Here is a 72,089-nt window from a genome sequence, read left to right as displayed (position 1 = left end):
AATGAATTAGATTGAAATTCTTCCTTTATTTTATTTTTTAGCTATTGCCTTCTTTTATTTTTAAAAACTTTTAAAAAATACCATTAGGAAAATAGCTTACCTTTAATTCCGTTTAGAATTTGATTGTAAAGGCTTTCATATGTGGCTAAATTAATCTAGAAACCTTATTAAATCCTATGAAGTGGTTATTTCTTGGAAGCAAGATAATTCAGTGATGTACCTATATATCTTTCTAAATGTGTTCTCATTCAGATTTTGTCATTAATTTGGTATGGTTTTCAATAGATTATCAGCCATTAATATCCTAATTTTTCCTTCAGGAAGCCACTGTTAAATCATTTTTTTGTAAGTTTCTGTAATCTTTGATAGTCTTTTAAACATTGGGAGGTAGATTTACAGTTTTTGTGACCTTGCTCAAATAATTTAACTTTTCTGCATCAGCCACATTGTAAAATGAGGTTAAAAATGCCTCTTTCCCTTATTGCACTGTGCTTTTAACAGCGTAAAATGCTAAGCGAGTAAAAGAAATTAATATAAAGGTACTCTAATAAAAACAAATAATGGTTACTTCAAAAAATATTGTTAAAACAAAACCAATGTACCAGTTTGTTAATCTGATATAATATATTCACTTTTAGTACAGACTTAAGCTGAAGCATTCAACAAGCTTATTTTTAGACGCTTCTAACAAATGTTTAGTAATAATTGTCACTTACTGAAAATTGTTACAGTAATATGAAAATTTAAGAATTACACATGTTGATAAAAATTTCATTTGATAATCATAGTATGCAAAATATTTTTCTTGGTTAAAAACTCCTTTTATATAATGTATTCATTTTGACTTATGTTTATTCAGGAATAAAAGTTTGACTTTTACAGTGAAAGTATTTGTTTTCATGCCAGTGTTAAGACCATAAATCTTTTGTATTGACTTCTAATAAATGGTGTTTAATGACTCAAGAAGTGGTTCTGCTGATGATGGACATATTGAAATACTGAAATATTTTCAGTTTAAGGTGACAGTTTCAGAATATTCCAGGTTTGCTTTTGCCATTTTCCAACCATTGTTTCCATCAGTCATTGCCAAGGATGTTTTATCTTCTGAAGTATGCCATCCAACTAATAAAATCCATCTAAGTATTGTGTTAGTGCCCTCCACTAGAAGTTCCTAACTATCAAGCTGTCTTAGGGGAACATAAAATGAACACAGCAAAGGCATTTACCATAAATCACACCTGCTGTGTACAACCAGTACCATGTACATTTTTTATTAAAATATTTTCATCGTTTTGTGTCTACTGTTTATTCCCGAAGAACCCGGTGAGCACAAAACTCAAAGCTGCCTCTGAATTTTTTCCTACACAGTTGTAGTCTGGATGTCGTTGACATTATTTCAGACATCCCTTTTCATGAGTTAACGTAGTTTCCATTTATGAGTTAAAGCATGTACCATCATATTGCTGTGCTGCTTGTTGGTTTAGCCATTTTTCCTTTTTTTGTTCACTTCTGTAGCTTTTCTGCAATTAGATAAAAAAGGACCACAAAAACATCACTTTGATCAGCCGTCAGTAGCACCTAGGAAAAACTACTCTTTCACAAGAGAGGAGGTGAGACAGATTGATCGGGAAAATCAGAGGCTCTTGAAAGAACTGTCGAGACAGGCTGAAAAACCAGGAAGCAAAAGTACGATTCCAAGAAGATCGGTTGCTCATCCCCCCAAGTTATATCACAGTGCTCTTAACAGACAGAGGGAACAACAAAGGATTGAAAGAGAGAACATGGTAAGTAACTGAAATTTTTACTCAGCAAAGAAAATGCAGTTGTACTGATCTGTAAGTCCAGCTTTCAGGAAACCCCAATACAGCCAAATTTTCAAATTTAACGATATAGAAGTCAGAATAGGTATGTATGGCATGAAATACATGATGAGCCATGAGCCTGGAAGGTACAATGTGTTTTTTTATCCAGCAAACTGTATTTTAAAGGATTATTAGATGAAAATACTGAAAGCTCCATTATTTATTTGACTACATCTGTTAAATCACTATGGTAGAATAGGAAATTACGTCCAAGGGTCAGATACTTATATCTTCTGTGAAGTATTCAGTCACTAGCAAAATCTGTTTCACTTTACTGTATCCTTGAAAGCTAAAATAATTTGTCATTTATTTTAAAGAATAAGTACATTCTTAGGTCAAGTTTGGTGGTCTGCTTGAATGTATGGATTGATTGTTAAAAATCATATAATTACAGTTTGACGTCCTAGGGAATATGCGTGGGAACTGTTGAAAATCTTCACATTAAAAACTATTATTCATAACATCATTTTCTTTATAAAATTCAATTTATATTAATTGCTGATATTTACTGAGCTCTTATTTTAATGTTAGGTTGTTCTAAGCATCTTCTAAAAATTAGCTTATTGAATTCTGATAATAATTCTTTCAGGTAGGTACTATTTTTATCCACATTTTACAGATGGAATAATTGAGACCTAAAAGGGTTAAATAATTACCTAGGGCAGGGAGCTGGTAAGGAAGTGGCTGAGCCAAGATTTTAAACCCAGGTAGTGTCTTAAACTAAAATTAGACCCTTAATGAGCACATAAATTCAGGGCTAAAATAATTGATAAAACTATTATTGAAATTATTAAACTTGTTCCCCAAATTCACCCTTATTATGTTTCATCCCCAGTTCAGTTCTATTTAACTATGTACACAACCTGACCTTGCAAGAGGAACACCTTGTATCAATTTCTTAATTACCATCACTGACACCAAGGGTTGGGAGCTGAGGTAGTATAGTTATAAAACATGGTAAAGTCTCAGGCATTTCAGGAAGATTACCCTGCGTGTGGCCAAGAGCAGACAACAAAACAAGCTGAAACGAAGTTGGCGGGTGGTGAGCTACGTGACAGCTTTCTGTACGTCACTGTAGCAATTTCAAGATTCGTTCATGATTTATGGAAATTTGGTATTACTATACATCACGAACATCTGGTTTTACATTATTTTCACTCTCCCATGTGGCTCCAGAGCTTTTTTATTTAACAAGCAATTACATAGTGCACACTGTTTTACAAATTTTAGGTCATTTAAGCCTCATAACAGCCTTATAAAATAGTTACTATTGTCTTGAAGGAGAAATGAGACACTGAGTGGGACGCAGAGACTTCCTCAAGGTTAAATAGCTATCAGATGCAGAATCATACCCAGGTTACCTAGCTTTGGGGTTACTTTTAATTTTAACAGCTTTTTTGAGATACAATTCACATACCATACCCATTTAAAGTGTATCATTCAATAGATTCTGGTACTTTATTCATTCTGTAAGTTGCAGTAAAAATGTATGTAACATAAAATTTGCCATTTTAACTGTTTTTAAGTGACTGATTCAGTGGCATTAATTACATTCACAGTGTTGTGCAATCATCACTGCTACTTATTTCTAAAACTTTTTTGATCACTCCATACAGAATCTCTGTACCTATAGTCAATCCCCACTTCCCCTCAGCCCTTGGTAACCTCTAATCTATTTTCTGTCTCTATGAATTTGCCTCTTCTAGATATTTCATTTAAGTGGCATAATAGAATTTTTGTCATTTTATGTCTGTCTTGTTTCACTTAGCATAATGTTTTCAAGTTTCATCCATGTTGTAGCCTGTATCAGAACCTTGTTCCTTTTTGTGGCTAAGTAATATTCCTCTATAGGAATGTGCCCTATTTTGGTTTTCCATTCATCTGATGATAGGCGCTTGGGTTGTTTCCACATTTTGGCTGTTGTGCTGTAGTGAACACTGACACATGAGTATCTGTCATGTCCCTGCTTTCAGTCCCTGTGGGGATACCCGAGTGGGACTGCTGGATCACGTGGTAATTCTGTTTTTCTTTTTGAGGAACCTGGAGTTTACTTTTGAAAAGTTGACACCATTAATGTCTAATGGCAATTCTATATATGAGTAGGATGAAAGCTGTTAAGAGGTTCTGTTTACAGCCTTTGCTCTCCCCCATATCAGTTGTACATCTCTGCTATTTTCATCAACAGTGGAAAATCACTATTTCATTCTTTTTACTTTATATACTTAGTAATTTGTATATATGAGCAATATTTTCCTCCATTTCATAGTAAGATCTTATTTGTTATACTGGAAAACAGTAGGACATAATGTGAACCATATGTATACTTTAAATTTTTCTAGTAGTAATATATCAATATTACATTGATATACAAGCAATATAAAAAAATTAATGATGAGATATTTTACTTTTTTATGCTCTGTTAGCTATATGTGGCTCATGGCGTTGGACAGTGCAGCTCTGAATCAAAACTTAATTCATACAGAAGTGGAAAAAATAGCTTAAGGCTAAACTGAGAAACATAATTTATTATAAAATATCATTTATGATGTTATTATAAGGAAAACTAATCTTCCAGATTTATGTTTTAACTCTGCATCCTCTAAACCAAAATAAAATAATTCTGTACATTTAAAAATTTTTTCTTGGCTATTCCTTTGCATTTATTCTTCATAATGACTGATTTTTTTTTTCTTTACAAAAAAAAGTTACTAGAAATTTTTGTTGGAATTGTGTTCAATTGCATTTTAATTGCAGAGTGTTTGGTACTCTTAAAATATTAACCTTCCTATCTAGAAATGTGATATGTCTCTCCATTTATTCAGGCCTTATGTTCTACCTTAGGTTTTATAGTTTTCTTCAAAATTATATATTTTACGCTATTGTGCATGAAACTTTTTCATTACATTTTTATTTCATTACGTTTTCTAATTTATAAACTATTGATTTTTGTGTGTTTATTGTATAACAATCGCCCCCCAAATCCTTAGAGCCATGTTGGCCCTAACAGTTCTTCTGTGTGAGATGGTATACTTTTTAACCTGTTTGCAGACTGTTCATAGTCAAAACACACATGCACGTGTGTACACACACACAGCACCCTTGTGTCAGATGTGCTGCATAAGCAGGGTCCATTATTTTATAATTTTATGCTTTATAATCCTTTATTTGCCCCATCTCCAGTGATAGAGACCAGTTCATATGGCTGACAAGTGTGATAACTCACACAGTTCTGGTCCAGTACTCTTACATGAGCTCGTTAGCAATCCAGAGGCTGTTTGAGACTGCTAAACTCAAGACAAAGAAGCAGTGCTGTGCAGAAAAGGGAGAAAAGGGGCGCAAAGATGTGTAAAACTGAGTCCTGTGCTGTAGTGTTAAAAGCAGACTGTTAATCTGGTTTTCTTTTGAAGTTTGAGTTCTTCATTATTTGTTTCAATGGGCAAATACTACATTTCCCTCTCATTCACAAGGGAAATAAATCAAAGGAAAAATAAAGAGAAAGTAACTATCCAGTAGAGGGCGTGCTTGCTACATAAATTCTATTATAGTAGAACTGTTATTTCAAAAAGGGACAAATGTGTTAATTCATGAGTTTTGAAATATTCTTGTTAGACCATGTCTCTTTATATTCATTTCAAGATTATATGAATTCTGTTTTTATGAAAGAGTGCAAGAATAACCTTAGCAGAAGGAGAAGGGGTCAGTAAGGATACTTAATTTGTAGTTTCACTTTCCCTTCTACGAGAAATGAGGTTATTTCATTCTTTTAACTGTAGGTATGTCAGTTTCCTGAGCTGTGAAGGAAAGAGGGGTTGGGAGTGGGAGGAATACTCGAATAAAGTAAACCATAATCTTCCCACTCAGGAATTCCTGTGTTAAAAATGTTATTTTTAAAGTAATATTATTGCATGTATGAATTTATAAAATTCAAACCATTCTTAAAACATTAAATGAAAAATAAAATTCTTCCTCTTCTGTTCTTTGTCTACTGGTCTAGAGAGGTAATTTTAGATAGAATGTGAAAAATGTTACAGAGAAAGTGATATGTTGTCGCAAAGTTGAAGATTTATAGCAAATCTGATACCTAGTGTGAGTATTAATCCGTGGAATAATCAGTACCTTCGTTCCAAGATCTTGAATTAGTTTATAGTTCACTATAGTTTGTTTGGTTTTCCTCCTCTGGTTATTGTCTGTTGTATTCTTCTATAGAAGAAGGAAAGGTAATGATGACTAAATACAACTCCGGCTATAGAAAAATATGCAGAACAGCCCTGTCTTTCCCTGACTGTTGGACACTTGTTAGTCTCTAATGTCCTTCACGATCTTTGCTTTTTCACTTTAGAAACAATAAAGCAACTCTCCTCTGCTGACAACTGCAGAAATCATTAACTCACTATTTGTCCATTAATTTGTTTTAACCTTTCTACCTCAGAAGGCAGGATTCAAGCTGGGTTAATTTTTTTTCCAAAAAGAGTGATACTTCCTGGATAGAAAAGAGATATTTAGACAAGCTATGTTGGGATTCATTATTAGAATCTGATTTGAGTAGCAGTTCTAAGATTTTGTAAACCATAAATTGGAACATAAGTAACCATTCTTACCATTTTTCAATCCACCATATAGATACCTGTTTAATGTCCACCATGAGCTATGTAAGAAACTGGAATAAATATAAGGAAAAATATAATTCAGCTAGGAAGATAATACTGTTGTGTGTCAGACAACTAGAAAATAATCAAAGCAGTGCCAAGGATAGCATTAATATTCAGTAAGTCCTTAGTGTGTGCCAGGCACTGTCCCGAGCACTTTATATGCCTTATCTCACTTCTCAAAACTAACTCTTTGAGTTTTATCTCATTGTTAAATATCTCTATTAAGTCATTTGACCAAGATCACACAATCAGTGGCAGAGCCAGGGTTTAAATCCAGGTCTTTCTGACTAGATAACTTATATATATTTTTTATCATTTGATTACAAGTGTTACAACATTTTTAACTATCGTTTTTAAGTTTTACTGAGGAGTTCTAAATTGATGACTAGATTGAAATGTGTATTCTTTTGATTTTAGGACTTACACTGTAATCAATCCTTTGGATTTTGATATTGTTTCTACAAGTAAGAGATATTTCTGTCTGCAATCATTCCTTTAGCTTTTGCTTAGCTTGTTACTACATTCATGTGACACACAGACACATGATCTGGTTCCATGTGATTTGGAGAGCTGAAACAAATCATGGCTCTCCGATTTCCCCAAGATTCTGCATGTAAACTTGCTAAGTGACACATCAAGATCACAGAATAGGTTTACTCTTTTGCTGTATTGTCAAATTATTTCAAAATGATTTTGACCATACTACTTTATGTGTTTTGTATCTGATAAATAAGCATTGCACTTTTCTTGAAGTTTATAAAAGGAGAATATACATACAGCCAAACGAATAAATTTAGGAAATTAGCAGTTTATCTAAAAACCATTGAGACTTCTACCAGGAAAAAAGCAAAATTAGTAGGTAACTGAAAGTATCAAGTTTTCTGTCCTGTCCATTTCACCCTGCAGCTCAATGGGTAGTTAGTAGGATGCTCAGATAAAAGAGCAAACATTGCTCTACCCAGTAGAATACTCTGATGATGTGATAAATAAGAAGCTTCTTACTCAGTTATAAACTGCAGGTAGAGAAGCTATGCTCTTAGTAGGTTTGGGCACCTAAATCATATAGTTTCTCCATCTACAAAGAGAAAGAGACAGTATGTTATGATGGAAATACCGCAGCTTTACAGTCAAGTGGAACCGGGTAACTTTTATGTATATTCTACCACAACAGAAAGAAAAACACTAAGTTGAGGAAGAAAGGGAAAAGATTGTGCAGAGAAAACTTGTCCTGTGACTGAATTCATGAGGCTGAGTTTTTCATGTGAATCTTAAGTGCAGAACAGCATTCTCTTTTCAGATAAAGCTCAGCTTGCTACAGAAGTTTAAATCAATAAAGAAGATACTGAAACACCACCGTGGATCAACTCCCTGATCCATTTGGTTCTCTTAAACATTCCTTTCTCACCGAAGCCTGTGAAAATCAAACAAAGGAAACTCTTTCACCTTCTAATTTGTGAAGAAAGGATTATGAATAAAATTAGGGACATTATACATTAGCCTCTGTTACTGAATCGTATTAGTGCAAATACCACATTACTGGATATTATGTTACCTTGGCTAGTTGGTTTATATATCCTTTAAAAAGTTTTATATTCTATAGTAGTTGGTTTTCAAACTTCTTAAGAGCAAAAACTTTTTTTTCCCAAGTAATTTTATGCAGAATCTGCAGTATGTAAAACAGACAATACAGAAAGCACAGGTGGGCTGGTGGAAATTTAGGAGCGGGGACCGGAGAGTCCGGCTCCCCTGGCCTTTCCTCAGTGTACTGGGGGCCCTTGAGGCACTGCTGGGAAGTAAACAGGTTCTGTAATCAAAAGCAGGCTCTGTAATCATATACAGAACTTAGAGGAACTCAGAAATGCTCATGGCCATTTCTAGGGTTGAACACTGGGCTCTTAGCATTGTTACTCCCATTATGTCATTCCAATGAGAAAATCAAGTTTAATGTATTTCAAGTTACAGCACTTTCCCTAAGATTGTAACTAGACATAAAAGAGATACGTGCCTACAATCGGTTGTTAAAATCCCAGTGGTTTTTGGTTAGCTAAGGGAGAGGTGAAAACCCTTAGATTTTCCTGGAAGAACATTACTTAAAATATTTTTTCACAGTGACCTGAAGTCTTTTCTAATTTATTCTGTGAATTTCAGGTTCTAGAAAGTATTTGCCTTTTGCGAAACTCTTGCTATTTATCTGACATTGGCTTTTAAATTGATTGTCTTTAAATGAAGGCTTTACTGAAAAGGCTGGAAGCTGTGAAACCAACGGTTGGTATGAAACGCTCAGAACAGCTGATGGACTATCACCGCCACATGGGTTATCTCAGCTCATCCCCGGCCTCAGGGCGAGTGAGGTCCACTCTTGGCCAGTACAGCCCATTAAGTAAGCATATGCAAAATTATTTTGTGCTTGTGTGTATCTTTTGTCCTTTTAAAAAAAATGTAACAAGTTCTATGGCATTTTAAAATACTGATTTCTGAAATACAGTCTGTTGTTTTTCACTGGCATGCTTTTTATTTATTTGTGTTAGGTCACGTAATTTCAGGTTTTGTCTACAGCGTATAGTGGCAGCATAGGAAGGAAACCAGGAGATAAAACAATTGAAAATATCCTCTTAGATAATGAAGGAGAGACTTTTAGTTTCAGTGTTCATTAAAAGAAGAAATGAACAGATATGGTTTAAAAGTTGCCGAAACATTCTCTTTAGCTAATTAAGAGTTTTTAGTAACATCTTCCAGCCCTTATATATGCTTTGTCTTCCTCATCGGGTAACTAAAAGAAAAGGTAGCTATCTGTAGTCATCAGATGTAATCCTTCTCTAATGCTCAATATATGATCCATTACACACCTAGGTGTGATGTATCCCAGGGAAGGCAGGTGTGGGTGACCACTTAGTGTTAGGGTGTGCGGCCCAGGGAAAGGCCAGACTTTTCCCCTACAGGAGTCTGTGCTGTTACTGCATGTATGCATTCCAAACTATAGAGAATAAAAGCCAGTACTAAGAGAAAGTTGGAACCACTTATAATGCCACAACTTCCCAGTTCTCGTGTGAGTCTTAAACATTCAGATAACTAGTAATTCCATTCTTTCATCCTCCAAGCATCACTTCCTTGATATAGTTAGAGACTAAAATAGGGTCTTATACCAGTAATTCACACTTAGTATTATGCCTTGAATGTGATAAATTATTTGTTGATATTCAACAAATATTTGTTGATATTTGTTGATATTGTTGTATAGATGGTTATACAAAGAGTTTTTTTTCCTACTTGAATCCTTTGAGAAGCTTTTAAAAACATTGATTCTCACACAGAATCTATTGAATCAAAATGCCCTAGTGTAGAGTTTGGGCATGTTTGTTATATTTTTAATTTCCACAGGGAATTCTGAAGTGCAGTCCTGTTTGATAATTGAATTAGACTATTAAAAACACATGTGCACTGGGGAAGAACATTTTATTCTGGGCTTAAAAGTAGGAGAGGAAGTTTATCAGATGCGGATTTAGATATTCAAATTACTTCTTGTTCTTTGTATATTTTCAGGAGGAGCTTCAAGGACATCCAGTGCTACCAGTGGTCTCAGTTGTAAGAGTGAGCCATCAGCTTTTGACACATCCAGTGGCCTGTTGCTAAGACCTAAGCCCCCTAATGTCCGTACAGCTTGGTTATAATAACTCTTTTTACTTTAAACATTGTTCATTCAATTCTTATGAAATCCTCTTGTATATTACTATAATTCTTTGTAAACATCTATAATACTGTTTTAAGCAATTGAAGATGTACAGCAATGACTTGTAATGTAATTCAGTGCGAAATTGTTTTCAAAAAGACAATTTAATATAAAATCAGTGTTTCCTGTGAGATGTTTGTTTGAGAATGTATATGTATTTCACAGAGAAATGGTAGTCTGCATGTGTTTTCTCAACATAGAGATTGGTTCAGCTGTCAGACTGACAGAACAGTTGCGACCCAAGGTGTTAGCTATGTAGTTCTTGTTTGATGTGATTTTGTTGTTGTTTATTTCTTGTAAACTTTAAACTGTGAGTGTAGCTCCTGACTTTGTTTTCTGTTTGATTCAGAACTTGGGTGGTGTGACTTACAACTTGATTGTAAGATAGTTACACTTTCTTATCTGTGCAGTTTGCTTTCATTGGTGGAGCTAATTTTGATTTGATGAGCAGATTGAGAGAAGCATGAAATGGGGGCAATCCTTGTGATTCAGCAGTGGTACCTACTTCTGTAGAGGTGCATTGAGTTAGATCTTCAAAATTTTATCAACCATTCCAAACCATTTCAAACGGTATTAGAAGGTTTAACTTAGAAGCTCCTCCTTTGTGTTTTCATACATTCAGGTAAAGTACTATTAATGATTCGGAAAAATGAAGTTTCTTTAGAGCTACAGTTACTGCATTGTGAATAGTTTGTCCAAGGACCAGATCATCATAAGCAAAAGCAAGTGTTTGTTGATTCAGCAAAACAGCACCGCCAGTTTGAAGAGCCGAGAAGCAGATCCTGAGTTGTGTCAGAAGTGTTGTAAGTGAGGCTGTTAACAAGTTGTGTTAATGTTTATTGTTTAAGGAAGAAGAAAAATAAGAAATGCATTGTTTCACAGCTTTAAAAATTCCAACTAGTGTTTTTTGAGGGCTGAAAAAGAAAACAAAAGTATGAAGGATAAAGGAAAAAAATTACGTATTTGTTGAGACTACTTTAAATGCCATCTAATTTTCTTGCTTTGTTTTGGTTTGGGCTTTTGGGTTGAATCCTGGTAGTATCATTTTTGCCAGTTCCACTTTTAAAGTCCTAGTAATCGTAATGGAATTAGTAATGGTGAATAAGTTGTGATATAGTTGACTTTTAAAATTAGAGTATCTCCATGTCAATCTGTAGGCTCCCATTTTATGTAACAAGGTGTATGTCTTGGCCATGTTGGTGCTGCTGCCCTGGTTATCACGGTTTTTCATTACTGGCCTTTTCTGTTTACCTTTAGAATGTACTGGGAAGTTTCCATATTAAATGCCAGATCTTTCTTTTTTAATGTGAATTTTTGATCTGTAGCCACAGTAAGAAGATTTGTTTTTTGTTTTGCCAGGTTAACTGAAGCTCTGTAGCGTGTATGCTGAACTTACTTTTCTTAACACATTTGGCAGTAAGCCCAATCGCATTTTAGTAAACTGTCGGTTCAGAATTTCTTGGTCTTGGTTTATATTGATCGATTTTGTTTAGGATAGGTCACGTGAAGCACGGGAACAAGGGGTTAAAAAATTTGTGCGGCCACAGCCTGACTGGGATTTTTCTGCTTCTCTTTGAGCTATAATGTTCGTTTATTGTTATTTGATATTCTGTTCTGGTGAACAGGTTTCTACATTATTTAGTGCTCTGCTTTATATATAAAATTCAGCTATGCTAAACCAAGGTTTTGTTTTGTTTTTTAACTTATTGTACTTTTAATGTTTGTATAACAACCTACCTTTAAGGAGATAAAAGATAATGCCGAATTTAAAATACAGCTTTTGAGTATCTGCCCAATAGTGAGTAAGCCAATTTTTTAAAATTGATTTTTAAGTTGTTAGGGAAAAAATATGTATGAAACCTTTTGTGTAATAGCATTAGCCTCTGAGTACATTTTATATGGTCTTTGCTGCCATATGTCAAGATACAATTATAATTTCATAACTAAAGCTGTACTTTTATTTTTGATCTTTAAAAACATTTTTTTCTTTGTACTTTGATTTTAGCTACTAATTTAATGCCTTTAATTTTTACTGTTTTGACGGGAGTTTCATCTAAGTGTTACAACAGGAATTCAGCTGGAAGTGAAAGGAAGAGCAACAATATTCATCTTTTCAAAGTGGAATTTACAGTTCTGTTGTCATGATTAGTCTATATGAAAAGTATAAACAGAAGGATAGGAGTTGAAAATGTGATCTTCTCTGATAGAAGTCAAGGTACTTTGAAGCTGTTATTGTTTAGGGCACATTTTTATGAAGGAATCATAAGTATGCTCTTCATTTTCGAGAACATAAAGAAGTGAAGGATCATCTAATACTACTTTATATTTGGTTCACTTATACCTAAAATACATATTAGACAAGGTTTTTACTGAGAGTTATTTTCATATCTGTCAAATGTTAAACTAACATCACATCTTTTTTAATAAGATCTATAAGAGATTTTGAACATTAATTTCCTAAGGGGGATGGCTATTATTTCATACTTCCCCTATTTCCTTTTTTTTTAATCTCCATAAAAAGCTGCTTTCTTAGCTATTACTCCAAATAAAGTGTTTCTTGTTTGCTTACAAATGTAGTGTAATGCAGTTGTTTTCAGCCTGCTAATCCAAATGTCCAAAATGGGTATCTTAGAGAACTTTAAAAAGAGGTCATTGGGACGCATATGATTGTGTGCTTCTCATTTTCAAAATCAAATACCACATACTATGAAAAGTATTATGACCAAAATAAAGTTGGAGACACAAGTTTTAGTCAGTCTATTTTAATAATTAAATTCAAAAAATGTTTAATATCTTAAATGCCAAATTCTTAACCTATAAATGATTGTAAACCATCCTAGAAAATGGGCTTAATGTTCATGGCTACTTTATGAATAAAGATAGTAAGAAACTGAAAATCAACATCCTTTTTTAATTTTCCAGGCCACCGTAATGTCTTTTAGGCATGAAGAACTAGCTTGGCACAGTGAAGAAAGAAAGAAAAGAATTAAAGATAACTGAGTTCGGATCCTATTTATCTCTCAAATGCATTGTCTTGTTCCTATTTTGAAAATTAGAATAATAACTTGTGAGCCTTATAAGACTAAGAATTAATGAGAATGAAGTTGGAAAGAGGATATTAGTTATTTCTATCTTTGAAAGTATGGCTTTTATGTGGGAAAGTGTTTGCTTAAAATTACATTCTTGATCATCATCTCTAAACCACATCATCAAATTTGTTCTGTAAAATTGTTATGCTACAATGGATACCCTTTCATACAAGCTTGAAAGAGTGTTTTTTTAAAAAGTGTCTATTCATACCAACATGTCACATGTATTATATGTATTAGTGATAAATAGTTTTTAAAACTTGCTGCTAAAGTGTTAGGAATTTTTTTTTATGAGGGTTAAATACAACAGTGCCATTAGAATAAATGACTAAGTAGTACTGCTGGAGTCTATTTGAGCTCTCAGCTACAAAGTTAAGGGATGCTTATAGCAAATAAGATTACTTTATAGCAGAAAATTTTATTTGATTTTAAAATTCTGGTGACTTTTTTAATCCACTTAAAGATATTGCTGGAACCCCTATTAAACAATCTTAATGTTCCATGCCTTTATTTCAGAATCCACTTTGTAGGTTGCACTATTTGTTCTAGAGGTTTTTTTTAAGGTTTTTACTGCTTTATAAAGTAAAATTTATGAGGTAACATCAGTATTTTACTATAATGAAACATGGGTTTTTTTCCTATAAATCTATAATTTTGTATCCAGTATTATAAGATAGTAAAAGAATTTGGGTAGTCACCAAAAAAATGACTTAAAACTATGGTTTGAAATTCTGAGAGTATGTATATTACAGTGATAGTCTTCACCAAAAATCACACATCACACTTCTTTCATATATTTGGGGGTTATAGCTATCTCCAAGTTTGGAATGTGCTTTGTTTTCTTTATTTCATTCTGAGAATCTTTACATTTCATGAAGAAAATATCCAAATTAAGCAAATATATCTGCTAGTTGTGAATACAACTAGAAAAACCTAATTCTACCATCAATTTGAGAAGATTTCATTTTAAATTACATTTTGGGGAATGTGAGAGGGTTGTGGTCTTTCAGGTGAATGAACAGCTGCAAGAAAATGACATTCCATAGATTTTGCTGTTAACTGTTCAAAAGTATTACAGAAATACAGAAAGGGGGTACAAAACAAATGCACAACTCTTATATTGTCACAAAGCAAACACCTGGGTCACCACTAACCAGATTAAGAGTTAGAATATTGCCAAGAACCATACGATGCACTTCCTCTGCCTTTTTTTTTTCAGACTAGTAAGATTTTTAATTTGTCACCATTCAAAGTCTGAATTTTAAACAGTTCTTGGACCAGTGGTTCAGATCCACCAGCTCGTTGGACTGCAGTACCTCTCTCATCCCCAAGCTTGTTCAGGAGTGCTATTTTCACCTTGAAGCCCCGTGAGTGTCCCAGTCCAAACCTGGCCTTCATCAGCATCCTTACTTTTCTGACAAGTGGATAAATAGGCTGGCAAGCCTCTTCTGTGTCTTGTCCAGGGTTGTCTGGAATCAGTTTATCGACCACTTCGTTCGTCTGCACCTCTCGGTTGTGATTTCTACCATCTCCCGGATTCAGTGGACCTGTAGGTGCCGGGCATTGGCGGTGGTGCCAGCACTCATGAGGACCCATGGGGCTCCCTCCCCGGCCCCTCGCTCTTCGCCCTCCAGAAGGTAACTACCAGCACTGTTGTGTTGAACGTCATATGATTGGGATTATTTTCTTTTGTGTCTCATTGCTTTTGCTGAACATACTTAATGTTTGTGAGATTCTTCCACGTCGTCGTGGCGTGTGGCTGTAATTCATTTGTTCTCGTTTCGGTATAGTGGTCTGGTGTATGACTATACCATGATTCAGTTATGCAGTCTGTGGTTGATGGACATTTAAAGTGACGTCCAGGTTTGGACTGTTAACAAATAATGCTAATAGGATGATTTTTGTAGATGTGTCTTGATTAAATATAAAAGTTATTTTTGTGTTTTTGATTTATATGAAAAATTATAGGAAACACTTGAAGCCCTAGATCAGGGTTCAGCAAGTTACAGCCCACCAGCCAAATTCAGCAGCTTTTACCTTTTTTATTACCTGTGTGTGCATTTTGGTTGGGCATATGCTTAGGAGTGGAGTTTCTGGGCAGAGTCTACATATTTAGTAGGCAATGCCAGCATTTTCCAGAGTAAGGGTACCAATTTACTCTCACCAAAGTGCATTAGTTCCAGTTGCTCCATATGCTCACTAATATTTAGTGTCAGTCATTTTTAAAGTTTAACCATTTGGGTGGGTTATATAATGGTATCTCCTGATTTTTAATTGCATTACTCTGGCTGATAAGATTGAACATTGGCCATTGGAGTATTTTGTGTGAAGTATCTTTTCAAACTTTCTGCCTATTTTTCTATTGGTTGGATGTCTTTTTCTTTTCGATTTGTAGGAGCAGTTATATGTTCTGGATATGATCAATCCCAGTATGAGTTGTGTTATAAAGAAATTTCCTCCCAGTCTGGTTATTTTTTTAACTTCTTGAGATGGACGTATAGTTCACTGATTTTCAGCCATTCTTTTCTAATATATCCATCAAAGGCTATAAATTTCTTCTGAGGATAGCGTTAGCTGTTTCCTAGAAGTTTTGGTAACAGGGTATTTTTATTTTAAGTCCAAAATATTTTTGTGTTTCCATTTTGATTTCCATTTTGTACCCCATGGCTCTTTAGAACACATTTTAATAGTATTTTTAAAATTTTGTATTTATTTAGAGGGAATTATATTTATTTATTTTTAACAGGATATTTTAAAGTTTTATTTGTGTTTTTGGTTTATATGAAAAATGGTAGGAAAAACTTGAAGCCCTAGGTCAGGGTTCAGCAAGTTACAGCCCATTAGCCAAATTCAGCAGCTTTTACCTTTAAAAATTTTTTTGAAATAAAAAGAATATTTTGTGACAGAAATTCACATTTCAGTGTCCCTATGTAAGTTTTAGGGAACAGCCACGCTGGTTCATTTACTTGTCTGGGGCTGCTTTTGCAATAGGGCAGAGCTGTGCTGTGTCAAAGAACATCTGGCCAGCACAGCCTAAAATATTTACTATTTCGTCCTTCAGAGAAAGAGTTCGTTGACCCCTGCTCTGGGTGATATTTTCTCCCAGATAAGATTTACTTTTGCTACTGGCAGGCACAGAGGTGCTCGCAATCACAGATTGCCGTGATCCAGTTAAAGGGATCCAGATGGCCTGAAGGCCGGCATCAGCGGCCACAGCGGCCACGTGGTTTCCGGTTCACTCTTCCTGCTGCGCTGTCACCCTGTGGGCCCCCAGTCCGAAACAGGATTCCCAGGGCTCCCCTCCCTGGGCTGCCCCGGGGTTCCAGCTTTTGTCCTCTCCCTGAGAGGGCTTTCGGACTCTCTTTCCAGTTCCTCAATTTTCCAGCCGCATTTCCACAATTTTCAGACACCTCAGGGGGAATTGGACCCCAAACACCAGACTCTTTTCTCTGGATGTCTTCTCCCAAATCTTGGCCGATTTCCCATGCCCTGTCAGCTCCCCAGTGCCTTCCTGTGAATTTTTATTTAAATATTTTATTTTAGCCAAAGGGCTGCAGTGGAAACTTGACTGTGTCACTTCCTTGCTTTAAAAGCTCAGACTCTCTATAGACTGTTTAGAAAGTTGAAGTTCTTCAGAAGAGCCCACTGAGCGCGTCGTTATTTAGCCTCACCTCTCATCACTCCCCCGGGCTCCTTGAGAACGACTTTCAGCGGGGAACACACGTCAGGCAAGGTTTTTACTGCTCTGCGCATGCCCACGAATGAACACAGAGGGGTTAGAAGTAAGTTTTAGGGAGCAGGCTAATTTGCAAATACAAAATCTGCAAATGAGGGCCAACCGTACTTTTTCATGCATTGATAAAAACTGATATTCAAGAGAAGCAGAAAAGTTAAAGGAATTTATGGTGTGGCAGTCTTTGAAAAACTGTATTTAAGGACTTGAGATCTAAATTTAAGACAGCCATAAGTTTTCATCTGTAACGTTACACACCATCCCAACATACTTGTCCACTTACTACCCTCCACATGTTCAGGATTCCACCTGACTAGGGGACTCGCCTTTCCCCAAACAGTCTCCAGGTTCTTTTGGTTTTTCAGATGTGCCTTTTCATCATTCATTCTTGCATTCAACAAATCTGTATTAAACCCTGTCCATGTCCCAGGCACAAGGTGGTGAAACAGATGGTCACTGCCCTCACCAAACTTACAGCTTACAGCGTAGGCTCCCTCACAGCCTGGCACGTTGGAGGTGGTTGTAAATTTTGCCTCGGCACAATTTATGCTACATATTCTACACAAAGTAAAAAGGAGTGGAAACTTACCCAGTTCATTGAGGTTTAAAATACAGACTGAGGCAAGCCTTCTTTTACCTTCTCCTCTCTCATCCTAAATTAAGGTGGCTAAAAAGACAAGATGCCTATAGGCAAGGCTTTTAAGGAGAACACAAAATATGAAAAAGGCTTACTAGGGGTGGTGGTGAGAAGTGGGCTGCATTTAGGGAGAGAGCTTTGCAGGACAGACTGAGAAATCCCTGGGGGCTGGACACACCATTCCCAGTTGTTACTTTAACTTGTACCTTTCTCATTTTCCCAGACTTTTAAGCAGGACAGCTTTGCACAGGGAGAGGGTTGTAAAGATAGGACAGTAAAGCAAGGTACTGCCTGTCAGAGGCTTGGAGGTCTAGGAGCCCCCGGTGCATTAAGGAGCCAGAGTGAGGACCAACTCAGCAACTCAGCAAGCTCTTGAGACAAAGTCCATTCCCGATGCCGCAGAGGTAACATTAGCAGGAATGGGGGAGGCCAATATCTGGGTCACGTGCAGAAGGGAGATAATCACACCATTTAGTAAACGTTGAATCCTCTTCTCCACTTCCTGTTCCATGCCAGGGAGGAGCCAGTTAAAGACTGGAAAACAATGCTGGTTCTGGGGTGGGCTGGGAGGACCCATTGTTCACTGACCACTCGCAGTTCACCCCTGCTTCTCGTGGCCTCTCCCCGTCCCTCTTAGGTTTGAAAATACTCAAAGGGCTGGCCTTCCTTTGAGATCCACATCACAGAAGTATTTATCCTCCAAGCCTGCCCTGCTGTTTTTTCTCTGCATCAGCAATAGAACTTGGACCGTTCACCCTTAGGATGGAAAGCCACATGAGGACAATGTATCCAGATGGCCCCTAACAACCCGTGCTGTGGCCTGGCCTTGAGATGGGCTTGAGAGAACCTCTTTTTAGCTTGTTAGCCTTTTCCATGGGCAGAGCCATCTACTAGATCAGGATGGATGTAACCTGGATATGACAAAACGCAGACCTTTGTTATTGTGGTAAAACAAGGCAGCCGGTTTTTGCCCGGGAAGCAGGGGTGAAAAGGTGGAAGAGCTTTGGAAGGAGGGTGAAGAACAGAGGGTACAAAAGGACCTGTCAGGAGAACCCTAAAAGACACGTGCCACCCTTGAGGCTTCACCTGGGATACAGGGCACGTTTCCTCCAGGTCACTCCCAACAGTCGAGGACTATAGGAACTGTGTGGTCCTCTGGACCAAAAATGCTTAATTCCCAACTTGAGACTGTAATTACTTTCCTCTTGCTCACAAATTTATGAGAGTCAAATCCAACACTGATTCTTCCTCCAGGTCTTGATAAATTGTTACAAAAAGAAGTGCTGGCAGATACTTTCCTATAGCGGGTGTCTAATATGAGAAAATACTACTTTCTATACCCACGTATCTAAATCTAGTTACCTTCTTTCAAGGCCTACCTTCTACCAACCCCCCCCACCCCAGTTCATCTCCTGCCTTCTACTCCTACTCAACCAAGATCCACTGTATTAAAACATTACATTATTTAACAACGCCATTTTGCTCCTCTCTCCTAACCTCATTTAAGCTTTTTTCAGAATGGCTCGTGCCTTTCTGTATCTTCCACAGGATGGAACAGGCATTAAGTACTAGCTTTCTGACTGATTTTCAATGAATACTGTCCATCGGTCACAAAGTTCTAAGTATCACAATTCTCTAAAGGCACTAATAATACAGAGCACTTCCCAACCATGCAAAGCTCTTCAAACTGTGATTCAAAGCTTTTAGCGGAACCTCAGAATTCCTGAGGACTATGAAGATACATACAATACGTTGAGATTATGGAAGCCACAACCCGAGTTACCACCCGGAGCCTACAGGAGACAGTACGAGGGAAGGTGAAGAGAGAGCATTTCAGTTTGAAAACCGGAACTTTAAGTACTGTAGGTACTCACACGATACACAGGATAATAGCTGACATTTAGAAGCTTGGCCACTGAGTTACAAATGAGTCATGCTAGAAAATAAGATTTATGGTCTTATTTTTTTAATCCATTTGTCAGTTAATAAGAATTCAGTAAAATAGAGAACGTGCATTAAGTGGTCTTTATTGACATTTCGCATTCAGTTATTTTATCATCAGTTCTTCAGTTAATTGTGTCAGTACGATAAGTTCTTTTATATTTGCTATGGGAATTTAAATGTAAAATAAATACAAAATACATCTGTGGTTTCATGAACACTCAATGAAGCTTTTTCTGAGGTATTCCTTCCAGTCTGGTTTTATGCCAGATCCTGCTTTTTACTTCCCCTAGGAAGAGTCTCTTAAACCACACAATGAATCTGGAACCAATGAACTCGAGTTTTAATTACATTAGACAAATTTTTTGATCTCGTCATACAATACCAATACAAAAGCACCGCCCATGCCTCTCAGTACGTTGGACCAGGCACCTTTGAAGAAAGCCTTGGGTCCTTCATCTTTTGCAATCTTTCTCCAGCAGTCCACTGTCCCGGTGTACATAATGTCCGCTGTGGAAACAAATGTTGGTAAGGGCTCCATAATTCTGGAGGAAAGAGACTTTTCCTCTGGAAGACACCTGCACATGGTGTTACCAGTTTTACTAAAGGAAGGTCCCTTTAGCCTTACACCCAGCTCTGGACATCCCCTCCCCTTGCGTAACTGTTGGGCAGGGTCTCTTGTCTTTCCTACTTCAACTGAAGATCAAGTGAAGAACTGGGCGATTAACCAGCTAATTCACAGATGTCAAAATGTGAAATAGGAAGGGAATGGGGTGGGGAAGAAATATTAAGCTGGGTGGTGCCCTTTCTTATGGAGAAGAAAAGTGAGGCCTAATACTCAGATTATGCCCAAGTTTATAGACTTAAAAAAGATGCAATTATTAGGTTGAACAATATGAAACCGCTAACATTTCACTATTTTTTGATTTTAAAAATGGCAATTCCATATGTCTGAACCTGTGGAAGCCAAAACTTTTTCTATCGCAACAGACTGCTTCAGACCATCTCTCCCCCAGCTAAATCACCCTCCCCAGTAATACTGGTGATAACTAGATAAGAGAAGTAAACAAATTAGCTAATTACTTCAATTCTTTCCCCTTGTTTCTGTACCCAGGCTCTAAGGGAAAAAGGCCTATGGCCTCTATGATGCTAGATACCCAGTTAACTTCACTTCTGAGTATCCCACTTTTGATGTTCTTATCATTTCTTTGACTAAAAAAAAAAAAAGAAACCTTTTCTCCAAAGGAACAGTTGAGAATGTTAGGGAGGAGTCATCATAATCTTTCCTTTCTAAATTCTTATCACATAATTTTAACTTAGAATAACAAAGGCTGAAAAGAGCACTGACTAGTATTCTCCTTGGGCCGAAAATAAGATTTAGATAGGTCTGAGGCTTACCCCCTTTTCGGCCAGACTGCATCATCATCCTACGGCGAACAGTGTCAAAGGGGTAGGACACCAGCCCTGCCACCGCCGTCACGGTCTGGGCAATCATCCAGCTCACGATAATGTGCACATTCTTGGGGTCAGGCAACATCCCTGAGGGCAAAGCCAAAAAGCCAAATGGCCATGATGTCATTCCTCTGAGCCACTGAGCAGAAAGCAGGTGAGGATGGAGAAGTGGCCCCTAAACTTCCAACTCCCTGCCCCACCCTCCCTGAAGTACCCGTCCCTCATTAGGTGTCTCACAAGTAGCCAGGCAGCCAACAAAAGTTGGTGGCGCCCTCCCTGGACTGGCAACATCAGAGCTGTGCCCAGTGTACGGGGCAGGTTGAAGCGGCTCCAAGTTAAACTTGGTAACTGATAGAGGGAGCCGGGCTCCTTCTGTCCTCTCTGAATAACTCAAGGCCAGGGCTTATTTCACTAGAGGACAAGGAGAACCCCCTGGCTGTCGATCCACAACTCACAACCTCCTCACCGAGAGGCCTCAGTTAAAGCCCAAGGACAAGGGAAAATTGAGATTAACAAATGTAAAGTTCTTTATGAGTTAGAGATCCCTCAGGATCTTCTCTGCACACACCCTCCTCCTGCCCCCCACCCCGACACCCTTCTCTCACCCTTGGCAGTATCATAGACTCCAAAGTAGGCAGCTCTGTAGATAATGATGCCCTGGACAGAGACGTTGAAACCCTGGTAGAGACCCCTAAGGCCATCAGACTTGAAGATCTTGGCGAGACAGTTGCCCAGACCAGTGAACTCACGCTGGGCGGCACCCTTGCCCACGTCGGCAGCCAACCTGGTCCTAGCAAAGTCCAGTGGGTAGACAAAGCAGAGGGAGGTGGCCCCAGCTGCCCCGCCGGAAGCCAGGTTACCAGCAAAGTAGCGCCAGAACTGCTTATGCCGGTCCACGCCCCCCAGGAAGATCTGCTTGTACTTGTCCTTGAAGGCGAAGTTGAGAGCTTGGGTGGGGAAGTAACGGATCACGTTGGCCAGGTTACCCCTCCAGAAGGAGAGAAAGCCCTGCTCCCTGGGGATTCTCACCACACAATCAATGATCCCTTTGTACTGCTTCTCAGCACTGATCTGTTTGCTGGCATGCTGGACCTGTGGGAGGGGGAGGGGGAGGAGTAGGGCAGGAGAGGACAGGAAGGGCAGAGAGAAGGAAAGAGACAGGAGAACAAGAAGGTTTGCACTTCTTTGATTTCCTTTTTTTTTTTTTTTTAAAGTACAGGGAAATCAAATGAATATAGAGTAAATGTAAATGTTAAGCTACTTGGATAATGAGCCCCCCAAATCCAACTTTGCCTCAATTATCAGGGCATTTGAGAGAAAAGGTTCTGCTCCAAACAGAGAAGATGATTTAACTGTGAAAAGGGAGTCGTTTATTTGTTGCAGTTTCCCTAGATGCCAGAACTATACTAGGGGCTTACAGGAGATAGAAATGATTACAAGTCCCTGCTCCAAAGGGCACCTGCTCTGATTTAATAAAGATGATGGGCAGGAGATGACGATTCCTCTGTCTCTAGTCTCCCCGAGACCAGGGTCCCTTAGTAGATGTTCTAACAGAAGGAGAACGAATCCACTAGGCATTTAAGCCTGAAATTTTAAAAACAGATTATCCAAGTAATCAAGTTTTGAAGGGTTTGTTGCTGTGAGCAGTTTGTTGGGGTTTCTCTTGTTACTGATCATTTTGACTCCCAAATTGAGGACACCCAATTCCTCATTGAGCTGCCTTTGCCTTTAAGGCAAGTGGAGGAAAAAAAGATAGATGGGATGAAGAGGACAAGCCATTCAGAGACCAGGCTGGGAAGAAAAGGATTTTGGGAAAAGATGAGGAAGGCGATCTGAGTGCATTCTGAAAATTGTTTCTTAGTCTCTCAAAACTTGTTTCTTCATATGTAAAATGGAAACAATACCTATGTTACAGAGGTCATACAAAAATGCACAGGCATGTCAGCATACAGGACAGCTGATGCGACACCGTAATAATAATCTTGAGTACCAATTATTTAGATGTCTTCATTGTAAAAGGTGGATGCAGGTAAAAGGGTGCAAGGGACATTGAAAATTAAGAGTTGAGGCCGACCCAAGAGGCCTGAGTGGCGTGCCCGCACTGTCCCCGGAGCAGGATCTGGCTGGCCGCAACCTACTAGGAGTGGGTTTCCATATATAGACACCCGCACGCGGGGCGCCATCCGACACCAGGAATCCGCTACTGACGCTGGACCTGTATCTGCGCAGAGGGCACCTTACCCTCCGCGCAGGCCGTGCGCCGGGCCCAGGCCTAGCGCGGATTTTCCGCAGCTCCGGGCCCCGCTCCCTTTCGCCCGAGGCTCACCGGGACCCCGCGCGCCCGGCACCGCGCCCCGCGCCCCGCTCGCCGCGCCCGCGCCGCCCTCACCTGCAGCAGCAGTTTGACCCTCTCTATGGGGGCGACGGCGGTCTTGGAGACAGCAGCGGCGACGCCACCGGCGAGGAAGTCCTTTAAGAAGCTCAAAGCCTGATCGCTCATGCTGACAGCCGGGCGCACACCGCCTCCGGGAGCCGCGTTCTTGCTCTCTCCGCCCGGCCAGGAACGCCCTCCCTGGCTTCCTCCGTGCGCAACGCGAAGGGGCCGCTCTCCTAGCCCCGCAGCCCGCCTTATATCCCCCGCCCAGCCTCTCGCGAGAGGAGGAGGGCCCTGGGGCCGTGCGCGCCCCGCGCATTGGCTGGGCAGGTGCGCGGACCCCCCCGGCCGGCCCCCTCCTCTGCAGAGGGCATCGGGGGCGAAGGCGCTTCCGGGAGGCAGGGGTGGGCCGGGGGCTGTGCCTTCGCTTGGGACGTTTAAAGGGCAAATTCATGTTATCTGTCCCGCGAGCAGAGGGAACACCGTGTCTCTGCAGCATGTGGGCCACTGTATTTATAGCACAAGGAGGTTTAGGCTAGGCCAGACCTGGACTCTGGGCCCTCGGCCTCGAGCCCGGCTCGCTTTAACTTCGGGCTTGCACGAGACCCACTCCTGGCCAAGGCATTTCGGCCCATTTTCCTTCTTCTTTGTAACTGTGTCCCTCACCAAAGCTTCCTGCCTGGATGTGGGCCTCTACAGAGTTGTGTGCTGTCACAAATCAATTAAGATCCGCCAAAGTAAATACACTAACGTCATATGATGCTGTGATTGCTTCACGTAATCTGGCAACCTGCTGAATCTCCTCTTCTCCCCATTCAGTCGTTCAATCATTCATTCTGCTATCAAATGTTTATGTGCCTAGAACTCACTGCCACCAGGACAGGCCGAATGCAAGGGGCCACTAGGTGAATACTTGTCTTAGCAAGTTGAGTGTGTGTGTATGTGTCTGTTGCTTTTTTGTTAGGTCAGCCTGTCACCCCATGACGCACAGCGCCTGGTAACTCTTAAGAACAAGGACCTTATAGAACACCTTTTTTGTGTGTGTGTGTGTGTGTGTGTGTGTGTGTGTGTGTGTGTGTGTAAATCCCTTAAGGGCTTAATGTTCCACTCTGCTCTCAATGGAATCTCAGCACACATTCTGAGCAGAATGTTCTCAGGCAGCTGGCGGCTTCTTGAGGGTCAGTGGTTTTACCCTTCCTGTCGGACTAGCTGAGTGACTGGGATGTTAAGTAAGACAAGGTCAAATCCTTGGCTGTATTTGCCTTTTTAATAGACACCTGGGGTTGGGGCGATATATGCTATCTAGTCCTAGGAGTTGATTGCAATTTTTTTTTTGATATACATTACTATGAGCTTTGATTTTCCTTAACTTATTTTTAGGCAGTTCCTATAATCATACAGGTTTTCAAATACAGCTGTTACTTCCCCTAGAATCACTGCACTAAACTGTTTACACTACTCAATTCTCTTGCCAGGTTTGTTAATGTTCCTTTGAACGTTGGACAAAGTTTATTCATTTTTTTTCAACAGGCTTGCTGATGAATGCAGATAGACATCATGATAGGCACTGAGGGAGCTGCAGTTCAGTGTCACCCGGGGTCTGAAGGCGTCAGTAGAGCAGAGGTCACTTACTTGGGTGCCAGGACCACAATAGGTATGCATTTATCTGAAGCTGGAGCAGGCTTGTGGTCAGAAATCCAGGTGAGCTGTAGGAAAGCTAGCAAAGTGCAAATTTACCAAGGTCATTGCAGGCAGAAGGTCGAGAATTCAGCATAAAGAGGAAAGATATTTATGTATTCATTCAACAAACCCTTAAGCACTTATCAAACACCAGGACCCCAGTTTGGCCCTGAGGATTTAATATAAGATATGACTCAGCCCCCCAGAACCCCAAAATATTCCCACTACTCAAAGAAGTTCAGCAGTGGATATATTTGTCACTTGTGCAGATTTATCACAGCTTCACATACAGATTTTCATAGGTCACCATAATCCACATGTTCGTCATTGTAATGATCATAGTGTACTGAATTCCATCCTGTTCATACAGAGCAGCTGCCTACACCATTTCCCTTTTAATTGTGCATGAGAGATGTGTCTTATTTTTATTATGAAAAGTAATACTTCTATATAGATACTTACGCACAGATTTCATTTCCCCCTTGTTTTGCCTTCTCATGTATTCCCAAAATGGAATGAATAGATACAATATTTTAAAAGTTTTTCAGCTCCTGTACAGATTGAGAAATTGTTCTTCAGAAATACTGTATGATGTCACTTACATGTGGAATCTAAAAAATACAACAAACTAGTGAATATAACAAAAAAGAGACTCACAGATACAGAGAAAAAACTAGCGGTTACCAATGGGGAGAGGGGGTTAAGATTACAAACTATAATGTATAAAATAAACTACAAGAATATATTGTACAACACAGGGAATATAGCTAATATTTTATAATAACTGTAAACTGAGTATAACCTTTAAAAACTATGAATCACTACATTGTATACCTGTAATATATAATATTGTGCATCAACTATACTTCAGTTAAAAAAAAACATAGTTTCTTGAAAAAAAAAATGTGGAGCCCACCAGCTATGTAAATAGGCTCTTGTTTCCCACAGATCCTCCTCCAACACTGGCTTTAAAAAAAAAAAGGATCTTTAGTTATTTGTGCCATTTTATGTGTTCTAATTTGCACCTCTTTAATTGCTATGAAACTGTGCGTATTCCATATGATTCAACCTAATTTCTCAGCATTTTCCTTTTGTATAAATTTTAATCTTCCTTGACCACTTATGGAATGAAAGCAGAGTTATCTGCCTGTATTTACAACAATTCTTTATACATTTGGGACAATATACATGTACTGAGTATTTTTCATTTTTGAAAAATATTCATATTATTGCATTGCTCTAACAGCGTTATTTCTTTAAATACACACAGATCCAGAATATGATGATATACGTCCCATACTGGTGTAACTATATCTCTTTGGTAGATATACTAGTTTATTTGCCCTAATAGATAATTAGTCTATCTTCTACTTTTTTGGTATTTTTTTTAAGTGTAGCACTACGTTATATATTATAAGGAGGAATGGTCCAATTTCATTTTTTTTCATACCATTCTTGAGTAAGCCAACACTAATTCTTATGTAGATATTTTCTTCTCTCCATTATTTGTCTTATGTTATTAATTCTAATTTGTCATATAAGTGCTTATAATAGCTTTAATTTAAAAAGTCACCATACTATCACTTATTTATTTGATCATCACTCTTAAAAAAAAAGAACGTTTATGTGATTCCACAACCACTTAAAAAATAAGAGTTTTGTCTGCCTATATGCCTGGATTTATTTTTACTGTCAAGTTGTTCAATTATTTAAATATCACAAGAAAAAAATTTTAACAGACATGTAAGTTAAATGAAATATTAACATATTAATTCAGGAAAGTTTATCATCTTTGTTACACTTAATTTTACCGATCAGAATTGTTGGTATTTTCTAACTAGGAGATATAATATTTCTTCTCGGCTTCTGTCCAATTATCCTGTCCCCTCAGGGGAGCTGTAGCTGGAATCCTCAACAAGAGGTTTTCCATGGAAATCCATACACTGTTCTCACCCTCCATGGACTTTCTCAGAAAGGAGAGGCCTCAGATGCCCTCAGGGGCACGAGCTGTCTGTGATCACAAGATCTGGGTATCACTTACACAGGCGGAGAGAGAATGACCTGCAGCAGAGCATATGTTCACCAGCCAATCCCAGTACTCAGTGGCCTTCTGCCAGCTTGAGAGTGGACAGGGCATCTGAGATAAGAAAGAAATTTCTGCTTTCAAATGCGGTGTGGTATCCTGGAGCCTGGAGGAGTGGGGGGCGGGCAGGGCTGGGTACAAGTAAGAGTAGGGTATTGAGCTAGACTTCTGGATTTTTCACGGCAGCTTTTAAAGAATTAGTCTCTTTTACCAAATTGGGACTGGAGAATGGGAGCTGCTAAAGAGTAAAAGGATAAGAAACACTTTAGGATTTGCTGATGATGGAGAGAACGCACTGCCTGTGTGTAGGTGACTCTAAAGCTGCTAGGATTTAGAGCACAATCTTGTGGTTTGTTCACATGGTAAACTCAGGCAATAAGCAAAGAGGAATGAATTTTGAACTTTGATTTTTTGGGGTCATATAAAACCACATATGAATTGCTGAATTTCAATCAAGGGTATTTAGTAGACTCATTCATACTCACGCACTGATGCATTGTTTCCAAAAGACAAAACAAAACAAATGCAATATTGCTCCACAATTCTTGTTCAAGGTAGCTTAATTAATTAGAATACCCTAATTAACAAATTCTTTACAATCAAGCACCTTAATAGTTAAGTCCTTATTAAAGCTCACACACACATACCACATGCCTTCAGAAATCATGCATATTCATGCAAAACACTCTAACTTCCAGCTCCTGCGTAGCTCATGCCAAGCAAAACTTTGAAACTAGAAAATCTATTGTCTTTTTTTTTTTTTTTAACCCATTTGTTCGTTGTAGACTCTTCTTATCCTTTAGTGATCAACTCCTTTGGGTATCCACTCTCTTCCTGCTCGTATGCATCAAAACAGAAATTACCTGAATCATTCACAACTCATTCATTCATTCATTTCTTTTCTTTTTATCTTTCAGCAAGCATTATTGAATGCCCGCTCTAGACACCAAACACTCTGTTAGGTACCAGTGATACAAAAATCACGAAGGTTAAGATCGCTGCCCTGGAGAAGCTCACGTGGCGGGAACAGACACACTGGTGTTGCCTACAGAGCCCTTCCAACGTGGTGAGACAAGGCTCCACGCAGAGCTGTGGCTGTAACTTCCCGCTGAATGACTGTCAATGTGCTACCCTAGTCAGAACTAGTATTTTTAACATTTTATGAATGCTTATGATAAAGACGTTTTGTTAGAAGGATTTTAGGTGTGATTATTTAAAGGGGGTGATTTCTGGGAAGATGAGTCGCTGAATCATAAAAAAGATGGTCAGATGGATTTCTTCTCCCAGAAGGCCCTCCTCCCCGGAGAAACTGGCTCAGCAGTGCTGGAGGCAGGGAGCCTGGGTACTTTCAGTCCCTGCAGCCTGTCCTCAACTAACAGAAGTGGACAGCCCCTTCCTAAAGGAGGTCCAAACCTCTTCTCTCCCACGTAGGAGCCCCCTCTTTACTTTATCCACGACTGCAATAAGTATATTCAGATTCTACAGTGCAGTTAAGGTTATGTTTATGCATGTGTAAGAATGTCTTCTGGCCATAACCACCCACCCTCCCTGTTTCACTGCCTTCTGGCTTCAGTGAATCGCAGCCTCCGTGAATAAAGCCATTACTCACCTGGAGCTGACTTGATTGGTTTTCTAAGTACATTTTGAACTGGCTTCCCCAGGATTTAGTATTTCCTTATCCTAGCAGTTGTTTTATTTTTCTTTTTAAAAAACACTTGCTTTATTCCTGTTATGATTTAAATCAATGTTTAATAACTGTTATCAGAGAGACCATTTTTGCTCACCTGTGCTGTTGAAGAGCAATATATTGCTGTTTTAAGGTACGGAGTCTTTTTCCCCATGTGCTGGCTTTTACCCCATGACCTTTTCCTTTTTCAGTCAGCTAGACATCCTGTGTCACTGCCTCAGAAAAAGAAAACATTCCGAAAGCAAAAAAAAAAAAAAAAAAAAAAAATAGAGTCTGTTCTCGGCATTTGGATTTCCAGAGGAAGGGAAAGAATTCCAGTCTACACAGGAGATTTGGTGGAATATGTGAGGGAAAGCAGAACTTCCTGCCCAGCACACCCTTCCAAAGATTGATTCAGGTTTTCCCAAACCTGGGGAGAAAGAAGGAAGGCTACAGAGAAAGCAAGGAGTGAGATGTTAGTTTGGGTCTTGAGAAGATGGGGTCCCCTAACCTCCCCAGCCCTGGGGAGGCAGCGAGAAGCCAGAGGAGATAAGGCTGGGTGGCGTTTTAGGACACAGGTCAGAGAGACAGCCTCCCAGAGTTCATTCATCATGAAAAAGAACAGGAGGACAAATCTCAGTCACCTGCAGGTCAGCCTGCTTGGGTGAAGGACCCTAGAAAGCCCCATTAGGTTTCTCCTGCCCCTGTGTGATGTGGGAGCTGTGGGATAACATTTTCTACCCAAGGACACCAAAGTCAGCCGGGGGCGAGCCAGACCTGAAGAGCCCCGTGGTTGGAAATGAGGCCAGTGTCAGGCGTGACCTGACGGAGCAATGACTGAAGACGGGACGGGGAGAAGGAGGGCCCCGGCAGCTGATGCCAGCACGGGTAGATCCAGACCACACGCCTCTTCCTCCCCAGCCTTCGTACCAGAACCATCCTTGGAATGCAGATGGAATCCACCAGAAAGCAGTGGAGAGAAAAGGGGACCCAAATTGTTTCCACCACTTGGCAGAGTGGAGTCTCTTCATAGAAATTAAATTGCTTTGCACAGCTGTTTGTGGAGCAATATTCGTGCTTGCTATAGTATTTTCTTAGTTTTAAAAAACAATAGCTAAAGATTTGTCATAATTTTGGAAACTCTTTAGTGTTGCTCATTCCATCAAGCACATTTCTTTAAGAAGGAGAGGCAGCCAGGGTGGGTGGCTATCTCTTGGTAGGGTGCGTACTTAGCATGCACGAGGTCTGGGGTTCAATCCCCAGTACCTCCATTAAAAAAAAAGGGAGAGGAAGTCTTAAATGAGAATGTGTGTGTGTTTTAGGGGAGGGAGGACCTTCAGGGTCGTTCTCTATAAATCACTATGAAACTCCAGCTTGTGCATTTGTATTAAATGGCTAAGTAAGTAAGTACAACAAATGACTCTTTTAACACATAAGCTCCATGGTAACTTTTTGTTGAATGACAGGGAAATACCATGCTTCAATTTCTAGTGCACTTATTCTTAAATTTTTCCAATAAGGGAGCACCTAGAACCCACCCTAACTTTTGTGGACACTGAGAAGTGCAGGTATATGGGATTTCATCATATAAAGTAGGAGTAAATATACTGGCAGAAATATGACTGTCTGTGATGTGCATCTGCCATATAAAATCATAGCCACTTCAGTGCTGGGTTTGTCCCGTTTCTCCTTACAGTTCTGTCAAATTTTCCTTTATATATTTTAAGGCTTTGTGGGGTTTTTAATATTTTTTTATTGAAGTATAGTCAATTTACTAGTGTATACTTTAGTGTTGTATCAATTTTTGGTGTACTGCATAATGCTGCCATCACACATGAACATACATATATTTGTTTTCATATTCTTTTTCACCGTAAGTTACTACAAGATATTGAATGTGGTTCCCTGTGTTATACAGTGTAAACTTGTTGTTTATTATATCTGTTTGCTTTAGACTGGTAGTCATGTAGGTTCAAACACATCCTAAAAAGAATGAAGAAAAAAGAAAAAAAAAGAAAGAGAAAAAAACCTAAGTTTTCTTGCTCCCTTCTCCCACCTTTCATGATTTTGATGTCCTTTTTTTTTTATTGTTATTTCACATCTTCATGTTTATTCCCTTGCAACTCATTGTAGTTATTGCATTTCCAATTATGGTCTTCTCATTTCTATAGCTTCCTGCTTCTTTTCTAATTAGAGTAGACCTTCCAATGTTGCTTTTAGGATAGGTTTAGTATTGCTCAATTCTTTCAGTTTTTTCTTGTCTATGAAATTCTTTAGCTCTCTTTCTACTCTAAAGGATAGTCTTACCAGATAGAGTATCCTAGGTTGCAGCTTTTTCTCATTCAGGGCTTTGAATACATCTTGCCACTCCCTTCTGGCCAGCGATGTTTGTGTAAAGAAATCAGCTGAAAGCCTATGGGGGATCGCATGTAACCAACTCTTAGTTTTTCTCTTGCTGCATTTAGAATTATTTCTTTATCTTAAAGCTTGGCCATCTTGATTATAATATGCCTTGGTGTAGGTCTGTTTGGGTTCTTCTTGTTTAGGACCCTCTGTGCTTCCTGTACTTGGATATCTGTTTCCTTTTTTAGGTTTGGAAAGTTTTCAGTCATGATTTCTTCAAATATCTTTTCAATTCCCTTTTCTCTTTCTTCTCCTTCTGGGACCCCTATTATGTGTAGGTTGGCACACTTTATATTATCCCATAGGTCCCTTATATTGCTTTCATTGGTTTTTACTTGCTTTTCTGTCTAATGTTCTGATTGGGTCACTTCTGCTATCCTGTCTTCTAAGTCACTTATTCGTTCCTCTGCATTATCTAGTCTGCTTTTGACTGCCTTGAGCTCAGCTCTTATCTCAGCCATTGAGTTTTCTCTTTTTAATTGACTCCTCTTTATAGTTTCTATTTCTTGTCATAGTATTCTTTGTGTCTATTCATAGCCTCTCTTATTTCCTTCAGTGCTTTTATCACCTCCTTTTAAAGTCATGATCTAGTAGACTGTCAAGGTCTATCTCATTGTTCATTCTTTCAGGGGACTTCTCTTGTTCTGTTAATTGGGAGTGGTTCCTCTGCTTCTTCATTTTACTTATATCTCTCTGGCACTATGGATTATGGAGTATCAGTTTATCTACTGTGGTCTTGAAGGGCTGTTTTATTTTTTGTTTGTTTTTATTTAAAGTGGGAGCATTCCTTTGCAGACTACGTGTATCTAATAGTTTTGTTGCGATGGCTGTTCTCACTATGGTCAGTTGCCATGTCTTTCTTCCGTGTGTGCTGGCTGTTACCCTTTGATTGGGGGTGTGGTTGGTGTTGTGATCAGAGCCTGCCCTGATTGTTGTTGTTGAGCGGGGCCTCCTTTTATGTTCTGTGGTTTTCACAGCCTTGACAGGGGCTGGGTATGTTCCCCTGATGCAGGAATAGAGGCTTCTAGACCCATTTCTGATCTGTGGTGTGTGGTAGGCAGGGCTGGAGCACTTCAGCTGTGAAGAAGAGTCCACAAGACTCTTCCACTGGGCAGTGCCCTCTGTGGTGTTGTCTGTCACTTGTCATGTGGGCTTACAGAGTACTCTTTGATGCTGCTGCCTTTGTTCCCACCTTAGCTGTGGGAATGTCGGGCCCCTGCTCTGGTGTCCCTCAAGTTCTGGGCTCCAGGAACCACCAGTGCAGATCCACCAATGTCAGGCACTAGGACCCGCCTAGCGAGTGTGCAGTCACACACCTGAAACCACAGGGAAGCGCAGACCCCAGCCCTGCCTCCCCGTGCAGTACAGTACACCTGCCTGTTGTAAATACCGGTGCTTGTACTCACCCCGCTGCGTGCCAGAACGCTGCTCACTGCAGGCTCTTCCCAGAGGCACGGGTCCACAAAGCTTCCAGAGAGAGCGAATCTGCCCTCTCTGCCTGGGGCTGTAAACAAATCCCACTCCCGCCTGTGAAGGTGCAGGGCCTCTGGGTATGGATTCAGCTTGCAGCCCCGGCTCCAGGCAGCAGCAACGGCTATGACCGAGCCCCACCTCTCTTCTCGCGAGAACACGCCAACAGTGGAGCCACTGCGGAGGAAGCGGTATGGCATGGCTGTGTTGCGCCCCCCTCACACACACAAACAGTGGTGTATTTTTTTTAATGGGGGTCCAGACTGTTCTGTTCTGCACACACCCCCAGCCAGAGCTCACACCGCCCTCCAGTCCCGAGGCTGCCTCTGTGCAGTGGGCCCCTGCCCTCTGCCTGGGCTCCTCATGGATCTCCAGCAGCGAGTCCCAGCTCGTCCCTGCCAGCTGGCTCTAAGGCTGGGGTCGCAGGGACCCTCCGTTTCCCTTGGTTCTGTCTGCCAAGCGGTGCTACTTTCTCCTCTGAGCCTCCGAAGCTCCGCTGACCTCCTGGCTGGAGGGGGCATTCCAGCGTGAGGGCGCCTTTCTTCCTATGCCGCTCCCTCCCTGCAGGACTGGTCCTGCACCGATTTTTCCTTTTCTCTTTTTTCTGTTACCAGATTTTGTGAGAATCCTCCCATATTTCGAAGGGAGAAACACTCTCCCAGAGTTCAGTAGGTGTTCTATGCCACTCATTGGGTTTGTAGATGTAATTCTTGATGTATTTGTGGGAGAGGGTGAGCTGTGATCTCTCTACTCCGCCATCTTGGCACTTACAGCTTTGTGCCTAAAGGCGGACAAGATTTGAGTTGCTATACCTTCATGGTGAATTTAGCTTTCATCATTAAGTTTTAGTCCTTTTTATCTGTACTAATGCTTTTGCCCTAAAATCCCTAAATGAACAGAGCAACGCCTGCTTTCCTTTGGTTCGTATTTGCCTAGTTTATCTTTTTCTGTTCTTTTACTTTCAGCCATTCTACATGTCTGAGGTATGTTTTCCATGAACTCTTATATTTTCTTTTTCCTTTTTTAAAAAAATTCTAAGTTGATATGCTTCTTTTAGCTAGAGAGTTTGGATCCATTTCCATTTGTTGTGACTGCTTATATTTTTAAAATTTTATTTTTAAATAATTATAGATCAAAGGAAGTTGCAAAGGAATCACTACACATGGTTTAAAATTTATTTCTGTCATTTTATTTTATGCTTTCCATTTGTCCTCCTTCATGTTCCTGAAAGTCACCATTTATATCACATGTTTACCATGTCTATCCTATGTCAACTATTACATATGTTTCTGAATTACATATTAAGGTGCTAGTAACACTATAATAATCGTTAATTATTTTAGGTGGCTACCATTTTGCCACCTAAAGAGAGTGCCACATTTCCCCTCTTGGCCTATTTCGGCACTGAGTATCTCTCTGGGCTGTGATGCCAACTTATTTGCTGCTTCAGAAAACACTAAAGTCAAATTAATAAGGAATTGACGCAGCTGTCGAGTATGTGCAGCTCGCCTTGGATTAAGTTGAGCTCTGGAAGAATTGTTTGGATTTCATAACATTATTCAATGTGGCCACTAGGGGGAGATCACATATAGCGATCCTCAAAGTAGGAGGCTGGGTCTCGAATTTTTATTAAAAAAACCTGTCAATAGTACACTAAACTAAGGGGGGAGGGAATCTTCCTACTTTTAAATAAAGACATACTAGTGCAGCCTCAAAATAGTAGACAAAAAGAATTCAGTCAAAGCAGAGACTCCTATAAGAAAAGAAAGGGAGCCCAAGTATGTGATGCCCCAAGAAATGCACTTTATTTTTGGAGAGGAGAGGGAGTAATTCACACTAACTCCTTTCAGATAAATAAATGTCTGGTAGGACTTGAGAAAATTTCCAAGGCTGAGTCTGGGCTCAACAGAAAGAATGATGTGATGAGTAGAATTGTCTGGTAAGAGCTAAGGAGGGGAAATTGGTGGCTCACGTGTCTCCTGTTTGCGATCTCAAGATCGGTACTTGTCAGTTTTATAAAACGTATACATTCCATCACATGTGTCATCTCGACTAATGCAGGTACGATGAGAACAGAAAAGGCATTCTCAAAAGAGATGGGGCTCTTAAAATACTGGGGATCGAGGATCACAGTGGATCATCCCAAAATGCCAAAGTTTCAGGTGAAAACTAAACAGAGGAAGAAAGCTTCCTTTATTGACTCTTTGACACTGTAAACTATGTGCATATAATAAAAATCACCTTTCTTAACAGAACAAAACCAGAACTTCCAAGATGAAGTGTGAAAAAAGAATCTCCTGGTGGAGTCAGAGACTGTTTCCGAGATGCACTTTTGTAAGGGAGTCTCGTGAATTCTTGCTGCTGCCAGCACGCCCACGGTAGGGACTAGTCTCCCCAGCGGCGGCCTGAAGTCCCCGTAGGATTCTCTGAGGTGCAGCTGACGCTAAGCTGACGGTCCAAAAAACTTTACCAAAGGTCGAGGATTACGAAAGAGAAGCAAAAAGACACAGCATAATTTGAGCATGCCTCGTCAGGTAGATCTTATCTCAGGAGTTCAAGGTCCCCTCCTTCTCTACATGGAATCCTGTGGAAATGGAAAGGTCTCTGCTGGGTCCTTTCTTCTGATTTCTAGCTTATCCTCAATTAGGGCAGAATTAGCTTAATATGTACCATTTGGGAGTGCCTCCGACACCCGGGCCCGTGGAGAGCACCTGAGTCCCCTCCCACCACAGATCTGGGTTCTTATGTGATGACGTGTCTTTTCCCTTCGGGACTGATTCTGGGGGTGATCTTACCAGGACAGTCATACCTCAACCTAGTAATGCAGCATCCACCAAATACACAGGACCAAAGGTAAGAGTTCATGGCAACAAGGGAGTCATTTACAAACTGCAGTTAGTCTAGAAAGTAAGTGGGAGAGATACCAGGAGCTCTGGTTTGTGTACAAAATGATTCTCAGGACACAGGTTAAAAAGAAGGAATGGCAGTATTCTGACTTAAGAAATAATCTTCTAACTTTTACTTATACATTCAGTTGTGTCTAATTAAGCCTGCATTGTTTTTCACCTATTATTTTTCATCAAGCTTTCTTGGATTGCAGATGGAGTAACCACCATCCTGGTTTGTCTAGGACTGACGGGTTCCTAGGACTCAGGACTTTCTATGCTAAAAACAGTAGTGCTGGGCGAACCAGGACACTTGTCACTCTTATTGCAGACCCGATTTAGAACCTGCTTCAACTCTGAACTCTCTTCCTAGGAAGATGCATGTACACTTGCTATTTTGTGTACAATTTCCTGAACTACTTCCAACATGTTTGTGAACCCCTAGCTGTTCATGGAACCTGGGTTAAGAAATTCTGACTTATATAAATACATTTTGGATTTTTTAAAAATGTACACTTATTTAAATCTTTGTTTCCTGAGGTAAAATCCTACTTTATGCAAAGGGTCAAATTGAATTATCTTTTTGAGATTTTCATATAATTTTAAATCAAGATTAACTTTGGTACTTTTCCTTTTCAGTCATAATCTAGAGGCCATGTTGGAAGAATAGTAAGTGAAGAGGAAGAGCAAGAAAATTCACTTGGTGTAGAGAAATGACTGAGAGACAAGTTCAGAGAAGGATTCCGAAACGTGAGAAAAGAATTCAAAAAGTATGATCCAGAAAAAGCAGGTAAGGTAAATGTATCATATTAGACTCACATTTAATTATTTTATGCTTAAGGATAGTTCCTTTTGAAACTAATACATATTCAACATGAAAAAATTAGAACCTACAGAAAAATATAACCAAGAAAATGTAAATCACCTAATAATTCCATCACTTGGTGATCACCACCATTATCATGTCGCTATATTTCGAACTAATCTTTTAAAAATTAAACAAATAAAACAAAAATTAGGATCATCCCTTATCACTTTTATTTTGTGGACATAGTTTTTATTATGTTGTGAACATTTCAACAAACCATTAACTAGAGCTTTAACATGAATTTTAATGTCTGCTCAAGATTTTATCAAATGACATGCCATAAAAGAAAACTATTTTTTTTCTACTTTGTTCTCAACACTCTATGCTCAGTACTTCACTTCTTGTCACCAAATGTGTGTGGTTTTTTTCTCACATCAACCAATTCTCCAACTCTCTGTGGGAGCCACCAACTGAGTGTCCTACAGTTTAATTCAGTTCTGCTACCTGAAGATGGCATCCCTCAGGTTACAGGCTCAGACCTGCAAGAATGCCTTTCCTCATTCCAAACACCAGTTGCACATCCAGGTTGTCATCTGTGCCTCATACCAACTGGCTATGAGTTGGAGGGTCCACAGTGAACCCCTCCTCAGATACAAGAATTTGCTAGGATGGCTCACAGACCTCAGGAGAACAGTTGACTTATTAGATTACTGGTTTATTATAAAAGGATACAACCGAGGATCAGGCAGGTGGAAGAAATGCACAAGACAAGGTACAGGGGAAGGGGTTCGGAGCGTCCATGCCCCTTCTGGTCATCCCACCCTCTCAGTACCTCCACGTGTTCAACCCAGAAGTACTTCGGGGATTTTTATGGAGGCTTCATCATGTGGGCATAATGGATTATTAACTCAATCTTCAGCCCCTCTTTCCTCCCCAGAGGATGGGGGGTGGGATTGAACAGTCCAAGCTTCTAATTATGGCTTAGTCTTTCTGGAGATCAGCCTTTGTCTAGGAGACCACCAAAACTTGCCTCATTAGAACAAAAGATTCTTGTATCACCCAGGAAACTCCAAGGGATTTAGGAGCTCTGGATCACGAACTGGGGTCAAAGACCATGTATTAAAACAAAAGATGCTCCTAGGACCTTTATCACTTAGGAAATTACAAAGTTTATAGGATTGCTGACCAGGTGCCAGAGATGAAGACCAAAATATGTATTTCTTATTATATCACAATGTTACTATTCCCCAATTAGTGTTGGGCATGTAAGTTATTACCGGTTATTCACTATTCTATTTATTATATTTAATACTTCAATGAATATACATCAACTTTTGTGTATGATTTATTTCTTTAGGGGAAAAAAACCCCACTGTGAATATCTTTAGAAATATTGCCAAAATTGCTCTCTAGAAATTTATGCCAATTCACTTTCTTACTAACACTATATACCTCCACCAGCATTAGCTTCCCTGGCCCACACTGGGTATATTAGTTGTCTATGGCTGCGTAACAGATTACCTCCTCCCTAAATTGTCAGTTTAAAATGATAAGCGTTTATTATCTCCGAGTTTCTGTTGGTCAGGAAGCTGGGCTGGGTGTCTCTGGCTCAGGGGCTCTCACGAGATTGCAGCTCAGCTGTCAGCCAGGACTGCTGAATGAAGGCTCAGCCTGGGGAGGATCCACTTCCAAGTTCACTCACTGGCCCTTAACCAGGCACATTCATTCCCTGTTATGTGGGCCACTCCACAGGGCAGCTCACAACCCAGCAGCTGGCCTCCCTAGAGCAAGCAAGTGAGAGACAGAAAGGACCCAAGAAGGAACCTCGGTCTTTCTAAAACCTCATTTTGGAAATGATCTTCCCATGAGGCTGCCATATTCTGTTTGTTAAAGCACGTGGCTGGGTCCAGCCCACGTTCAACGGGAGGACATTATACAAGGGCACGCGTACCAACATCTAGAGGCTGTCTATCACAGTATTTTCATTTCCAGATCAAGCTTTGCCAAAACTCACAAATCAATTTTATTTTCCTTTGCTCACATCTGATTACCCGTATACTTGAACACATTGTTTTTTTTCTAATTTAATATTTTATTTAGTAAGCTAGTATTTATTGAGCACTTACAATGAGCCAGACACTGAACTAAGCATTTTATATACATTTTCTCATGCATTCTTCCCAACAATCCAATAATGTGGGCACTATTATTAATCCCATTTTACAGATGAGGAAACTGAGGGATTTTTTTTAAGATTATCAAAGATTATATAACTGGTAGGCAAGAGGGCCCCCCAGTCCATGCTCTTAACCACAATTTTACCTTATAAGCTTCTTATGCCCATATAGGTATTTCTACTTACACATACGTATACACCCATAAACAATATATACAACTTTGTTTTTAAATTACTCATAAATATCACACTGTACAGCTGTTTTTGAATTTTTTCACTGAACATTGTTTTAGAGATCTATCCAAGTTGATATATGCCGATACATTAGTTCGGTCATTTTAACCACTGTGTAGTATTCTATAGTGCGAATGAATCACAGTTTATTTAGCTAATGTCCTGCTAAGGAAAGGTTAGTTTTAGCTTTTTCGCATTAGAGGTAATGCTACTCTGAATGACTTTCTGTACATTTTGGGGGGCACATTTGCAGAACCTTCTCCAGGGTAGACACTTCAGATGGAAGTAGTGTCCAAAACGTTTATGCCAATTTATTCACCAACAATGTATGAAAATTGCACTTTGCCTTGATCCTTGCTGTGTTTGCTAGGGCTGATGTAACAAAATACCACAGTCTGGGTAGCTTAAACCATGGAAATTTATTTTCTCATAATTCTGGAGACTGGAGTCAAAGATCAAAGGGTCGGCAGGGTTGGTTTCTTCTGTGGCCTCTCCCCTTAGCTTGTGGTTGCTGTCTTTTCCCTGTGATGTCATTTTTTAGATTTCCTCTGTAACAGTCTGTGTCCTAATTTCTTCTTAGGAGGATACCAGTCATATTGGATTAGGGCCCTCATTGCCAACCTCATTTTACCTTAATTATCTCTTTAAAGATGCTGTCCCCAAATACAGACACATTCCGAGGTACCGAGGGTCAGAGCATCAGTATCATCATATGAGCTTTGGGAAGATACAGTTCATCTCATGACACTCGTATTACTTGGATTTATCAACCTTAATAGTCTTTCTTAATTGAAGCATAGTTTGTTTACAATGTTGTGTTAGTTTCAGGTGTACAGCAAAGTGATTCAGTTATATATATATATTCTTTTTCAGATTCTTTTCCATTATAGGTTATTATAAGCTATTGAATATAGTTCCCCGTGCTATAGAGTATGTCCTTGTTGTTTACCTATTTTATATACGATATTGTATATCTGTTTATCCCAAACTCCTAATTTATCCCTCCCTTCCCCCTTCCTCCCTTTGGTAACCATAAGTTTGTTTCTATGTCTGTGAGTCTATTTCTGTTTTGTAAATAAGTTCATTTGTATAATTTGTTTAGATTCCACCCATAAGTGATATCATATGATATTTGTCTTTCTCTGTCTGACTTACTTCACTTAGTACGATAATCTCTAGGTCCATCCAATCTTAATAGTTTTAGAAATGCACTTAATGGTTGTAAATGGTGTTGTGTCATTTATCCTGTATCAATGTGTCTATTTTCGCTACTAGACAGTAGTTCTCAAAGCTAGGGCCTTTGTGTTACTGGTCTTTGTGACCCCACTGGGCAACAGGTATTTGGCATTTAGTAAGTACTTACCATTTGAATTACATTTTTTGATCAACTTGAAGACAAAGAGGCCAGTAGGTGCTGTCGGCTTAGCTCTGTTAGAATTCTTATTTTCTTTTAAATTGTTTTGATTAGTTTCCTAAAGTTTTATTAAATTATTTTAAGTTGTTTTTATTAATTTCAAGATTCACAAGGTACATAGTTGCCGTTCACATAAATAATTCCGTCTTGATTCTCCAGTTTGCATCTTATCAAGGCACTCTGCCTTCTTCTTTTACTGTGAGTCTCTGAAAAGCACTTCCCTGATTTTTAGAAATCCCAGTGAATGTAGGTGAGGCGGGGGCATAGTAAACAAAATACAGAATTAACCTAATTTGCTTTGGCTTTTAGTTCTGCCAAAGGTATGAATCAGTTGAGTGAAGGGAAGATTGAGAACGAGCCTATAGATTAAGTTACCAATTAGAAAAGATGCTTGATTTAAGTGTTAATCACGTATTTGTATATATTCTTTCATCATTTTATGAATGGCATAATTTTATCAAATTTTAAATGAAGTTAAATATACAGGTTCTAATTAGAAAGAAATGTCATTTCATTAAAAAATTTCACTGCTACCTTCCTCTTCCTAGATGTTTTATCAGGGAACGAGCCCTCCCTCTCCTATACCTTTTATGTAATTGTTACCTTGTATAAATGACTAGTAACATGGAGTTTTAATTCTCCAATTATAATGTAAGCCCCAAGAAGATAGCCATTATACTTTACAGCCTTATTGTGTCTTATAGGTACCTAGGAGATCCTCTAAAAAATACGTGGAATACTTCCTTTGAATTGTTCTCTGTCATCCTCCCTATGACTCTTAACAGGAAGAAAAAAATTTAAAAATCCAAACCCATGATTTATGTGGAAACTGCAAAGTAGCAGTGTGTGATGTCTCTTTCCCTTGGAGTTTGGAAAGGAAGATTTCTTTTCATTCCTGAAAAAGTTTGACTTGCACCTGAAGGAAGAATATTCAGATGATATCCCATAGAGATGCAACCGTATAAATAGTCCAGTTGGCATTAGTTATTTGGATCTTCTGAGAAACGTACAGAATCGCAGCAGTGAAGGGATCGTGCACAAAATCCTCCCTAAGCCCGCGCACAGCTGTATGGACCCTCCGTATTGTTATGGCCATTCTCCTAATCCACTAAGTCCCACCAACCATTGATAAACTTTCAGGGAGACTCAGCTTTTTAGCCTCCTCCCCTTTGTAGTGCTATGTCTTCCTGGAGACCTTGAATTATGGACAAGGGGCAGCCTGGTCCATAGACAGTCCATTAGAAGTTGGCCTTTAGGAACAAAGGTATTACAGTAATGAAACCACTCTGTGTTGTTACTAAAACTATTAGTATTATTATTACAATGACTTTCATGGAAGAACCAGTCTGCCTTCCCTGGCTGAGGAGGTTACCACAGGGCATGGGAGGATACAGATGTGCTAATTTTGGTCTGACTCACTTCCCCTTCAACAGCTCCTTAGTTTTCCCAGTGCCACACTTTATTTTTAGCTTTGGTCTTCTGCAGTGCTTGACCTTTTGCCTGGATGGAGCAATGTACTGTGGAGCTCAAACCTACAGCCCTCCCTGTTATGTGCAATGTAAGGGATATATGTGTGAGATTATGCCTTCTTTGGAAAATCTGCAATCCAGAATGGTCTTTTAGGATAAAGTAAAACTGTTTATTTACACACACACACACACACACCCCTCTTTGGTAACACTGCCTTGCACATCTGGATTATAATCTTTTATGTTTCTTCTGCTATCTGCTGCAAGAGATTAGTATAACCTTAACATTTATGAAAATAGTTCTAAAATGTGGATAGGATCATGTATCAAAATTTGCATCCTACTTGTTTTAGAATAACAAAAACTTACAAACAACTTTCAAAAATAGAAGAGTAATTAAATAAATCATGGAACATCCATGCAACAGGATACCATACAGCCACTAAAAATGATTACCAAGACTTTTTTTTTAATGAAATAGGAAAATACTAATTACGGACTATTAAGAAAAACAACTTAAGTCCAAAAGTATAAATACAACATGACTTTGGCTATTCCTTTGCTTGTCTCACCAAACTCACTGCAACAGCCCCCTAAATGGGCTCCTGTTACCAGATGTGACCTTCCCTTCAATCCATTCTCTACATTGAAGCCAGAAGGGTCTTCCTGAATTCGAATCTAGTCTTGTTCATTCCACCCTTAACACTCTCCACTGACTCCCTGTTGCCTTCAGGAAAATTCCAGGCTCATTAACATGAGGTCCAGATCCCTTTGTGCTCCCGCCCTGGTGGTCTTCAGCACTGCATCTCTGGATGTCTGTCCTCTTCTCCCATCTCAAGCACCAGGCTTTGCATTGCCCAGACGCCTGCCTTTGTTCTCTCTGACTGCGATGCTGTTGCCTCCTTTTTGCCTTCATATCTTCTTCTCGGCTTTCACATCTCAGATTACCCACCGTTTCCTCCAGAAACTTCCCCATCCTTACCGGGATTGGTTGCTCCTTCTCAGTGCTTCCATTGCCCTCTGTATGCCCCCTTATGGTAGAACGTATTGCCTTTTAATGTAATTGCTAATTTACTTACCCATGAGAGCTGGGTCTGTCTCTCAGGTCCATTATTTTGTTCCGTACCACAGTGTAGGTACTCATTAACTGTTGAAAAAATCACAGTCAACCGTCAAGTGGTTAATAGAAATTTTGTCTGAGTGATTGAATTTTGGACTGTTTTAAATTTCCTCTTTTCTTATTCTAAATCAAATTTTTTTATTGTGGTAAAGACACATAATATTAAATTTACCATATTAACCACTTTTACGTGTATGGTTCAATAGTGTTCATTATGTTCACATTGTTGTGCAACAGATCTCTAGAACTTTTTCATCTTGCAGTGCTGAAACTCCAGACCCACTGAACACTGACTCCTCCTCCCGCCTTCCACCATCCCTTGGTAAACATTTTTCTACTTTCTGCTTCTAAGATTCTGGCTGCCTTAGATACTTCATATGAGAGGAATCATACTGTATTTGTTCTTTTCTGATTGGCTTATTTTGGTTAGCATAATGCCCTTAAGTTTCATCCATGTTAAAACACATTTGTCATATGAAATCTATTACCTCTATAACCAGAAAAAAGTTCTGTATAGAATCATAGGAGCTAGAAGTGATGCTAGAATTTATTTAGACCAATTCCCCCCACCCATAATGTTATTTTTTTCTAGATGAGAGACCCAGAAATAGAAAAGTAACTTGTTCAAGGACTAAAGGTTAAATAATGGCAAAAGTGAGCCCAACAAATATTAAAAAGTAAGGAATAGAGGTAAATGTTTAGTTTTTCACATGGTTTACAACATTTTCAATGCTTTTATCTTCTACGCAGTATTTAGTTGTTTAAGAATAATTATGTCTTCCAATATTCCATTTCATCTTTGAAACAAAAATCATCTGCCTGGGTTATTTCTTTGTTTGGAAGGTACCCAGCACTTTGCTTAGTTAGGGACTGTCCTTCTTCAGTTTTGTTTGTAAAATGCATTCCACATGTGGTCAAGAATTTCCATTCTGGGCACGGGGATCCTGTTGGCAGGATTTAAAGGATTCTTTAGGTTTGTGGGGGAATTTGATTCCCAAGCCACAAGGACCTAACAGGGTGGAGTTACCGGCAAATTACCAGAGATATGTTAGTTCAGCTGCTTGCTGTTATATAGTATTCTCTCCTCCTAGTTTGAAAAAGGAAGATGTCATTAATTATAGTTTATCAAATAATTGCCAAAGAAGAACCTCTTGTTCTTAGTGCCCAAATTAATTACTTAGTTCAAAGAGCATGTGTTATGAGTTTATCATGTGCCCTGTTGTCAATTAGAGAGACTTTAGTACACATGCTTCCTGAGTTGGTGGGAAAAAAAAAAATCAGTGATTTTTAGAGCTAAGGGTAAGGGCTCTTAGTAACCACGTAGTCAAATTCCCTTTTTATATGGGAAAAATGGAAGCCCGGAGAGGAACTCAGAGTCAAACAACTAGTTAGTAACATGCTAGAACTTGAGATGCCTGCTTCTGAGTTCCTGACCAGGGCTCTGGCACTGATCCAAGCAACAGCACATCCGTCAAAGAGGATGTCACAAACTCTTGGACGGTACATAGATTTGGTTTGAAGAAGGGCACAGAGAATCTCACTCAGCTTGCTTTTTATTAATACTTTATTCTTTTTTCCTAATTTACTTGTCAACATGATTTTCAGTCTTAATACCTGCATGGGTTTTGAATCATTGAGGAGAAAACTCTGGAGATATCTAGTCCGAAGTGATGTCAAGCTTGACGGTCTGTTCCAACACTGAGGGATTAATTTTCTTCCCTCCAACAGGTAGAACTCCGAAAGGAAATTCCAAACCTCAGCTGAGACTGGGTCCTGTGATATATAATCCACGTCCCTTGGTTTTATGTAAAAGAATGACTCAAACCTGCTTTGGGAGGGACCTTTTGCTTGGTGCTTTCAGTTTTGTTTATGACTGGAAAAAGGAGTTCTTTTCTAAGTGTGAGGTTACAGTACATTTTGGCAGTATTTCTAACATAAACACAACGTTTTATATGTTAGGATTTGAGGGTGAAGAGACTCCCCCAATGTTTTACGTGATTCTCCCATAAAGCACCATAAAACACTGTGAAAAAACTTGAGGAATTTTTGTTCAGAGGTCGACTGCTTCACACTTTGTCCTGCTTTCTGACTTTGTAAGCTTATATTACTGATCTGAAACTTAGTGGATATATGTACAAACAAATGATCAGAATTCTTTGAAAGGGAGGAAAAATTACGTCATTATGACACTTTGTTCTGGAGGGTTCCAAAAGACCAAATAATATTCTTTGGACAAAAAAGTACCCCAAACTATAATGCAGAATATTCATACTAAAGAGGAATATGTTTATATTTATGTAAGGAGTTTAAGGAAACATAGGCTGTAACATTTGTTAAATATTATTCTATAACTAGTTCTACAGATTTAGATATTTAACAAAGGAATGCAAGCCATTGATAGGGCTTAGTGCCGGAGTCCCTGCCATCCTCAGCTGCCCCTCAACAGACGCTGTAGCTTCAGAATCCCCCAGAATGTTCTTTTCCATGGAGCAGAAATTGTTTTGTGTGTGTGTTACTCTCTGCCACACAGGCTATCCGTTTCTCAAGTATCATGGTCACCAGATTGATCTCATGCTCTGTCAGGTACGTGCTAGGTTCCTGTTTTCTGAACAATTCTCTTTCCAAAGATAAAACTGACATGTATCTTCGCACTGAGAACTAGCCGAGGGGGAACCCACCCAGGATCACTCAGTGAAAATCAACCAACCAAGCTAATGTAGATGAGCAGGAGGTCTGGAAGTGAGTGACTGAGCGGCTTTTAACAAATGTCCCCAGAAGACAAATTAATTATTAAATACATCTGATTGATGACCCCAAAGGAGTGAGGGGATTTTAGCAGCATCTACTTTCTACTTCCAATTTTAAAAGGGAAGTCAACTTACTCTAAGGTAATTGACCTTTGCAATTACACCATGCTGTGTGTTCTTACCTGCCAGAGTTCTGGGTAGGCAAAACAGTGGTTAAACTGAAGTGACAGATTTTTAGCTGCACTTTAGCTTTGTTTTTAAATAAAGCGCTATTGCTTATATCTTTCAGAATAAATAATTCAGTTCTTTTATTCTTTTGAGTAGATCCGGAATCAGAAAACATTTGTGAATGTTGGCTGTCTCAGAGGGTCACAAATTCAGTGCCTTCATGGGCCAAGCAAGTAATAGAAATGAAGCAGGCTATAGTTCAAAGACTAAACATGTAGGACTATTAAGAATATTTTGAGAATTTATTGAATGATTTTCAGGAAGTTGGAAATATAGCTACTTGATCTACTGTGACCATATTTGATTGTTTTGCTTATTTTTTGATAGAAAGGTCAACAAATTAAAAGAAAACATCATTAGTCGACTGGCATTTCGAACAGCCATTGAAAGTAGGTAACAAGAATTTACATATATGCTTTTTCAATAAAGTACTAGAAAGTATGGAATCTTTGATAGTTTCCCACAGTGCACGTAAATGGATCAAAATTTTTTTGTTTCTCCACAATAAAATGACAGATGAAAGTTTCTTTTTCTTAAGCTCATAAAAGAAAACTGTATGAACTATATTTTAAGAATTTCTGAAATTAGTTGATCATAGGTGAGAGATTTTTGACATTTTCCTACTGAGTGAAAGAAAAATGATGGTAATTTCCTGGATTTGCAATGATAATATTCAGAATCAGTCATTTTATTTCCTTCTTTATATCCACGCATCTTGTAATCAAGTAATTCACCTCCCTGATTCTGTGCATTAAGAATCAGTTCACCATCATGCTTGGTTGGACAGGTTTTTATTCCTGCTTGTGACCATGAAAATTTCGCAGCCACCAGGTGGCAGAGTATCCTTGACTTAGATTGAATAGGTTTGCATTTATCCCACTGATTGCTAAAGGTAGCTTATAGCTAATGGGAATGGACTTTAAACCTTTCACTCATGTACACCTGAAATATTTTTAAAGTCTTGTACACCCTCCACAAACTTTGAAGTTTATGTATAAAATTATTCAACAAAAGTTTAAATAACTGAAGAGATATAACTTCTGGCATACTGTAAATACTGAAATTTAAAAATAAAAATTATATCATCCTTTTAAGTGAATCTAATTGAATATAAAATATCATAGGGATTTGATGTCCATCATCATATTTTTTTATAATTCCAGAATCAGCTTCTCTTTTTACTGTTGGATACTTTATATCACTCCTATTTCTCCTTGGCATCTTTTTTTTTCATTTTATATTTTATTTCCTTTACAGAATTTTATACTAATATAAAATGTTTTATGCTTAAAAGATTTAATCACTCTATTATTTTCTCTGCCACAAAAGTCTGTGTATAAATGTAATAAATTGTTTTATATTTCCTGTGACCATAAAGTTCTAAGTGTCAAATTCTTATATTTATAAACTTCTAATATATATATATATATTTCTAGTATATGGATATATATTTCTAAATTTGCCCAGAATACATTTATTCTTCCATTAATTTGAAAAATTCTGAAAAACATTAAAAGACAAAAATGACACTTAATCATACCACTTAAATATTTATAGAGAATAATTAATGGAAACCTTGGTTATCTTATTTCTTCCCATTTTGCCTAGCTTGCTCCCGTTAATTAGTTGGTACTCATTGTTCCATATATTTTCTAAGTTTATAAAGATCTGCCTGTACCTTTAAAATCTGAAATACAAAATATTAAGGTGCTTCCAAAATTATCTTTTTAAGAGGTTCTTTGTTTCCCAGCATTAAATGCACAGTGTTCCATCGGGGGTATGTGTGTGTATACACATACGCAAATATGTACATACATGTACATACAAAGTAGTTGAGGAAAAAGGACCATCTTTTTTTTAAAATCACCTTCATTGAGATATGATGTTGCTAAAGTTTAGAGCTAACTCCTTGGGAGTTTTGGAAACTTCAGAGTTAGCTGGAACACAGTTCTCCACAAGACTGCCCTCACTTCTGACACCAATTGCATGTTCCAGGGAAGAGGAGGTTCCAAAAACCACCCTCAGTTTCAGTAATTTGCTAGCAGGACTCAAAAAACACTTTGAAAGCTGTTGTGCTCACAGTTATGGTTTATTATGGGGAAAGATTTGGATTCAAATCAGCCAAGAGAAGAAGAGCATAGGGCAGAAAGTATTAAGTGCAGAGCCCTCACTGTCCTCTCTCCATAGAGTCCTGTATGTGTTTTTTCCTGGGACCTGTGTGTGACACATGGAATATTGCCCCTACGGAAGCCCACCTGAGCCTTGTGGCTCAGAGTTCTTATTGACGTTCCATTACGTGGGCATGACTGATTGCCTGTGTGGCTAACCTCAGTCCCCGGTCTCCAGCCCTTCTGGTCAAGCTGATACTGTGTGACCTGAAGTCCTGACCCTACATCACATTGTTGCTCTTTCTGGTGTGCTCAGCTTCAACTCACTTTGTTAGGCCACTGACATAATCCAAGGCCCCTGGGTAAGCAAAGACACTCCTATCGCACTTGGCATTCCAGGGGCTTAGAAGTTACTTCCCAGAAGCTGAGGGCAAAGGCCGGACCCCTTTGTGGTCTTTTTGATGAGGAGTGAGGTGATACCTCATTGTGGTTTTGATTTGCACTTCTCTGATGATTAGTGATGTTGAGCATCTTTTCATGTGCCTGTTGGCCATCGGTATGTCTTCTTTGGAAAAATGTCTATTCAGGTCTTCTGCCCATTTTTCAATCAGGTTGTTTCTTTGATGTTGAGTTTTATGAGCTGTTGATATATTTTGGATATTAAGTGTCCTATCATTTGCAAATAATTTCTCCCATTCAGTAGGTTGTCTTCATTTTGTTAATGGGTTTCTTGCTGTACAAAAGCTTTTAAATTTAATTAGGTCTCATTTATTTATTTTTGCTTTTGTTTCCTTTGCCTTAGGAGACAGATCAAAAAATATTGCTACAGTTTATGTCAAAGACTGTTCTGCCTATGTTTGCTTCTAGGAGTTTTACAGTTTCGGTCTTATATTTAAGTTTTAATTCATTTTGAGTTAATATGTGTATATGGTATTAGAAAATGATCTAAGTTCATTCTTTTGCATGTAGCTGTCCAGTTTTTCCTTTATATAGTTTAAAATATAAGTCCTTTTCCAAACATATGTTGCTTTTTTCATTTCTTAATGATATCTTTTGAAGAGGAGAAGTTTTAATTTTGATGAAACTGAAAAAATAGTGCTGTGAACTCTATTTTAAGGCTGTTTTACTGCCATCCAAAAATTCTACAAATGTCATCCAACTCGCAACTGATGAATTATGAGGACATAGCCACTTACAAAGCCTTTTTCTAAAATGAAGTTATGTGGTATTAATAGTAGTATTACACAATATCCCATATGTCATTATCAGCAAAGTCCTTCTTTGGTGGAAACGGCAGGTGCTTTTTGAGGATTAGGTATTAATTCTACCTTCTACTCTACTTTGTGTGTGTGACATAGCAGACGTGTAAAGACCGTTCAGAAAACTTAACATTAATGATTCTGTTATGTATTTTTCTGGCTGCTACATTCTAGACACTGAACTAAAATAATTACTCCTTATAATGGCTCTGTGAAGTAGATATTTTTGTCCTCTATTCAGATATTCAGATGAGGAAAATGAGGTCCAGAGAAATTAAATATCTTGACAGAGATCACACAACTAGTAAGTGGCTGAGCTGGGATTCCAAGGGCAGTTTGTCTAACTCCAAAACTCATGCTTTTCATTAGGGATCTGTACATGTCCTGGACTCATTTGATTTGAAATATATTGAGCATAGATTTTGGCAGGTCGTGGAGAAAGCAGGGGCTAGGGGCAGGAGCTGTTCATGCCTCCAGTTCCTGATCCCCTAGATAGACTGGCTGACTTTACCTAGAGTCCAGGGTAACTAAGCCATTTGGACCAATATGAATACAAATCCAGAAGCATAACTACCTCAGATAATCTAACCAGTTAGTGGGCCATTCAGCTTACCACTTGCCACTGCCAACATTTCATAAGATCTTCCTTTTGTTAAAGAATATTAGAGAGTGACTTCCTCAACCCTTAATCATGTGAGGACTTGGTTTCTAATTTTACAAGTAATCTGTTCTTTCGTTGGTATTACTTATTTCAGATCTCCTCATTAAAGCCATGTAGTTATTTGGAAACTTATCCTAGTGATTAAACTATTTACACTCAACTCCCTTCTGAAATCTTTAACACAGTTATTTTCCTATCTGGCAGATGTGAAGTTCCTTTAGTTTCCTGGAGCTGTAAGTCTGGACTGCAGTTAGCAGCCTCACGTTACTAGTCACACATGCCTTCTGCTTGTCTACTCTGTTGTTGGTAGAGCAAAGATGAAATGCTCAGTGGGATCATTACATTATAGTCGCTTCAGTCAGCAATATGATGTCCACTGTTGTATAGTTCTACTGAATTCTGGGTCCCTGGGCTTTCATTTATGACAGTGAAGTGTTACATTTGAAAAGTCAAATGATCTTGATTATTCAGACTGACATGAGTATGAGGTTGTGTGTAATCTATTAGAAGTTATGTACTTATTAGTAAAAAGACAAATTTGTATATTCCCCCTTAAGAATCAGAGGCCAAAACAACAGTTTATTGTTAGAATACATCAGTATGGTATTAAAATGCATTGGGGAAGGAAGAACTAATTTAGAGAGGAAGTGATAGTAACGTATGCTTAGAAATATGCTGTTTTCAACTAAGAAAAAAAAAGAACCCTTGGCTTATGTATTTAAACCGAGGCACTTTCGGTTTTAAATTTAAAAAAGTATTTCATGATAGTTAAAACAAACTTTCTCATCCTTTTCTTTTACCATAAACTATGACAGGAGATGAGATCAGCAATTTTCTGGAATTTTGTCCCACAGAAACTCCTAAAATGTTTCTTTGTTTTAAACCTGAAAAGCATTAAAACACCTTTCTCTTCAGGAGTTTAGTGTCATTTAGATTTGTTCTAACAATTTCACAATCCGTCATCTGATTATTAGAAGGTAATGACTTTGGTGGTGGTTTCATATATATATACATATCTATCAAAATTCATCAAATTATACATCTGAAATATGTGTAGTTTACTATACACAAATTATACAATAAATTTGTTTAAAAAATAAACAAAATAAAAAGCTGCAAAACGAAAAAAGAAGGTTATTGGCATTTGGCATCAAAGTTCCACCAATATTAAAGTTGGAAGCCTCAGATACAGACAGATTAAGACATTGGCCCAGAGTCAGTCAAATACCAAGTTGGTTTAGAGTTGTGGCTTTTCTAACCAACTTAACTATGGCTTAGAAGAATTATTCTAATTTTCTAAGTACCTAACTTACTATCAGTCAGGAGTTTAGTCTCCTGATAAAGTTTTTATGTTTATTTGAAAGTTGCCACTTAAAATTAAGGCCTTAATAATCATTTAAAAATTCCAGAGAATGTTTCAGATACAAAGTAAGTTTGAGCAACATAAAAAAAGATAACAAGCATATCTTTCTCCCTCTCTGAACCCACCCCCCCAAAAAAACAACAAAAACCTCTGTTGAAAGAAGGTCTCATTGGAAATAAATATAAATATATTATCTATATTTCATAAATAAGAGCTAATTTGTGGAAAGGAATAGGTACATACAGCAAGAGAAACCTGAAATTATTTGCAGATATAAACAAAGGAAATCAGTTAAAATATATGTACAAAAAAGGAGAAGAGACATATCAAATAATAAACTGTTTCTTTGGGAGCTTATCTTCAAAATGTTTCTAAGATTTCCATGCTTATAGTATTCTGTGAGTTAAATAGACAGTTAATTTTCTTAACTGATATTTAATACCTAAGAGGTAAAATATACTAATCTTGTCCACAGCCTCTGAGCCGGCGGCTGAAGTAGTAAGAGAACCTATGTCCTAAGACTTAGACTTGCACTTCGTCCTTGCTCTACCCTCTGCCTGTGGCATTCTGCCTAGGGGGTGGAGAGAGTCATCCCACCCTACAGGGGTGAGCTGGGCCCACTGGGAAGGGGCCATGATGAAGAATAGCCTGGGCCTCACTCCACGTCAAGCATAGAAAGAGAACAACTCATGGGTAAGAAGAGTCAAGTGATATTGATCGGTGGCTCCCCAGGGTTGAATTCAGAACATGTTCTGCTGTCTCCTGGGTGCCAAGATTTGACAGAAAGGGCAAAGGACAACTTGAACAATGTGGAGTGGGCGGGTGAAATCTCCATTCATTGTTGTTCACGTGGGAATGGAGTGCTCAGAATGAGGGAGATCTTGACAAGTCTCCCTGCCAGTAGCAGCCTCTTGTTTCTTATCAGAAACCTAATATTCAATGCCTCTTTCTCTTCACCGCTGGGGTTGGAAAGAGTGTGAGGAGAGCACACTGGTACCAGAGAGGTGAGACTTGGTTTATAAGAGGATCTTTGTCCTTAATGGAAAAAAAAGAAAAAGGAGAATAAAAAGAGAAGAATCGAAAGGAAAGGACAAGACCTAAAAGTCAGAAAAACATTTCAGAAAATAAGCTAAATGAAGAAGAATTAAAGTGGTCCTGGGTCATTAGAAAACATCAAACTGATGGGAGGGTGGTCTGCAATGGAAAAGCAGAAAGCCCTAGTACAAGAGGCTGAGCTGTAAGGAGAAATTAGAGACAACAAATACATACAGTAGTAAGGGGTTGGTTTTAAATTATGTTACATCCACACAACGCAGTACCATATAGGCTTTTAAGAAGAATTAGCATACAAAATACAGGTATCTAAGTTTGAGTCAGTAAAAAAAATAAAGTGACAGAATAATTTTTCAAATATAATTTTATTAGAAATAATGTATGTTAGTATATGTATGGTAAAAATCTGGAAGATGAAGCATAAAGCAGCCAAAGGTAGTTATTTCTGGGGGAGGGAGGGAGCCTTTATTATGGAAGGGTGTTAAGTTTTATGAGCCACACTTTTTTGTTCAAAATATTTTTTATAAAATTCATATAATTTCCACTATGTATTAGGAAAAAATCAATAACAAGTATAGAAGTAAGTTACATTGCAAAGAAGAAACAATACATATAAAGTTTAAAAAAGAAAATTTTATTATTTACAGTAAAACTCAACATTGAAGTAATTTATACAGAGGTGTGTCTGTATCTATATCAATACATGTATCTATATCTTTATCTATGAAATAGTGATCCCAAAGTAAATGTTTAAATTTTATTTAAAAATGTTTGTCAGTTTAAAATGACATGTGATAGACTTTCAATAGGTGATGATTATGATTATGTGTTCTGTGTTACACTGTATTCACTTTAAAATAGAATATTAAACATAATCTATAATAACATAACTTACCTATTGATGTAATTAATATTTTTTCAATGATTGAATATTTTTTCTGATTAACTTAAATTATGCCCTTCAACTCTTCTGCTGTTTTTGTAAATCCCATAAAGCAACTCTAATTGCTTTTAACTTAAAGACAGTCCTTCCCACAAATCACAAGGCACTAAGAGGAAAGGGAAAGCAAGAAACGCTTTATAAGTAACTACACTTAACAGAATATTTTAAATCATATTTTAAGAAAACAACAAAATTTGGAAGCTAACTGGATCGCAGTGGTCAATCTACACAGATGGATCTAATTGCCCTCAATCTTAAACTAACTAGATTAGGTTATTTATGAAAAAGAGAGTAATGATGATAATTCCACCTGGGAGTTAGCATAGTCTTCCACTTATTACTTAAGAAAACCTCCAATGTGAAATTAGACCAAGAATCTACCCAGCGCATTGTCAATCTCAGGCACAGTTATACAGAGAAAAAAAAGGGAGGGGTGGTGGAGACAGAGAGTAAGTAGAAGAGAGAAGAAAAAGGGTAAATCCTCTATCCTTTATGTGTTGAAAATGACACAGAAGCTGTATTCCAATTTGTTTGCATATTTCAGTCAGGTCCAGTAGAGTTCTATATAATAGGATTTCACGTATAATCCACTCACACAGGGCTAGGGCTCTGTCCCAAATTAATACAAGCATAAGATTAAATTGTCTGAAATGAAAAAAAACTTACACTGGGATTTAAAGTATGGTTTTGGAAGGCTTTGAGGGCCTGTATTATCTATTTCAGGTGGAAAAGTAAAACTTCAGGGACATTTCTCCCCGCAGTATTATACAAAATTAGAATCCAGGCAGAGAGGACTTAAAGAGCCAGGATGAGGAAGTCAGTACAGGTGGGGATAGTTAACATTCCGAACAGTGGGACGAGGCCACAGGAAACAGTTCCCTTTGGGCGATCTGGACCAAGCTCCGGTACTAGGGAAACCCAAAGAGGGAGCCACATCTTTGGAGAAGAGGTGCCAGTTGTAAACAATCCAAGCTGTCTTGTCTTGTAAGAACAGCTCTAAAATGGACACGACAAGGGCAATTTCCCTTCTGAGTAACTGAAGACATCCTCTGCTCCTGGGCCACCTCTGTCCTGGGAAGGTCCCAGAGACCTGCATTCCATTCTTTCTCTCTCAGAGTGGTCAGCATGGCAACTTCCCAGCATGCCCCGCACCTTCCCGACATGCCCTGTGCCTTCCCAACATGCTCCACACCTTCCCGGCGTGCCCCCTAGCTTCCCGGCATGCCTTGCACCTTCCCGGCATGCCTCTCTGCCGCAGGCTCTCATGCAGCGCCTGTCCGCAGTTTAGCGGCCGCAGGCGGTAGTTCGCTACAGACTGGAGTTGTCCTTCTGCTCCTTCAGGAAGAGCCTTTGTGTGCGGTAACAAGAGTTCTTCGAGGTAAGATTTCCACCTAGGCCCTTAAAACTTGGAAAATCTCCCTGACCTCCTCCCACAGGATCTCCGGTGACTCTCACGACCCTGAAAAGCCGATGGCCCCGGCGATTACACACCTGGGAACAAGCCGCATTTTCCAAACTCAGTCAACCTCAGGTTAGACAATCTAGGGAGAACACCTGCTCAGGATCAAACATCTCATCATTCTTTTGTGCAAATCTTCAGCTGTATCCTGCCTGGACTATTACTCATTGTCTAATTGCTTTGTTTCCCAGTAACTCAAATTAAATCAAATTCAGCAGAAACCGGGTTTTACTTTGTCTGGAGGAACAGAGAATGCAATGGGAGTGTGAGGGCATTAGCCACCCAACTTCAGTTATAGCATTGACGTGAAGGCAGACGTGACTTTACCCAACTGTATTGTTAATATTATCAGTGTCTGGCATCAAGAGACTGCTTTAGAATTAATAGGGTAGTTTTACATGTTTATTAACCGTTTTGACCCTAGAAATAATCCTGTAGGTTGGTAGGTTGAAAGTGGTTATTTTGCTCATTTCACAGATAAAGAAGCTGTCTGTCAGAGATTAAGAGACTTGCTAAAGTCTAGCAAGAGGCTGAACTGAGGACTGAAACCCAGTACTTCCCACTTTATTACTTGTGCTGAGATTTCTTAAAAAAAAAAAAAAAGCCATTATTCAAAGAACTTCACTGGTGTTCATTTTGGTTAACATAATAAAAGACTACCCTACAATATCAAATATCCTTCTCTTTGATTTTTTTTTTAAAACAAACAACAAAACCTTCCAGATATATAGATACAGATTTTCTTTCTTTCTTTCTTCCTTCCTTCCTTTCTTTCTTTTTTCTTTCTTTCTTTCTTTTCTTTCTTTTCTTTCCTTTCCTTTCTTTCTTTCTTTCTTTCTTTCTTTCTTTCTTTCTTTCTTTCTTTCTTTCTTTCTTTCTTTCTTTCTTTCTTTCTTTCTTTCTTTCTCCTTTCTCCTTCCTTCCTTCCTTCCTTCCTTCCTTCTTTTCCTTTTCTGTCTGTCTGTCTGTCTATCTGCCTATCTATCTGTCTCTATCTATCGAGGTGATACGGCCCTAAAGGCAGTTGGGAGATCCTCTGGGGGTTTGGAGTGACCCTGACTACTTGTGGTTGATAATGCCAAGATCACAGTAGTAATTCTCATATCTTAGGCTCAGTTCCACCTGGTCCGCTAGAACCCTTCCAGTTAAAGCCCATGGGATCTATGAGGGTAGTTCAGCTTGACTTTGGAGCACAGGATGGAGAAAAGACAATACATATTATTCAGGACAGGTAACAGCTATGTCTTGTGCCAAGAGATCTAGCATATGTGTTATGGGTTACTGGGTTTTCCATCACCCTGGGTTTGACCAGTGTTTTTTGATATTGTGCTCTTGTTTTAACATCTAATAATGTTAGAAGAGTATATGCATGGAACATTAGCTTAAATTATTTCTCCACTTTGAAATAAAGGCTGAAGATACTTTTTCCATAGCCTGAGAATTTATTTTATAATGGAGCACAGATGTTATCTGAGAGAACAGGATATTAAAGATTTTGGCAATAATGAAGGGAACAGAAGTGATGAAAAATACTGTTTTTTCTGTGCTGTATATACTTGTCTATATTTTAAAGAAAAAGTAGTCTAGTTGGGAAAAGCTTGAATGAAGAAATTAAAGAACGTTGTAAAAACAATCCCCAAATACTTCTTTAAAGAAAAAAGTATCATTCTTAAATACTTTTTGAATATTAAATATGATTTAATCTCACACTAAAATAATTTAGGTATCCAAATAAACATAGATTAATCAGGAAAATATATGGTCCTGTCCTCAGGTATTTGGTTGAAGAATAAATGCTAAAATACAGTGAAACAAACCTGAATTTATGATAGCAGGCATAGTATTGTCTCTATTCAAAAATACATTTAGCTAATATAGATTGTATTTTTTTGGTTCCTAAAGAATGTAATTTAATAAAAATTACAAAGTCATTACTGAAGAACTCAAAAGTAATTGATACATAAACATTTCAGTTTTAAGCTTTCCTATTGTACTTACCTGTTGCAGTAAATAAAATAACCTTCATTAAATATGAGTCCTTACACCACATTTCTATTTAAGTCTTTTAGATTCCTTGGAAGTACCATCCTCTTAAAGCAAAGTCTAACTGCTAAATCAACATTAAGATAGAATCCAAATGTGGTTTGTTTCTTTGCTGAATCTTTATTTTTTATTACTTCTTGCATTCTGTACACAGATAACAGTAATTCCCCCTTTATCCTTAGTTTTACTTTCCATGGTTAGAGTTACCTGAAGTCAACCTCAGCCTGAAAATATTAAACGGAAAATTCCAGAAAAAGCCAAAACAAAACCAAGACATTGTCTGTTATAGAATTTAAAGTAGCAAGCCTGACAGTTACTTATTTTTTGTCCTCATGGAGAAATATCAGAGGCTAGTTTCCACACTGAGGATTGAATAAAGTTATTATGTAACAGACAATTTTTAAACACTAGATCTGTGCTAAAATACTATCTTTGGGCTATATGCTTTAAGACTATCTTCTAAGTAAGGGGTGTCTTTGGGTACTCAAAAATGTAAGCTCTCTTGGATAAAGTCCAAGATGAACTGTCCTTATTTCAAAATCCACTTACAGAGTATAGTTTTAAAGGTTAGCTTTGGATATACTGACATTGTCATAATCTGTCATACATTAACATTTAAGTTTTTCTGGAAAGATTGTGGAGAGACCTTTTCTGTTAGGGGAAGTGTATAATATAGGAAAGACAGTTGTAGGGAGAGAAATGACAGCCCTGCTCAAGCAGTAAGAATAGCAACATGGAAAGCTTTAGGGCTCCAGAGTCAGTGAGCAGGGCTCAAATTCAAACTCTACCAGAGACTAGCTATTTAATGTTTCACTGTACGATGGAGGTGATAATAGTACATACCTCATAGTGGTGTTGTAAGGATTAAGTAAATTAATACACACAATGTGTCTGACATGTAGTAAACAGTCATAAATTTTGGCTATTATTATAGTCTGAGAATTTAAGTAACTTACCCCATTGCCTGTAGAGACAGAATGAGATATGAGCTAAAAATAGGGGCTGGATAGTTTTGTTTGAAGGTTTCTTCTAAAATCTAAATCCACGTGGCCTCATTCCCATTTTCCTTGTCACATTGCCTGTGAGGTAACCCCCTCAACTGTCTCACCTGTATACCCTCTCAGTGTTCTCTTATGCTAATGTTCACCTGGGCTTCTTGTTCCCTCTTCTGAACTCTCACTCCTTGCCTCCTTCTAAAATCCTCCCACTGTGCCTGTCAGAACACCCAATCCACAAGGAATAAATTTTGCTACATCCTTAACTTCTTCTAAATGTTACAGTCTAGTTTAACTGTAATCTGGTCCCCCACCAAGGACACTGCCTCCCCAGAAGCCCTTTCAATAGGAAGCTGCTCATTGTCCTCTCTCCTCAGTGCCAATTCCCGACCATTTTTCTTCTGCCATCTTTAGGCACCACGTATCTCATTGACCAGGACGGTATTAGAAACAATAATAATACTTAATCAGTAGTTGTGGGGATTATATGGGAAAAATGCATGTAAAATGCTTAGCACAGTGCTAAGAACATACTAAATTCTAAGTAGATATTAGTTTTTACTCATGTCTATGTGTCTGTCCCAACAGAGTATGTCATTATCCAAAATAACTACAACTATGAAATCATACTTTCAGCCTATTCCTGACTAGTATCTTCTATCTGTTCCCATTCTTTGACCCCTCTGCTTTTTCCCGAGTCCGTCACTGTTCGCACTTCCTGCTCTAAGCTCGAACACAGATTAGATTTATTTTTCCACATGTTACGCATTTTTTTTTGTCAATATTATAAATTCTCTTGCTTTGCTGTCTTTCATTCATACCCATCTGGCAGATTCCCAGACCTTGATGAGCCCAACTGTCCACCTTATCTTCACCTGCATCCGGTTGCTTGGGAAAATCACAGTACTGAGTAGATTTATACCACTGTAAATTCAATGTCACCAACCTCACCTGGGCTGTCAACATATTCTGTCACTCCCTGCTATGTTCTCTTAGTCAGACTCTGTATCCCATTCTCCACTATATTTATTTCAAACCTTTTCCAGTTTCTTCAAAACACATACCCTCACCTTCTTTGCCTGCCTCACTCACAGTAAATAACCTTGCATCTTACTTCACAGTAAAAAGGGAAGAAAAAGGGAAGCCCCTGATATTTAAAAGCCTATAAACCCATTGTTTCCTCATTTCCCCATTTTTGTGAAAGGTATTTTTTTCTCCTTTCTACCTGTACTCTTGATCTTTCTTTCACAGGATCTATCAGTAATTCCTTATCTTTTTTCTGTTTTTAACCTCTACCTTCATATTGCCCCTGTCAGCATTTAACAGTTTAACAGTGCTCATACTACTCATCTTAAAAAAAAAAAAAAAAAAAGACTCCCTTGACTTACCTCTCCTTCCTGTTTGTCTTCTCTTTCTTTTCCCCTTCTTATCTAAGCTTCCTGAGAGAGATCTGCATTCCCAGTCTCTATTCCCTCAAGTTCCCCTGACTCCTCAGTCCATTACAATATGGTTTTGGACCCCATCACTCTACTAGAACCTCTCTCCCCAGGGTCATCAGCTCCATATGTCCAAATTCAGTAAAAATTCATAGTTTGCTTAACCTTTTGACTGCTTTTGAAATGGCTGACCACTGCCTCCTTCTCAAAGCCCACTGAGTTCTTGGCTTCCATTACCATTTCTCTTGGCTTCCTTTCTGTCATTTGTTCTACTACTTCTTAAATTTTCTTGCCAGCACCTCTTCCTCTGTTCATTCCTTAAATAGGATCTCTGTCCTAAGTTCTCTTCTCAACTCAATTTATGTATTTTTCTTTACAATCTCATCTAATCCTGTAGCCTCAGGATTTATATACATGTCATATAAATTATATAAAAGTGACTCCCAAATTTATATCCACAGCCAAGGGCTCTCTTGAGCTTCAGACCCATATCTCTTAACTACTTATTGGGCACTACCTCTTGAATGTATCATAGTCCAAACTTAACATGTCTGAAAATGAATTCATGATCTTCACTTACACCATCATGACCTGTCCCTCTTCCAGTGTTCGTTTATCTCAGTTAATGACACCCCTATCTACCCAGTTACCCTAGCCAGAAACCCAGGAATTATCCTTGACTACTTCTCCCTTACTTCCTACATCAAACCAAAAATCAAGTGTTGTATCTTTTACTTCTGAAATATCCTTAATCTGTTGCTTCTCCTATCTGTACTTTTACTGTCTTGATTAAGCCACCATTTTCTCTAACCTGGACTGTTTCAACAGCCTCCTTCCGAAGTGTCTGTTTGACTTTAAGTATTGTTTCCTCTCAGATCCCTCTAAATTAAGATAAAGTGCCTTTAAAAACACAAATCTGATGGTCACTACATGCTTTAAATCCTTTAATGGTATAATTAGTCAGGGTTCGACCAGAGAAGCCAAGCCCACAGGAGATACATACTAGGAGATTTATTGTAAGGAATTGGTTTACACTGGTTGAAGCTGGCTGGCCAAGTTCAGACTCCACAGGGCAGGCTGTCGGGTAGGGCAGGGTGGAATTTTCAGGCATGGGCTGAAGCTGCTGTCCACCGGCAGAATTTCTTCTTCAGAGAAGATTTGGTTCTGTTTTTAAGGCCTTTTGACTGATTGAATCAAGCCCACTCAGATTGTCTGTGGTAATCTCCCTTACTTAAAGTCAACTGATTATGAACTTTAATCATGTTTGCAGAATACGTTCACAACCAAATCTAGCAACACCTAGGTTAATGTTTGATGAATAGCTTGGGACTGTCAGGTTGACACATCAAGCAACCCATCACAATGGCTTCCTGTGCCTTTCAGATAAAGCCCTTATTTCTTAAAAGTGCCTGTTTATAGTGCCTGTCCAGCCTGGCATTCATCTTTCTGTCAAGCCTGGTCTCTCTCCCTTCTCTCACTTGAACTCTAGGCTTTAGTAAAATTGAGATCCTTTTATTTCCAGAATGTACCTGTTCTCTACCTGAAATGCTCTTTCTCTCTGGTTCTCTGCTTCACCTAGCTAACGCTCAGCTCATCCCTTCCTTAGGGAGCCTTTCCTCACCTTAGTCTAAATTAGGACATGTTGTTAAAAGTTCCCTTAATATCTTGTATTTCTTCTATCATAACATTCATCACATTTTATTGCAGTTTCTTGTTTATTGTCTGTTTTCCTTGCTATAGAGTAAGATGTCTTATCTCTGTATTTCAAGCATTTAATATAATGTCTAACACAGTAGGTGGTCCTAAAATATTTGTTGAACAACTAGAAGAATGAATAAATGTGGTTTTATTATTTTAATAGAATTCAGGTTAAATTTGTGAATATAAGATACCCATATTTAATTAGAAGTGTAAAATGTATTCCAAATCAAAAATATCTAACTTTAATTTTTCACTGTTATGGGGCATCCAGATATCTTCTGTTAGAATGGGTAATAGAATGGTAGCTTTTAAAAGTTCTTTTTATAAGCACACATACCCTTGTAGAAGACATGAGTTATTCATTTGTTCACTTATTAAATATTTGTTATGCACCTTCCAGACATTGGTACAGATTCTAGGGATACTGTGGTGAATGAGATAAACAAGATGCCTCCCTTCATGTAGCTTACGTAAGAGGTGGGAACAAAAGGCAGTCAATAACCAAGAAGTCAGTAAACCGGTAAGATAATTTCAGACCGTAACGAAGAAAGTAATAATAAAAGTAGTGTGGTATGACAGTGACTAGGACACAGGTGGGATTGAAGTGAAGTGTTAGGGAGAGCCTCATTTTATCCACCAATAGAATGAAAGTAGTTTAACTATTAAGAAAATACATTTCCCGTTCAAGAGAGCATGTGCATATTACATGTATGCATATCCACTTGTTCAATTTTAAAATTAATCTTTCTTTTTATAGATATAGAAGCTGAGGCTCAGGGAATTAAGTAAATCACCTAAGGCCACAAACAGCTACTAAGTGGCAGAGCTCAGATTCAGCTGTTGGCATAGTTAATCTGAAGCCGTGCTTTTCTCTCCTACAGCATACCACCACCCAGAGAGACGGCCTCTTGAGGAAAAGGGCCGCTTATGTCCCTGTTAGGTTTAAGCAATCTCATCTAATATTTTTTGAAGATTCTTTTTAAAACCTGTACTCTGTATCAGTAATAGTAATACACAATACATAATATTTCTATGATACTTTCTATTTTTCAAGGCACTTTTATTTTCATTATCTCGTTATCCTGTGACTACTGCTAATTAAGATAAAGAGACTTTACAGACTATTGGAGTGTTCAGAAAACTGAAATATGGAAGTTAAGTGATTTTGCCATGATTACAACTGTATAATGGTGGATATAGACTAGATTCAGTTCTCTTAACTTTTAGTCTGGTATTTTTTCCAGTATGTCTGTGAAAAAACCTGCTTATTTTCTTTTTTAAGAATTTATGAGTAAAACCTGAGAATTAATTTTAATTTCTCAGGCAAAGTGCCAAAGACTTATTCATTAGTACTGGTAACTTCACTGTTAAGAAATGAAAAAGAATAAAGTGTAACAAAGGATAAGATAAAAAGTGTTATGTGTCTCATTAAATAGTTGATTCTATCCTTTTTTTCCTAACTTCATGCAAGTGACAAAAAGGAACCCAAATACAAAGTCCCTGAGACGCTATTCAAATTCAAGTACTTAAAATACAAATATGTGACAACTTTATTCTTTGCAGCTTATGAGAGAGCCATTTTTGCTTGTTGCATTATTCTTGATGACATATGTGTTTGTTTTATAATTATCAAGAAATTAATAATGAAAATGGAAAAAACAGTTTTTCATGTTTTCACCGAAAGAAAATATATTCCCCTCTTTTCCAAAAGTCAGCTGGGTCTTACCAGCTTTGCAAAATGATGAATGAATGCCTTGTTCATTATTATTGCTCAAGTCATTCTTATTTATGCCAGTAATTCAAGGATTATGTTTTGATTGTTCTTGAGAGATGAAAACACTTTCTTGCTGATGAATAAACACTGCCACTTTTTAAATATTTGTATGCAAAATATCTTTAGAGCCATTATGAAATGCTTTGCAAAAGCATTAGGAAGCTGTTTTTCGAAAGGCACTTTTTTTCTCTACCTTTTCTTTCATGCTAAGCAGTCCAGTTGAAAGGCCTTTCAGAGTTAACTTGTTTAAGCAATACCAGTGTTTTAGTGTAATGAATAACTTTTTATAGAAGACAATCACACACAATTCAACGTGCCGGTATTTCTATTTCTGTGCACCACCAATGCAGGGATTCTGTGGTAGAATCTCTTTCTTTGAGAAAGCTGAAACGATCAAAACCCTGATTAACCTCTGATATTCACGTGGTGCTCTTGATCTTGAGGACTGCAGCAGTAACAAAGCATTAATGGCAGCCATATGCTTAGGGTATTGTGGGTATGGGTGACCCAAATGTGAACTTGGGGGTGACTGATGCTAACTGCTATTTGTTTCAGGTTTGGTGTGGAGATTACTGATGAAGAGTTTGAGTTGCTGTTTGACAGAATCCCCCTTGATGAAGATGGAAATGTCAGATATCTCCAGTTTCTTGGCCATGTTTGATTCTCGGTACTCCTTCACATTTTCTCATTCCTTAGTTGTTTTCTATTCTTGATGTTTTTAATTCAGAGAATGGACCTCCAAAAGAATTAGGATTATTTAAAATTTCTCTTAATGGATTTGTGTCTCATTTATTAGTCTTTTACAAGTGACAAAGATTTTCAAAAAGCAATGTTAACAAAAAAAGTAGAATCTTTTAACATTGATTCATGGCAATTCATTTAAAAATATTTAATACCTCAGTATCTGAAAATGGACATGAGAAGGGATAGTGTGACAGAGATGACAAGGGAGAGGAGTATAAATGGCAGAGTTAGAAAGAGAATTGTTGTGAGTGGCACAAGTCAGGTCCTGGAGATGAACTTTCCCAAGTTGAATTAAGCACCCTCTCACACACACTGACCTTTTGCCCACTCACTTACCTCCCAAGCACTATGCATTTACAGGACTCCTTACTGCTTCCTCCCAGTGAGTTCTAGTTTGGACCTTACATGGCTATTGCCAGTGGTTGTGTTAAAGGTAGAGCAAAAATGTTTCCTAAAATATTCCCAGTCTGTATTTCTCTGTCATGGAACCCAGGTTTTTACTCTTTTATGGATTTCACAGAGTAGTTCAAGACTTAAGTATTTAAAATTCTGATCAGTATTGACCATTATTCCTCAAACACCTTAAGGGATATTACAGTCCCAGGCATCTGCTGTTTTTGGCTGAGACCACTGAAATATGATCTCTTCTTCCTAAAGATACTTCTCTTCAAAGTAATTTCAGGAAATAACCATCTTCATCCCGTACAGCTCCTGCACCGTCCTCCAAATCACATACTGAACTTTTTAACCATGAAACTCATCTATCATTTCCTGTTAGCTCTTGATAGCAGAGGAGACCTGATTTGATTTGAAGGATATGGCAAGACACATCCCTCCAAAATTATTTTCCATCATACCTATCATAGAGACTGAAATTCTCACCTTAACAGACCCAGTTCTTGTAGTCAGAAGGTACTGGTGTGCAGAAGAAACCATTCAGATACTGATATCTCTGAGATGGGTAATACTTTAATTTGTCAGCCATTAATGCTTAGTTTAGCATTTCCCAAAGTGTACCAGAGGAACACTAGTTTCATAGGATGGTCAGAGCTCTTACCCTTTAAAAGTTTCCCATGGCCAAATAAGTTTGGGAAACTTATTAAATAAAGTTTCTAATGATATAAAAGTCGAATGAATCTTTCCTAAAACACTTCGCATAGCCTTTAACATTGCTAGCATGTGTCCTGAATCCCCAAGAGAGAAGAAACAGATCCTAAGACAAATAGTTTATGTCAGTGATGATCCCAGGAAGTACTGGTAAGGTGTCAGGAAAGGGTGCCAGGGAGGGGAAGGAAGCCAATTTAGGATTCATTAATGAGCAAGTTATTGGTGTGGGCGTCTGGGGGCTCTCTCCCACCGACGACCTCTGGGAAACTGTGCAGAACCGCCTCAGAGCTGTGCCAGCTGAGGACAAGGAAGCTGGAGTAGATCTCCGTCAGCTCTCATCAGCCATGGGGTGAGGATTTCTCCTGGCAGCATAATACCCTGGCTCTGCGCAGAGGCTGGCACAACATTCTCCCAGTCAGAGAGTGTCCTCAGGCGGAGTCATAGATGCTTACAGTGGAAAGCCCTCAGAGTGAAAGGGAGCCAGGGGTGTTGAGGAGATACTGGTAGGCCTTATCTAAAGGTGGCCTCTGCTGCAGTGAGATTTCGTGTACAGCATTTCCCAGACTCACCTGGCCTTCTTTCATGGAGCATCGCAGAGGCTAGTTACTTGGGAAAGCTACCATAGTTAGATAAATTCATCCACCAAGTAGTCATTATCTTAGAAAGTCAAGGTCAGGTGCCTGAGAATGATGTGAAGGAAAGCAGAGTTTTAAAAATATGGAGCCTATAGAGAAAGAGAAACACAAGCAGGATGCCGAACACTCAGAGGCAGCAGTATCAGGGCACTTAGGCTGAAGTGTCAATGCCAAAGGAACGGTGAGGTGGCGAAGGAGTGAGGTAGAGGGGTGATAAAGATACAGCTGGTGTCAGCCTGGCCTGTTCCCTTCAGTTTTTGGGTGGGTTAGTGTTAACGACAGGAGTCAGCTCTCTTAATTTTTATATTCTTGATTTAAGATACCATGTAACACTGTAACTTCACTGTTGATATCAACTAGTGCTTGTACTAATCCGATATTTGGCATTCCTTACCTCATTATTATTCCTGTCTTGCATGTGAGAAAACAGATGTAGAGAAAGATTAAGTGGTTTTCCCAGATTACATAAACCAGTGAGTGGACACTGCCAGTAGAACTCAGGTCCATCCGATTTGGAAGTTCCCAGGGTTCCACTTTTCACAGTACATCTCTGAATTACCCAGCAAGAGTGGTTCTGTTTAACAGCATACCCCACATCATGCTAAGAGCTATGCATGCATTATTTCTTTTAACGATAGGGACCATTTGTCTAAACTCTGCTTAAATTCACTGATTGATTGCTACCTGTGCATCTCCTCTGCCAGCCAGGATGATTATATTTATTTCTTGGTGTTGTGGAATAAGGGGCCCTAAACTGGGTTTCTGGAGACTTGGGTGACAGTAGTTAACAGTTTGGACTTTTGTTTAATAACTTTATGACATTGGTCAAGTCTTTAATGTTCTCTTGCTCTGGTTTTCTCATCCATAAAATGAAGTTTAGATCAAAAGGTCTCCAAAGTGCTTTCTAGGTCTAAAGTTCTACTTGAAGCAGTTTATATTCTTATAAATATTAACAGAGATTTAAAGAGGTCATTTAATATTCTTAAATGATACTGTAGTAGAAACATGTTTCCCTTGGAAATCTGAAGAATTAATAAAACATAACATTGAAATCACAGTATTTTAGAATTATCAGATGAAAATCAATACAATAAATATGTATTGAGTATTTTCTGTTTTCAATGAGCCAAGCACTCTTGATTTGGGAAAACAAATATTTCTTTTAAAGAAATTATTTCTTTGCTAATTTTGTCACAAAATCTGCATGTGACTTAGAACTTTTTTTTTTTTTAATATATACGTGTGGGGAGGAAAGGAACAGAGCTGTCAATAATTTAGGAGAACAAAGAACTGTACAGAACAGTATATAGAACAGTTAACGGTACCAGGAGTATTAAAAATCCAAAATTCTGTATCACTTTAGATTATTTTTTTAAGCTTCTTTGTATGTGCCATCTTTAGTGCCCCAGTTTTTAAGGATATACAGAAATAACCTTCTTAAAGAACCCAATTAAAATTAGTATGCTTTGATCAAAATAGGTTGTTTGGGGAAAAAATGTGGCCAAAAAATGACCACATCCATTAAAAACAAATGAATGGTAGACTTTGTGACTTGATCTCACCAGTGTAATTCCCAAGGAACCAATGGAATTGTTTCTCTGGGTTTGTGACTTAGCTCATTCATTTTACAGGCAGCTGTCCCACTAAGATACCATCTCCAAGGGCAGAATTCTCCTTCCAATGTACATATATGGAGTTAGGGACCAACCTAAGAGCCCTTTGGAAAATGGGACTGTCCAGACTTTATGAAAGCCTCCATTAATTCTGGGAGACTTTGCATTTGCCAAGTTGTCAGTCATCCAACCTTGGCTGTTTGTAAGACAGAGTGCTTCCTTTTGGATAAGAACCCTATATTCGTTTCCTGGGGCTGCTATAACAAAGTACCATAAACTGGGTGGCTTAAAAATAACAGAAATTTATTCTCTTATCCTTCTGAAAGCTAGATTTCTGAAACTGAGGTGTCAGCAGGACCCTATTCTCTCTGAGACTCTGGGTAGAATCCTACCTTGTGTCTTCCTAGCTTCGGGTGGTGACAGGCAACCCTTGACCTTCCTTGTCTTACAGCTGCATCACTCCAGTCTCTGTCTCTGTTGTCACATGATGATCTCCTTGCATGTCTCTGTCTCTATAGCCACATTTTCCTCTTCTTAGAAACCAGTCATATTGGAGTAAGGGCCAACAGTATAACCTCACCTTAACTAACTGTGCCTCCAACTACTATATTTTCAAATAAAGCCTCATTCTGAGGTCTGGGGGTAAGGACTTCAGCATATACTTTAGGGGGACAATTGAACGCACAACAAATCCTGTTACAGACCCAATGTGTTTGGTGTCTTACAAATTTTGTTGGGGGAGGGCACAAATGAGAGTGAGTTCCCATGTGTTCTCTGATGACAGCAACAACAGGAGCTAACATTTAATGCCCCCCAGTTGTCAGGCACTAAATACTAACTCATTTCATTCTTACAATAACCCTAGTAAATATTTTACATGTAAGAAACCTGGGGCATAGAAAATCAGTGCCCATTGTCACCCAGTTAACAGTGGTGGAGCCAGTCTGCTAAGCAGACTGGCTGATTCCTAATACTACCCTGCCTCTGTGGACAGTAAGTACGAGCAGTTATATCTGCACTAACCAGTAAGGCTACTTGTCACTACTGAGCATGTAAAGTAAAAGAGTCAGAGATTCCAAGGAAATAATATTTTCTTGCCATTTATTGTTATTATTTTTTAGGCTTGAGTTGAACATTTATGTAAGTGTAAAATACCAGATTTCTAAGACTTAGCATTGAAAAAGGAATGTTAAAATATCCCATTAATGATTTCTCTGTTGATTGCATGTTTAAATGATAATTCTTTGGACATAATGGGTTACATAAATTATTAAATTAATTTTACCTTTTTAAAAACCTTTTTAAAATGTACTATTAGAAACTTTTAAATTATTTTTGTGGCTTACAGTGTATTCCTATTAGACAGTGCTGAATTAGACAGCAAATCTTTCTAATTAGAGTAGGCAGCATAATGGAAAAAAGGAATTATTTTAGTCATTGTGACTCCAAGTAAATCAGTTCTTAAAATTTCAGTTCTTAAAGTTTCTCTATCTGTAAAATGTGATGGAAAACTTAAATTTTCCCCCAAAATTGAATTACCAAATTGAACAAAAGTAATTATGAATCATTTTCTTTTAGCAAATTGATGTGTAGCTTTGAACTCCAGATACACAAAATATTTCTGTGGTATGGGGTCACTGTCATTCTTGGCTTTACAATTTTTTAGAATAATGATCATTTTCTTTAGCATAGATCTGTGAGGTGGCAAGTACAGCTATTGTTGTCTCCATTTTATAGACTTAAAAACAGATTCAGAGAGGTTAAGATGCAGGTCTCTCATTCTTAGCTCACACTTTTCTCATTATACTTTCCCGATCATGGAAATTATAGTTAAATTTTAGGTCTGGTGGTGTTCGGCTATGATTCCCCTCAGGAATGGTAGACAAAAATAGGTAAGCCAGATGAGGTTAAAGCTTCTATGCTTTTAATTAACATGATGTATTATTTTGTGTAGCCAGTCTGGACATAAACCAGAATCTAAGAACCTTCACTCTAAAGTTTGCTGTGACTGTGAAGTTGCCATAGTGGCACCTTCATATGAATAAGTTCAAAACTATAATCACTTAAAGAGGATAAGACATTCCAAGCAGTCCATGTTTTTTGGCTACTTATTGTTATTATTTTTTAAATTATTATTTTAAATGTCCAAATGTTACAGAAGTGTATTATATAAAGTCAGAGGAAGATTTGGAGATGCCCTCACCATCTTCCCCCAAATCCAGCTTCAGAAATAACTGGCTGATTATTAATTTTAACATGAAAGAAGTCAACACATTAAACAGTCTTATGGTTCTAAAATTTTTCATAAATTGTCATAGCGTGCAATATAAACCTCTATATTGAATAGAAAATATTTTTTTAACATTTGACATTTAACATACAATTTATTTGTCTTCTACAGCCATACATTGGTTAAATGTATATATCTCATATTCATCAAAGATGGCATTTCTTCTAAAATTATATGTAATTTCCAAAAGATTTTTTTTGGAAACACTAAAGAAAAATTGATTTAGAACAGTTATCTTCTCCAGAGATACTTGTTTTTTAAAAAATCATATTTTTTTATGTCACAACTTGATTGTGTGCTGAGCATGGCTTATTAAGTGTTTTAGAAAGATTATGTGGTCTCAGAAATATAGGAGAGTATCTGTAAAATTATAGTAGCTATTGGTTTTATTGAGATATATTTTAGAATACAGAGAAATGGCATTGCTTTAAAATATTAGTAATCCATGGAAAAAAATAATTAGGTCAAGATGATGGTTAGCGTGTAGTTTCTTTATCTTCATTAATTCATTCACAAGTCCTTTGAAGTGTTAATGTAAACATGTTTATCCCATGCATATAATTATGTAAAAATCACAAATGCATTTCTTCTTCATAAAAGTCACTTTCCTTCTATTAAGGGGAATTGTCTGTGAATAAGTAGGTTTGAACCTTAGCGGAGTCCCACAATATAGTAAGCCCTAAGATTTTCTCTGTTGGAAAGTATTTGAGTCAGGAGAGTCTTTGAGTCATGTCAGAGGGGTAAACCACTGGTATCTCAATATAATTAAGGAGATTTTGGAAATTTATTTGGACAAATTCTCTAATTCTGTTACATGTTATCTGAGAGCAAGGGGACAGTATTTGCAAGTCAAATGGTGGAAGAATCTATTGTCAGACAATTAAAACATCTTCACTGAGACCTACCGAACTAACCTTTGTGTGGTCTTGTTCTCAGATGGAAATGGTTCCTAGAGACAGTTGACAGCATGAATTTTGAGACGACACTAAATGTGTGTGGGAACTTGCAAAAACAAATCTAAAAAAAGATTTAGGACTGGGGTTTTCTTTGCCACTTTTTTACCATGATGGGGTGGGAGTGGGAGCTGGGGCCAGGGGTTGGGGGAGGCTCCAGAAGGAAAGGTGACGTTAGAGATGCTGGTAAAAGTTAGTCCTGGTCAAGCCTGGGGTGAACAATGACACAGTGTTGTTGTGGGCTGCCTCCACGACTTAGATATTCTTCCCATGTCAGTATAATCACTACTGGGAGGTAGCTCGATTAAGGATTACCATATCATTAATAGTATCCATGACTTTTGTTCAAAGGCTACTTGTGCAATGTTGCCTTGTGGATGAAGCGCCGTAATCCTCTGAGCCGCAGCTGTAGAGAGGGAGGCTCCTCAGAGCCGCCCACACTGACTTCCCTGTCCTCTCGGATCAATTCTAAAAAACAGACAGAAACAACAGTCAACTCAAAGCCAGAAAAAAGAAACATCCATTCTACATTTCCACATTCATCCCCAAGCTTCAATCCCTGCCAGTGTCTCCCATTCAACTCTTCTCTAACATCCAGATCACCACTCGGATGGTGGCCAGATTAAAGGGGAACAATGCAGTTTTAAATGTAAAGTTTGCATCTAATTTTTTTTTTCTTTGCATGAGAAAAAGCACATTGATTCTATGTGTCTGTCTAATGCTTAGCCTGTAGTTTGTCAGGTCTTATTTTCTTTGGCAACATGAGGCATGCTTGTGTCTCTCAACTGTCTAGGGCTTCTCAGTGTATTTGGTGAAGACGCTTAACTTTGAAATTTGTACTTGAGTAGAAAATTATATACGTAGGTAATAAACAGTGGGGGTTTACTTCATTAATATTGCTGTTAAGAAACTTCTGTTTCCAATAGGTCTGAGCACTGAGAGAAAATTTAAAACTTAGCAGTAGTTTGAAACCTAGGTATTGGGGGTTGGGCAGAAGAAAATAACTGAGTGAATCACATCTGGTAAAAACTCGAGGTCGTAGAAGACAGGAAAGAGTGAATGTAACTTTTCAAACACATTACCATTTCATTTCATAAAGTTTACCCCCTCAGAAAAGGAAAAGGGGGAAAAAACCCATTTATTCATTTGGCATAGGAAAATGTAAACAGTAAAATGAAGCCTAGAGTTACGTTTCTTGTTTTATACCTTAATAATCACACTTTTATTCCAAATTGAAATCAAGTTTTGCCTTGCTTTACTCATAAACCATTATTTAGAAGAGTTTTAGTTTTACATTTTCATCTCATTGTTTCATTTAAAAATCACTGTAACATTATTTTTATAAAAAATAAAACAACTCTTTTATCTATCCAAAGTTGTTTTTCAGATGAATCTATAAAAATATTTGGATTATTGCCTTTGAATCAAAATGTCTTGAGTTATTTCCCATTGCCCAAAGAATTATGTTTCTGTAGAGTATTTTTTTTGTATCTTGCTTAGTGGTAACACCCTCTTTTCCTATCTGTCCCTTTTTCTCTGACATTGACCTCCAAACTATACTGTAATTTTAATGTCATTGACATTTCTTTCCTAAGAGGCATTTATTGGTATGGAAATTACATGAGCCTTGCTACCCAAAACACCGATAAGTACAGGAACTTTCACCTCTTAGACAGATGGGAAAATGAAGGACTAGTTCAGGTGCTTCTCTAGGCTGAGAACCCATTCAACAAAACTATTCATATTTGTCGTGAAAGACTTAACATTGCTCATCAGAGACTTTAATTTAGATCTGTGTGTCATGAATTTGTATTCTCAAGGGATGTTATGTTTAATGGTGCTTAATCTTGTGTGCAGTATTTGAGGAACAGAAAACCAGGGAGAATATACTCCTAACTATGGGAAACAATCTAGTTCTGATCTTTAGTCAAGGTACTACCCAAGTCTAGTAAATAAACTGACCGTTTTTGAAGGCATAGATCACCATTTTCATCCCTATTCCAAGATCTGTCTTTGTTGAACAGCAAGAGTGTATGTAGAGGTTCCTCAACTTAGAGTTATTTTAAAAAGGCACATTATTCCTAACATAGATTACAAGTATCTGA

At 38.3% G+C, this 72,089-nt stretch overlaps 2 protein-coding genes and 2 long non-coding RNA genes across 7 annotated transcripts in view; 3 read left to right on the top strand and 1 right to left on the bottom strand.

The window, feature by feature from the left end:
- The window catches only part of CFAP97 (cilia and flagella associated protein 97), a 25,686-nt gene extending 10,425 nt beyond the window's left edge, over positions 1–15,261 (top strand). For all 3 annotated transcript variants that reach the window (XM_074353260.1, XM_074353261.1, XM_010953293.3), the window contains exons 3-5: positions 1,516–1,784; positions 8,741–8,891; positions 10,052–15,261. In XM_074353260.1, the coding sequence (XP_074209361.1) occupies positions 1,516–1,784; positions 8,741–8,891; positions 10,052–10,179 (548 nt within the window). In that variant the 3' untranslated portion in view covers positions 10,180–15,261. The remainder of the gene's footprint in view (positions 1–1,515; positions 1,785–8,740; positions 8,892–10,051) is intronic.
- Positions 15,262–19,708: 4,447 nt separating this feature from the next.
- Positions 19,709–23,613, bottom strand: SLC25A4 (solute carrier family 25 member 4). The gene is made up of 4 exons (XM_074353264.1): positions 23,480–23,613; positions 21,696–22,182; positions 21,037–21,177; positions 19,709–20,148 (listed from the first exon to the last, which is right to left on the bottom strand). The coding sequence occupies exons 1-4, from the start codon at positions 23,588–23,590 to the stop codon at positions 19,991–19,993; spliced, it is 897 nt and encodes a 298-aa protein (XP_074209365.1). The 5' UTR covers positions 23,591–23,613; the 3' UTR covers positions 19,709–19,990.
- Positions 23,614–23,654: 41 nt separating this feature from the next.
- LOC105067680 (uncharacterized) lies at positions 23,655–29,079 on the top strand. Of its 2 annotated transcripts, XR_012502343.1 has the most exons (4): positions 23,655–23,794; positions 24,284–24,369; positions 24,995–25,118; positions 28,145–29,079. It is a non-coding gene; the product is annotated as an uncharacterized LOC105067680 (long non-coding RNA). The 2 variants fall into 2 exon arrangements; XR_012502342.1 differs by lacking the exon at positions 24,284–24,369 and having other exon boundaries at positions 23,656–23,794.
- Positions 29,080–35,348: 6,269 nt separating this feature from the next.
- LOC123616357 (uncharacterized) lies at positions 35,349–71,309 on the top strand. The gene is made up of 4 exons (XR_006724327.2): positions 35,349–35,619; positions 36,291–36,441; positions 63,198–63,309; positions 70,336–71,309. It is a non-coding gene; the product is annotated as an uncharacterized LOC123616357 (long non-coding RNA).
- The last annotated feature ends 780 nt before the right edge of the window (positions 71,310–72,089 follow it).

This window comes from Camelus bactrianus, chromosome 26 (assembly GCF_048773025.1).
Source record: "Camelus bactrianus isolate YW-2024 breed Bactrian camel chromosome 26, ASM4877302v1, whole genome shotgun sequence".
Taxonomy (NCBI): domain Eukaryota; kingdom Metazoa; phylum Chordata; class Mammalia; order Artiodactyla; family Camelidae; genus Camelus; species Camelus bactrianus.
The sequence above is the reverse complement of the archived record's forward strand: the minus strand, read 5'-3'. Positions and strand labels throughout refer to the sequence as shown.

What these genes read in the sequence shown, in the direction of transcription:
- SLC25A4 (XM_074353264.1), bottom strand. Translation starts at nt 23,590, where the DNA reads ATGAGCGATCAGGCTTTGAGCTTCTTAAAGGACTTCCTCGCCGGTGGC. An exon ending in AGTCTATGATACTGCCAAGG is followed by an intron (nt 21,178 to 21,695) that starts GTGAGAGAAGGG and finishes CTTTGCCCTCAG; the next exon opens with GGATGTTGCCTGACCCCAAG. An exon ending in GCAGTCTGGCCGAAAAGGGG is followed by an intron (nt 20,149 to 21,036) that starts GTAAGCCTCAGA and finishes TTGTTTCCACAG; the next exon opens with CGGACATTATGTACACCGGG.